The sequence below is a fragment of the Musca vetustissima genome, unplaced genomic scaffold (assembly GCF_032173495.1).
Source record: "Musca vetustissima isolate MV318-11 ecotype Yass unplaced genomic scaffold, APGP_CSIRO_Mvet_v1 utg60940, whole genome shotgun sequence".
Lineage (NCBI taxonomy): Eukaryota > Metazoa > Arthropoda > Insecta > Diptera > Muscidae > Musca > Musca vetustissima.
In genome coordinates, this window is record NW_026878619.1 from 1 (window position 1) to 62486 (window position 62486).

Below are 62486 nucleotides of genomic sequence, written 5' to 3' on the forward strand. Positions count from 1 at the left end.
ACGCATTGCTCCACATATTCCTAGGCAACACGTTCTTTGAACTTTCTGTAACGTTTTTACGTTACATTTTTTATCCATTGCTGTCCACCAGACAACAGACGCGTATGTTAGAATTGGTCTAATAACGCTCTTATATATCCAGTGTATCATCTTTGGATTGAATCCCCATTTAGAACCTACAGCTCTTCTGCAGAAACACCAGCATATTTGGGCCTTATCAGCCCTTTGCTGTATGTGGTCTTTCCATTTAAGTTTCTTATCTAGAATTACTCCCAGATACTTAACTTTGTTTGATATGGCTATCGTTTTGTTTTGGAAGATGGGTTCTTCGTACTGACCTATTTTTGTCTTTCTAGTAAAAAGACATATCTCCGTTTTGTCCGGGTTTACATTTAAGCCCCTCGGTTTTGCCCAATCGTATGCGATCTTTAGCACCGTTTCGGCTTTCCTGCATAGTAAGTTTGGGTTCTTTCCCCTAAGAAGTATTATAACGTCGTCTGCATAACAGACTGGTTCAAATCCTTCGTCGGTTAAGTTCCTTAAGAGTCCGTTTATGGTGGTTACCCACAGGAGCGGTGACAGAATCCCTCCCTGTGGTGTTCCCTGACCTACTTTGTCTCTGATTGTTATGTCTTGTATGCTACAGCTTATCCATCTATTCCTTAGCATGTAGTTGACCCAGTCTATGATTGCCCGGTCCACTTGGAAATTATCTAGGGATTGGATAAGCGTATTAGTGCTGACATTGTTGAAGGCTCCTTCAATGTCAATGCATACCGCTAAGGTATACATCTTCTCAGCGAAGGTGCCCTCAATATAGTGTACTACCTCATGTAAAGCGGTTTCCACTGATCTTCCCTTTACATACGCATGTTGTTTGTATTTCAGCGCATCATTGGGTATACTGCTCTTTATCATGGTGTCGATTGTGCGTTCCATGGTTTTGAGTAGGAAAGAAGTTAGGCTTATTGGCCGATATGATTTTGGTGTGGCGTAATTTGCCTTGCCGGGCTTGGGTATAAAGACTACCCTGGCTTCCTGCCAGGCTTTCGGTATGTACGTCAACCTTAAACAAGCGTTAAAGAGTGCGGCTAGATGTGGTGATAAAAATACCGCCTCTCTTTGTAACAATGCGGGGAAGACGTTATCTGGTCCTGCCGCTTTCAATGGTGAGAAGCTTTTTAGGGCGTCTAACACCATTGACTTGTCAATGATTGGTTCCTCTGATCTTTCTTCCCTATCTGTCATGACATCGTCCATTGTCGATGTGTTCGATGGGAAGTGAGCATTCATTAGGAGCCTTAAGTCCATTGTCGATGTGTTCGGATCCATTAAACTTCATGAAGCGTGAAGATGGACCGCGATAGTGATGACGGAAAAAAGACGAAACATTTTTATTTCATATAAATGTGTTGCCACACGAATGGTAAAAACATTAAAAAATCTTCCAAATACCAATGTAAGTGAGCATTCATTAGGAGCCTTAGTGTTTCCTCGATTGTTTCTATCCTATTACCCTCGCCGTCTACCATAGTTTCGGGTTGGGTGTGGGTCTTGGATAGAAATTTCTTGATTTTTGAAACGTCGTTGACGCTATCTACCTGTTCGCAGAACAGCTTCCAGGAGTTGCGTTTGGCGGTTCTTGTTAATTTGTTGTATTCTTTCTGTTTGTCATGGAAGTTGTCCCAGAATACTGCGGATTTTTTTCGGCGTGCTCTGTTGTAAAGCCTTCGGACCTCTTTTCCTTTGTTCCGTATCTCCCCTGTCATCCAGGGTTTTTCAAAGGCAGATCTCCTTTCTCGAAGAGGACAACTTTCTTCAAAAGACTTTACAATTACTTCCGTTAATTTGTTGACGTTCTTGTCTATGTCATTCGTGTCTAGGCATTCATAGTTTGGTTGCCCTAAACCCTCCTTGACTAGTCTCCCGAACTTTACCCAGTTAGTTTTGGACTTGTTTCGGAAGTGTATTGGTTTCGGCGGTGGCCGTAGGATCTTAAACATAATATATTTGTGGTCAGAAAAGGAGTAATCTTCTGAGACCCTCCACTCCTGTACCTCATCTATTAAGTTTGCTGAACATAATGTTATATCTAATACCTCCTCTCTAATTCTGTTAACAAAGGTAGGTTTATTGCCTATGTTAAGTGTTATCAGATCGTTAGTATTCAAATAATCTAAAAGGGCCTGGCCCCTTTTGTTAGTATTTGTACTGCCCCACGCAATATGATGTGAGTTAGCATCACTACCAATTAGTACTTCATTACCTGTTTCCTTTGCTTTCTTCACCAGTCGCTGCAGCTCCGCCGTTGGTGGTGGTATCGGCGAGTCGAACGGGAGGTATACTGAAGCCAGGTAAATGTTACCACTCCCCTGTTTCAGTACAGTGGCGTCCGATGTTGACAACTCTGGGGAGAAGAGAAAGCATAAATTTTTTTGGCATATTATACAGGTTCTCGGACGAGACCCCGTATTTGCATAGAAGAGTTGGTAATTTATATGGCTTAATCCAGAGACCTTGTTTTTAATTGTCCAAGGTTCCTGGATCAGTCCGATGTGTATTTTACCTTTTATAATTTTTTCCATCAGGGCCAGGGTTGCCGTCTCGCTCCGATGGAGGTTGATCTGGATGACGTCAATCAATTGTCCTCCAGTAACCGGTTTTCTTGGGAGTCTGTGATGTTCACATCGGCTCCCTCCTCTGTGTTGCTGGGAATTGTCCCCTCGCTGCTTTCTTTGGCACCATCGTCTCCTATCCTTGCCTTCCCAATTTTGAAGTACACGGCATTGGACACGTAGTACGCTTTGCCTTTGGTCTTAGCCAGACTTGCCATTGAAGACTTGTCTAAGCCTAACACAAGGAGAGTTCCCTCCTCCTTCTCCTCCCTGTGGAAGACTTCCCATTTCTTCACGTGCAGTGTCTTGTTTTGTAGGCTGAAGACCTTGAGCATGCGTTCCGTGTCGAATTCGCTGCCCCAACCTCTGACGAAGACTGTAGCCTTTTGTAGTTGAGGAATGTCTTTTTTCCTCACCAGCTTGAGCTTCATTGTTCCATCTATGGGTCCAATGCTTGCCACTATCTTTCTCAGGGCTTCTATGCTTTTTGGACTTCCAAATTCCAGCATCAGATAGTCCCCTTTGAACTCGCAGCTATTCATTTCTATAGAGTCCCCTCCTTCCAGTAGGTGCTCCATTATTTTGGTGTTGACCACATTTAATACCTCTCCATGGGTCTCCTTCTTTATCTTACCGGACGCGCTATTTCCGTCGATCACTGCATAGCAGAGCTCGTCTAGATAGCGCTTCCTGGCAACCTTGGCGTAAGACGGCGGCTCCTTACCATCTGTTACTGTCATCTTCCTCTTTCGCAACTTCCGGTTGGTCCTTTTGGGATTCCCGGACTTTGCGGAAGATTCCGACTCAGCACTCGTCTTCTTGATATCAGAGCCAGCCTCGTCTGCCCTCGTCAGTGGATTCTCGTAGCAGTCTCCTTTGACGTTGGTTTGACTCAGCTTTCTCTTATTATCAGTAGACGGGAAGCTCTTTTTCTTCTTGGCGGATTTGACAGTCGTCTGCTCATCCGGAGACCTTATCCTCTTCGCCGCTTCCGCAGAAGTGGAGGGAAGGTCAGGCTTATCCTTTTGAGTTTCTGCCTGTATCTCGCTCTTTTTGTTTGTCCGGTTCAATCTGGCCAACTTCCGCCTTTGTGCCCCAGACAACTGCTTCTTCTTAGTTGTGAGTTTGGCGATATTTTTACTCACCTCCTCTATCATCTTGTCAGCCTCATCTTCCTTCCGGCTCTCCAAGACAGTTATGTTTGTCTGATTATCATGATCAGACTCAGAGTTCGAAGTTGAGTCCCCTCCTGTCTCTGAAGGCTGGGTCGAGATTGCTCTTCCCCTGTGGTTCCTCAACTTCGAATTGGTGTTGCCCGAAGGCTGAGTGCTTGTAGCTATACCTTCGACTACAGATGCCAAGACACCCACATCTGTAGGAGATTGTTGCTCACGATCGCAGGATGACGACGGGGCGTGACTCGTGGGCAGATCAACGACACCCGCCGGTACTGAGTTATTTAGGCTCTGCACCGTAACGTTTATTCTTTTTTCCTCTTTTTCCATCTTTGTTTTTTGTTTTAGGGGAACACCCCCATAGTTAGTTTTGGTCCGCGGGGACAGAAGCCCTGGAGATGGGTGATCAAACTATTCTATTACATACAGCCTGCGCTGGTTGTAATTGATTAGTATGATCATCCACCTCCCCCCTATCCGCCACCTGGGGACGCGCCCGGTAGGAGACTAACAACTCCCTCGGGCCATTTACATTAAATCGGACGAAAATATATATGGGAGCTATATCTAAATCTGAACCGATTTTTCCCAATTTCAATAGGGTTCGTCCTTGGGCCAAACAAATGAGCTGTGCCAAATTTCATCCAATTCGGATCATAAATGCGACCTGTACTTTGCTCACAAATATACATGGACAGACAGACAGACGGACGGGCATGCTTAAATCGACTTAAAAAGTGATTCTATGCATATTCTCAAAAGGAATCATGGGTCTATCTCGTTTCCTTTTGCCTGTTACAAACATATGCACAAAGACATAATACCCTGTAGCACAGTGTGGTGAAGGGTATAAATACATCCGAACTGATGTCATCGATATAGCATTTTCTGTCCGAATCCGTGGTATCTGAAATTAACATCCAAAATTCCCTTGGGGCCAATATATTTTCTGTTCGTTTTGGGGCGGTTATGGTATGTGATACAGATTTCAACGTTTGGTATTTTTTTTTATAATGAGATCCAAAATAATTTATATTTACGTAATAAGGATCTCAACACCATCAAAATTATGAGTATCGTTGCTTTAAATTGAAATCATGGACAATAATTGGAAAATATCTTTCAGCTATTTTACAAGAAGAGAAAGACCTTCAACTATTTTAGAAGAAGACATTCATTTATATAGAAGACCTGCAACCCACCTATGAGAAGGCCTTCAGTTATTTTATGAGAAGACCTTCAGATGGGAAGACTTTTTTTCATTTCTTTTTCCTTTAATCCCAAGAAGAAGGCTTTAATTTTTTTTAGTTATCTTTATTTCTGCTTTCCCCTTTCTTTCTGAACCCCTTTTTTGTTCTCTAAACCGCGAACTTCAGTTTTCCCATAAAAAGGACTTTATCTATCAGATGAAATTCAGCTGATCTACTAGACAAGAAGGAAACCCTGATTACCGAATAACAGTTTATTTAAAATATTAATATTATTTAAAATATATTTTTGTTGCATGTTTTTATTAACAATAATTGGTTTCGACCTCGGGCACTATTTCATTTTAAAGAACAAGTCCATTCTTTCTTTTCCTAAATATGAGGAATCCGTCTTGTTTTATTATAATTTGGTTTTGAAGTATTCAATTTTTTTTTGTAATTGACAGGGATTAATGTATGCTCACAAATCCCACTAGAACTCCAACTTGCGTCGTTTGTAGTTGCGTCGTTCCGAGCTGCATTGTGGATTACTATTTTTTTGCATTTGCAGTGCCTGATTTAGCATATTTTCTGTCGTTTCTGTATTCATACTTGTTTTTTTATCAAAAATTTTGTGCTTTGTTTTCAATATTTTCCCAGTAAATTAAATTTCAGTGCATTTTGTATATGTATAGAAAATGGTGATTCGATTTGCGTCGTTTTGAGTTGCGATGCGATTCTCCGGTCCCCATTAAGACGCAAGTCGGGACTGTAGTATATATATATATATATATTTGAGATTACAGGTGAACGGCATGAAATCCCTATTGTCTTGTAAACTTTGACTAGGTTTTTGGTTGTGCTGTGATTGCTTTTAGGACACGCAAACTTAAGGTGATGCAAGAAATAAGTATTAAATGACACCTCCCCCTTTAATAGAATGCTTATGGTTGATATGTTATTTGAGGTTGTAATATGTTTGTCTATTTTTGGACATTATTATAAAATGTTTAGTGAATAGTACAGTTTAATTTGTGGTTTCATTGATCAATTTACTTGTTTCGTAGTCGTTAAGAAATCCTCCAATTAAAATACACAAATTGGAAGTATGTTTAGGCTACTAAATCCACACGATTTCAAATGCCAAGTCCATAGCGTATACGTCACCTTAATCATGTTCACAAATGCAGTGGCTTACATTTAACGTACACGCTATGAAAATAACATTTGGGATCGAGTGAATTTCGTAAATCTAAACGTACTTTAACAGAATACAACTAATGACATATTGTTATCAATCAGCAGATATTTGCATGCTGGTTTCATAATTTCTATGTCAATTTCAATATGTTCATAATTCTAATAGGAATTCCTCCTTATCAAATGAATATAAACATGTGACGATCTTGTATAAAGGAGCAAATAGACTATGCCATGATGCAATAATAAGGTGATGCATCAAAACAAAAACTTTTGTTTTTGTCTCGATCTACTGTCAAATTTCTCCTTATAATATTTCACGTGGTTGGCAACATTACACATCGAATTTATATAGAAATTACCCACTTTGACAGTTAATCGAGGCATCAGCTGCGCTAAATGGACTACCTATTTATTGTGCCATGGACTATTACATACAATAGAAAAATCAGGATTTAAGGGAGAAACACATACGAGGATTCAGTTGGCTTCGTATGAAATATCGAATTTGAATTCGGACGCCGTAAAAAGGAATGCCAACTTCTGATTGGCTGTTATGTTAATTTTGGCTTCGTATGAAATATCGAATTTGAATTTGGACGCCGTAAAAAGGAATGCCAACTTCTGATTGGTTGTTATGTTAATTTTGAAGTATTGTCATCTAATGTTGGCATATTTACTAGATTTACGTTCCAGAACTTTTCAAATTATTTTGTACTCTGTAAACGATTTTGAAATATTTGCTTTTTACTAACTTTACTATTAAAAAGAAAGTACTGGAACAGACCATTTGTCTTTTTCAGATGATTTTCATTTAAGAGAAACCCGAAAATACGTATTCGGGGAAATAAAAAATCTATAATTATAAAATTCTAATAAAAACTTGGATTAAAATCTTATATTTTTTTTTAATTACAAATTTGATTTAACATTTTAGTTAACAAGCGTGAGTGCGTATGTGTATATGTAAACAATTATCAGCTGATTGTCTTTCCTAAGTTATCTAAAAGCCAGTGTAAACAACCTTAATTTATTTTCAGGTTTTCGTAAATCTATATATACAAAGTTTATATGTAAATGTGCTTATACACAGAATATGTATTTTGATCTTATATAACAAGCCATTTTGAGAAAAATTGTAATCAGATGGTAGCTATGACCTACCTTGTAATAATTACATCATGGGTCCATCACTTGTTTAAATTCAAATTTAATTTATTGAGCCTTCATCACTTGTTTAATAGAATTTGCAATTGAGTTTCATTGCCAATAGGATTTTAATGGGTTAATCGCGCATATGCTTCAGTTGACACTTTTATTCCTTGATTGCACCAACATAGCGTTTAGTCTAAAGCAGTCTCATCGGATTACACACAACACAATCTGGCATCACCAACCACCTGTCAAAATAAGCATGTGTGTGTTTTCGTTTTTTTTTTGTGAATGAGTTTGGGTTTCGTCTTTGTCGGAGAAGACAGCAGTTTGTGCACGCGTTTATCTTAATTATTTTTATACTTTAGTTATTTATTTCTTCATATAAAAGCCCACATACAATCTAGCGATAGCCCATAACACTTGTCAGAGGACGTGAACAAAAAAACGGCAACGATAAAAGATCTGACGTACAGACAGTTGATTAGAAACGAAAACGAAGGGTCTGAGAGACACAACCAACCATACAATCATCATCAGAACAGTAGTAGGAGCAAAAAACAACAACAACAAACATGTTAACTGAAATTGTGAATAATCCCAAATTAGAAAAACTTCTAATCAGCACGGGTAACATTTTAAATGTGGACAATGCCACTCCGTTGCGGACATCACACGAAGAGCTGTTGGACAGCTTAAAACTGTGCACCGATTGTCAGGCGGCAGCCGCAGCAGCGACGACAACAACGGCCGATGGAAAAGACGACTTACAGCTGGTCGTGATTGGTCACAGCGACAACGAGGCTCATGTATTGCGAGCCCAAAAAGAGTTGCAAGAGAAAATATTGGAAAATCAACGCAACGAAATCAGCATCGGAGCCAAATTGTTTGTAAACAATGCCAGCGGTGTGGGTGGTGTCCAACAAGCCGTTACAGCCCTCATGGACATACTGAAAGTGGACTGTGTTGATAATCTGGTGGTGGCCTATCATCCACATGGCGAGGCGAAAAGTGACGGTGCCGATGTGAATAGTCTTAAGAATTTATGGAATGTCTTGCAGGAGTTTGCCGAAAAGAAACAAATATGCCAATTGGGTATTGCCGATTTGGATAGCAGTAGTCTGCAACAATTGTACAGTGATGCCAGAGTGCCTCCGACCATAGCTCAAATTAATTTGGCCAATTGTTGTGTCGTACCGCCGGAATTGAAAGAGTTTTGTACACAAAACGACATACAATTGCTGACTCATGGTGATCCGGAAATTTTACTAGCCGATAATGATTTTACGATTCCCGGCTATACAGTCGATTGGGTGATGCGTTATCAGGTGCATGTACGCTGTCGTGGTGTACTGACAGCCAAGGGTTATATAGTGCAGGCCACAAAAAAGGATAAATGAAGCGTATATACATATATACTATATCTAGAGAAGTACCACACAATCACAACAGATTCTAAGTACATACATATACATATATATTTTTTAAATAGTTCAAATTACAACAACAACAGCAAAACACTGCATGCATTTTTTAATGTCCGTTCCATTCAAAACAAACAGAAACAAGAATGTGAGATATACTGAATGGAATTTATTTTAATTTTTTTTAATCATCGTTGCTAGGGAATCACCTCCTAATCGACCGCCAACATTATGAGGTTTTTATGAAGAGGTCATTTTCTATTTAAGTAACAAAAGAAAGAAAAAAACACAAGGGAAAGTTCAACTATGTCTCAATATGCCGATCATTATTTTTAATATATTTTCTTTTTTCTTTTTATTGATTAATTATTAAAAAAGTTGTACTTATTGTTAGATTTTATACATATATATGTATTATATTTCTCCCTCCCACCACCACCACCTTTTGTTAACCCGTAACACACTCAAGTCCACACAATTATCAATTAATACATCAAACTACCAAAAGCGCTATATGTGAGTGGCGGTGTGTGTGTGCTTGTGAATGAGAGAACAATTTGAATGTGCAGTATCTCTTATTAATTTGACCAATAACCTTTAGTTTTGAAATTTGGAAGGTTTTCTTTATTCAATGATATATAAAGTATTTTTGATTAAGAATATTTTTTTTTCAATTTCATTTAAAAGGAGATTTTGGACAACATTTTTAACCTGTTAACCTGGTTTTTATTATTATTTTCTTATCATGCTGCCCACACGCACACCCACATCCACACAGTGTTATAATAAAATACTTAAAATACAAATGTAGGAAGTATCCTATGAAACACTATCTACATTTATTACCCCTATATATTTGTAGCATTCTATTTTTGTACTAAAGAAAAATTGTGTACTTTTTTCATTCAAAATATATCTGCCTACTTATTTTATTTTTTAGTAATGTTTAAGTTTTTACAATTTATATCTACTTGGATATGTTGTTATTGTAGTAGTAAATAGTTATGATAAAGAGAAGAGAAACAAAAAACAAAGTGAGTTGAAAAAAACATTTGCTAATAAATCAAAATTACTGTTTAATTAAAATAGAAAAAAAATTAATAAAGAAAACAACAACACAACTAAACAAAAAAATACAACCACCTCCAAATTGATATTTTATTTCATCATTTACTAGCCTATCAGTAAGTACCCTTGCCCGTTTCTGCGATATTTTGCCAATCAGCTGAATCACGTTTTATAAACAATAGTTTGCACAAAATACCGCACAATACACAATGTATTGTATTTTTGTTGTTGTTTTTTTACCCTACATCACATCAGTGGTACAGTGTCTGTTTGGATACCCTCCATCATATGGTGGAATATATATTGAATTTGACATACATTTTGCAACATCTCGAAATAATAAATTTTATTAAAGTACTCGTCTTAGAATCCGAGGCTCCGAGGCTAATCTTAATATACATAAAAGAGCTTAATGATAAGTGATTGAGTGACTGACAGATCATCGCCCAGACAAAATGGCTGAAGCTACAAGCTTGAAATTTTGAGTGTGGAATGTTGTTAGTGTATATGCGTGAGTTTTTGGTAAACTAGAAGAGCTGGAAAAGGAGAGAGGAGAAACGTATTTTCAGAAAAAAGTACAAGAAAAACGTAAGCGTGAGCAAATCGAGATGTACAGGATACAGAATGAAGTCCGAAAATTTTACCAACGAGTAAAACCGAAGACTTTGGTGCAGGCACATCCTCCTGTAGAGATGAAGAAGGAAACCTGCTGACAGATGCAGACAGCGTGCTGAGGATCTGGAAGGAGCATTTTGAAAAACTTCTGGTATCAAATAGTAGCGGTGAAATGGATACCAAAGAACCAATAAGAGATGGCGGTATAGAGTATATACCACCTAGCTAAGATGAGGTCAGAATATCAATCGGCTAAAGAATAGCATGCACCAGCTCATTTGTACAATTATGCTAGAGGAATGCATGCCCCATGATTGGAACCTGTGTCCCGTGCACAAAAATGGAGACAAGACGATATGTGTCAACTATAGAGGAATTGGTCTTCTTCCCATCGCATATAAAGTGCTATCCAGTGTGCTGTGTGAACGCCTGAAGCCAATGGTCAATGATATTATTGGACCATACCAATGCGGCTTCAGGCCTGGCAAATAAACCAGATTTTCACTCTGCGCCAAATCCTGGAAAGGACCCCACGAAAAACACATCGACACATTCCACCTATTCGTCGAATATAAAGCCGCATTCGACAGCCTTATACGTTCAGAGGTGTTAAAAACTATGTTTGCATTCGGCATTCCTGCAAAATTAATACGACTATGCAGGATAACTTTTAGTGGCACAAGGTCAGCAGTTAAAGTCGGAAAGGACCTATCGGAGCCCTTCAATACCGAACGAGGATTCAGACAAGGTGTCAGTTTGTCGTGTAATATTTTTAACATCCTGCTGGAAAAGGTCATACGATACGCAAGGCGAAGAAATGACACTATACACCAAACAGAACATGTTATTCGCCTACGCCGATCACATCGATATAATGGCTCGAACATTGCGAGCGGTAATATCAACCTTTGAACAAATTGAGAAAAAGGCTGCCAAAGTGAGCAGTAAATGGCGAGAAGACCAATCTGTGGAATTTCGAGGTAGTTAAATATTTTATATACCTTGGTACTGCCATAAATAAAACTAATGACATCAGTTTTGAAATTCGGAGAAGGATAGCGATGGCCAACATATGCTATTATGGTCTATGTAAGCAGTTTAGAAACAAGGCCATCTTCCGTCAGACCAAACTCACACTTTACAAGACGCTGATACTACCCGTGCTGTTATATGGATCTGAAGCATGGGTACTTGCGCAAACAGATGATGTAGCTCTTGGAGTGTTTGAGAGAAGTTCTATGGACCTATCTGCGTCGATGGTGAATATCACCGTCGAATGCACCATGAGCTATACCATCTATTCACGGAAATTGACGATGGAAAGATCAAGTAAAAAACAACATCTCGGAAAATGATCTTTGAAATTGGATGAGATGCGCACAAGACCGAGGCGCCTGGAAATCTTTTTTAAGCTGGCTTATGGAACAATCGTTCTGTCATAAACCTGCTAAGTAAGTAAGGAAGAGATAAGGAATTCTGAAATATATTGAACATATATAGCCAGAATCTTCAAATTTTATGTAAAATACAGGTTGGAGGTAGTTTTGAAAACTAAGTATCTGTACTTAATGGTAATAAATTTAGTACACTATAAATGCGAGTGAACGGATAGAGATAAATAATTTATCCGGCATGTTCTGGCATTCACATCAACGGTAGAAGTGTATCGAACATACTTCGAGCTGTTATGTAACACACTTTACATGCGTTTCAAGTGAATTATTTTCATAGTGAGAGTCGGGTGCATTCAAGTATTTTCTATAAAAAAAGTTTTTGTTTGTATCTTCTTGGCTAGAAAATCTCCTTACCAAAAAACAATGAATATTGAGCCACCTTTGGGTCACGCCTATAAGGGTAACCTCCAATTTGTACTATTTTGAGCATTTCGGAATTTTTTGTACCTCGCTAATTTGTATTTTGATTGAGTAGTAAATTTACATATCAAAAATTTGTATTGTTTCACCTTAAGTGTAGTTTCATGATGAAGGGTACATCAAATTCGGTATGATAGAACCTAACACGATTGTACTTAATTGATTTTAGTTTTTTAGATATCATTTTGTCTGAGCCACAAAATGTTGCTGCCGATAGTTTGTTGCTTGCTAGCTATTTCCACTTTACAATAATGATGATGAAAAATGAATGAACTATTCAAGTCGTCGCCGTCGTTTGTTTATTGTATTGATATACTCATACGTTCATCAATTAGCCGCAGATACTTATTAAGTATTTCTGGTTCCTAAGTATTTGTTGTTGTTGTTTTTTTTTCTACTCGAATTACATAGTTTCAATTAACCTTTTATGGATGACTGAAAAAGGGAACGTTAACAAGTCCGAAGGGGAATGATGCTACTTTTGTTCACCCATTTTTTCTATTGAAAGGGGAGGGGGTTATAAACGTTTACTTTTAGAACATAACAAGAAAATAAATAAACTACAATCCTGTTGAATATGATGACGGCATTAAAAAAAATGAAAACGTCGATCACCATGGAGGTAGTTTTGGAAATACGTAAAAAAGAGAATAAAGACACTAAATTGAAGTAAAGTGTTCGATATTGGTGTGTAGGTTGATTAGCTCTTCTGACATGTAATTTAAATTAAAATTTACTATATTTTGACATGTTTTCCCACATTCGATAAAGCAAAAAGGTTATTTCCCTGAATTATGGTTATATACATAGTTATGGTAATATGGAATTAAATCTTATTCAACGCGTGCTAATTTCTATTTCAAAATACACAACAGTTAGGAAAACAAACAAAGAAAACAACCTAATAACCGATTGTGTATATTTCTTGATACCATACATTTTATTTTATTGTTTGATAACATGATTAATTTTTAGATAATTATTAATAATTGTGTTTATACAATTGGCCTAATTGAGAGTGGGTGATTAATGAAAAAAAAATTTGGATTTTATTAAAAAATTAAATAAAACTTCTCAGGGCTTTTTGCTGAATCTAGGGTATTTTTCTGAATTGTATCACCAACGTTATTCGTTTGTGGTGGTTTTAAAAATTGATGTCAGATATTTTTTTGCCAGAATCTTCTATGGGGTTTCAAATTTGGTCTGTTCCCATACTCAAAAAGTGATAAAACTTTCAAATTTTTTAAAGTGAAAATGGAAAATAATTTTTATTATTAAGCGGCATTTACATTAGAACTTTTTATCGGTTAACCAACAATATCAGGATTTATTTGACATATATACAATGGAATTAACAATTCAAATCCACTGGGTTAACGAAATGCCGTATAATATAAAAGTACTATTTGAAGATTCATGCTGGTTCTGGAACAGATCAATTGTTAGATTTTATGATTGCCTAAAGTTAGAGCACAACTGGAAGATCATCAACCAAAGGGCCCCAAAATATTGTCCATTTGAGAGTTGTGTGGTGATGGGTATAAAAATTATATTTTATAACTGAATCAAATAATAATAAATTTCAAATTTGAAGCTGCATCGTCAAGTTGATCTGCTGTCTCAACAAAAATGATCCTAATAATATTAATTTAGTTGTGAATATTGCGATTATTAAGAATATGACTAGGGTAGATTGTGATGAATTAAAGATTTCTTCCATTTTTTTTTTTTTTGATCCAAGATATTTCACTATTTTATGCGTCAGGAATGCTACAAATATTTTCTGCCCGTAATGGGTTAAATATTAGTAATTAAAGTCGAATAAAACACACAATCTGACATGCATTAAATTATGACTGTGCTGTGGATACCGACGACGACTACCATAGCAATGATAATGACAGTACAACTATAACTGTGTTCGTATGTATGCACATACCTAATGTTACAAATATACAAATATTCTACACTCATTACTGATTACGGCCTTAACATCTTGATGAAATTCGCAATGACAGTGTAAAAACAAAATATACACATTCTGGGTGAATGAATGATTAATAAATTAGATGAAAAAAAAATTCAACACTTCCTAAACATAGATAAATTGAAGAAGAAGAAAAAAAACAAAAAAAATTCACAAATCTGGAAAATTCTTAATGTTCAATAGCAAGTAAATGAGGCGCAAAGTTCGAACAGGTCGACAGTTGTATACCCTCTATTGATATTAATTAACAACAATTACCACTTTGAAATATACAATAGCGAATGTCTTTGGGAAGTGCGGTTAAAACTTCCAATATTGTGAAAATGGCCAGGTTCATAGCTTATATACAAAGAAATTGGACCTATACCAACAATATTTCCCAAGGAGATTTTTAATCCTTTGGTCATCACTATTGATGAACATTTTTTTAAATATTTTATCACCTATGAGAACCCAAAATATAAATAAACAGTGAAATATTTTGAGAAACATTTGAAAGTATTATCAAAATAACGAAAATTTAGAGGAATTGTTATATCGGAGCTATAGCTAAATATGGACCAATATTGATAATTTTCGGTTAGGACAATTGCGGGTGATTATAAAAGAGCAATATCATATTTCAGACAATTGTTTGTAAAAACATGTCAAAAATTCTCAAAATAACCAAATTGGGGGTTGTGGGAAGAAGAAGTCTATTTATTGAAGTCAAATATTGATAATTTTTGGTAAGTAAAATTGCTTACCGAATGAACGAATGGAAGGAAGATAACGAAAATAGGGAACTTTTTCAAAAGTGAACCGATATAGCTAATTATCGAATTTCACTTGGTAACAGAAGGGTGGAACTACCTAATCATGATTCAAAGTTAACATTTTCCTGAGATACAAATTGAAAAAAAAAATTATGGGTAGCCTGGGAGCAGAACTTCAAAATACACCTGAACCGAGATTTCACGTCAAGGAATTACCTCATTTGGAAAAAAAACTAAGAACAAAATGAGATCAAACTCTCAGTCGGAATTAAGTCTCAAGAACTACTGCCATTTATGTTTGGATGAGGAAGAACTGGAAACGATCGATTGTTTGGTAGATACGCGATATTTTTTCAACTTCAGAGCTTCATTACCAGCAATGTTTGCTCCGGATTCTTTTGGTCCGTGCCGGGATTGAGACAAACCCCTGACCATGCGGAGAAAGGGTTGTTCCGGCCTTAGCCGGATACAGGAGTATAGCGAAAGGGACTATGTTGCTTCATGCTGCGCCATTACATCCCCCAACGAGTCGTCATCACCGCGGTCCATCGTCTTCGGATTACGCGACTCCCCCGCAATATCGCAATATCAGCCAGTGAACTGACGTTGGAGGTGAACAGGTTAATCGGCGAGCACAATCGGAAAAAGTGGCTAGAACATCTGAAGTTTTGCAACATCAGCACCGGAGTGAGTAAATTGTTGGCAATGGTTAAGTCGCTCTCGAACCCTGGAAGAAAGGATGATCGGACGTCTGTCTCATTTAACGGCGTTGAGGTGACAGATTCGAAGAGGTGCGCGTGTTATTTCAACCGGCAGTTTATATCTTACTAAAGTCCTCAACATGTCGATAGCCACCCTAGTATTTCCCGATGCCTGGAAAATGGGCAGGGTGGTCCCGCTACTGAAGCCAGGCAAGGATGCAAGCAAAAGGGAGTCATACAGGCCGATCACACATTTATTGCCAGTAGCTAAGACACTTGAGGCTTTACAACTCCCTAGCATTCGTGAATGCTACTCAGTTGCTGATCGTCAACATGGGTTCCGGAAGCAGCATAGTGCAACAACAGCTTTGCATGCTATTTTCACACACATAGCGGAAGGACTCAACCAGGGGGGTTACTCTGTATTGCGTTGCGAAAGCAAGTGCGATGCGAAAGCTAAATGCGTTAAAAGTACAATTTGGTACTCTGTAACGCTCGCGCAAACGCATTCGCAAACTAAATCGAAAATAGGGCAACACTGTCGCCACAAAGTAAACAACAACGAAGAATGACAAAAGGAAACGTCAAAAAATTTTAAATAAAAACATATTTTTTGTGTGGTACGAGTATTTTTTGAAACAAAAATATGAACGAATTAAAAACAAAAAAAGAATTTTATGAGATCGATCAAATATAATCTCCCTACGTGACCACGGGTATTAAAATAGAAGTACGAATTATGTGACAAACGTTTTCAAATATTTAATTTTTATAGATTTATACAAAATGTTCGTCTCAATAAAGATTCGTTTATGTATTTATTAAACGCTCGTCTTTCCAAATAGATCCACAACAATTCCAACTCCAATAAAAGAGGCCGCTGCTTTGAAATTGCTTGGACAAGGTGGTTATCAACACCAACCTGTAAATATGCACACATAGTTTCACATATTATATAAAAATATAATACATTACTTTTTCCAACCATCGACATCTTTTACAGGAGGTCAATTTGAACTGATGCCATCAGACAGTTTTTCCACAAATTGTTGGCGCGTTGTTTCGAATTTGAACTCTGCAACTGTCCCTTTGCCAAATCACTGTGTTGCCCCATAAAATCTACTGAAGTTAGGAACTGACGTTGCTGAGTCTGCCACTGTGACTTTTTTGCCTTTTACTTAAAATAATTTACAATTTATATATAAATAAAACCTTTAATTGAGCTTACTTATATGTTTCGCTTCCTTTGCGTTTGCTATTTTGTTAACGCAAGATATTTGCGCTTAACGAACGAGTTTGACATGCGTTTTCGTATTACAGAGTGCGGTGATGCCACATTTGCGTAAAGTAGATGCGAAAGGAGATACGAAAACGAATTAGAGAGTACCAATTACGCGATGCGTTACAATTTTTCTCACGCATCGCAATACAGAGTAACCCCCCAGAACAGGTCGTGTAACAGGACAGTCATGGTGGCGCTGGACCTATCAAAGACATTTGACACCGTCAGTCACGTCAAGCAGAATGCCGCCCTGACCAATTAAATGAGGAGACGAAAATCCTTCCTGTGCGTCAACACAACAAGATGTTGTCGATGCAAAACCTACTTGGGTGTTATAGGAGTAGTCATCCAAATCGTTACCTAATGGATAGACACCCGTCACCTAGGCATGTCAGGAAGGATCTCCATGATCAGGAGAGAGAGGTCCAAAAGGGAGCCTCTAGATCAACAGGACTATCAAGCAGGATTGAATCACATTCACGCGGATGCAGTTGAGGAAACAATTCGAGAATATCGTGTGAATACTATCCTCGGAGATCACCCGCCTACGATAGCTGCAGAAGTGCAGCAGCTACCTCGACTAACCAGAGTAGTCTTGGCACAACTACGATACACCTATTCAATTCGAATCATATATGTTTTGTACTCCATAAGAAAATACATATATGGGAGCTATATCTATTCTTGGGTCAAATAAGTGGACTGTGCAAAATTTCATCTAAATTTAACATCAGCAGACGAACTTGCTTAAATCGACTCAGAAGGTGTTTCTATGCATATTCTCAAAATGAACCATGTACCTTATTGTTGTGAAGGGTATAAAAACAAACGAACGGGCGTTAAAGCTTCTAATTAATTTGGACTATCCGCATTGGGCAAAGAGGACGAGAATTGAGACAAACATCGTGGCTAATTCTTCAAAAGTGAAACCAATATTTTCAAAATGATGTTGTTGTAGAGACACATACGAATACACAAACATATCTTTTTGCAATTTTAAGAGCTCGAACAATGTGCGATTTAACATCGAAAGCAAAGTCAATAACAATATTAGTGAACGACATATTATGGCTCTTTCCGGTGATAGCTTTGCCATAATCTGTCTACAATATTTTGTCCGACAAACAGACCTTACAATTCCGAATAAACGAATGTATCAAGTTTTTTACTCTCTCTGAATCTAATACACTACTCGTAAAGTGTGTAATATTAAGTGTTCACCCGTGAACTCACTTTACATGACATTCTGATGATCTCATCAAACTACATTACTTTGGGAAAAATCTGTCATAACCTATAATACTTAATTGCATCCTATATCCCCTCTTTTTTCCTCTAGTCTATTTTCTCCTTGCAAGTACTCAGGATGAACACAATAGATCGAGGGTTTCCGAATGAAACTCCTGCTGCTAAATAATTGATGGCTGAATATGCTATAACCTAACATAACCTACCCTTCATATTATGGTATTGGGTATAATAAACACAAAGCGAATAATAAAGTCAAACAACGATATGTGGAAAAAAAGGGTGTGCGTACATGATAATATACAATAAATAAATATAATTTTTATAACACTCATTTTTTATTTGTTGTTAATAAATATAGTGGGTTTTATTTTGGTTTTTTTGTTTTATTATTTTTAGTTATAGCATTTTTGTCGTTTGACCTAACATGGCATTTAAAACTATTATTAATTACTAATAATAATTAATCACTTTTACATCTTGTTGGTTTTCAAGTACATATGTATGTATTACAATAATAAAATTGTTATTGTTCATAGGGTGTGAGAAAAAGAATTTAATATTAAAATTAGGAATACGTATTAGCATGGGAACATATTTTCTCTTCCTTCATTGTTGTTGTCTTTCATGAAATTAGTAATAAATTAATAATAAAAACAAGAAAAAAAAACGTTATGGATAATGTATAATATGGTTGTTATGGAAAAATGAGAATGCATCCAAAATAACGAATTGAAATTGATTGAAAAATATTTCAGTTATTATCTACAAAATGGATGGAAAACATAAATCGGCTGGAATATGTATAGCATGGGCATAGCTGAGATTTTGAATGCATATTTTTGATCTGTTCCCGTACTGGAAGAATCTACTAATTTTTAATATATTTTTTCGTTATTATATAGGAGAGAATTTGTATATTCTTGTAGCTTCGGGAACAGGCACGAAGTTTTTTGTTCTTCTTTTATTTAAATGTTATCAATGGACTTAGGAATACATTTAATAGATATTTTATACCACGCATTAAATCTCGCATCCGAGCATCAACGGGAGATTTTATCAACGAATCAATAATCACCGGTGAATTATCACGATCCTGACATTGTAAACATTCAATGGCTGCCAATTTTATATGCGCCACTGGTGAACCACCCAATAAATACTCTTCATAGATATGTGTCGATGGTGGTAAGGATATGACGCGACTATTCGTTAACGTACCATAAAAATGTACCCGATCACCTTCCACTAAACGTTTTGAGAAGTTACCGAACTTATGTTGAGCCTGCAACACAACTTCTTGTCGCCGTTTATCCAATATGCCAGCATACATATTTATACGTATTTCATATTCATATTGATTCCATTTCTGCAGTGAGCATTGTTGATCTAAATTACTTGTTTTTAGGATTTCTTCAAAATCGTTGCACAAACGATCTTGCGGTGCGTTGCATTTATTGATTGCCGACAAGCGATCACCATACCAACATGTTATCAGGCGTGCCAACCATGAAGGTAAATATTTGTTTATATACCAGGCTGGCTTATTTTTTACGCTGGCTATTTGTATTTGTGTAACATCACCCTCCCACGATACGGGCAGACCCTCTAGATGGGCACATTTCAATTGAGTTTTTATTTTATTATTATCCTTCCACCATGCCTGTGGTCCACAATGACTGTAGAATCGTTGCCAGGTTAAATATTCTGGTGGTGGCGGGGGCATATGCACCTCTTCCGTTGGTAGGGTAGTTATTACCGATTGATGATGTTTCAGATCCGGTATCAGAGGATTGAAACGTGACGTATCCTTAAAGCTGGATGTCATATAGGGGAATGTTAGAACACAGGCTGCAGTAATGCAAATTAGAACCTATTGAATGAATAAAAATAATTAAATAAAATTTAAATTATAGTAAAAACGATCTGAGCAACTAGATTTTGGGATTTGTAATTTTTTTTTGGAAAATGAAAGACCTTGAGGATTGTTAAAACCAATATTATAAAAATACCATACAATTTTTTGGAACCATTCATAATTTGCCCTAGTCTGTTATTCGCTAGGGAGAGTTCTCGCTTGTGAAAAAATGTTCACGTTTACATTCTCGCTTTATTCTGAATGAATAGGGAATAGCAAAAACTTCGAGATGAGGATTCGAATTTTCGAAAATGGTGGTTGAAAAAAGATTCGTGTTGCCATATTGTAGTTGTAATGTGTGTTGCCTCATTGTAATTTAATTTTGTAATATTTTTCAATATTTTATTTGTTGATTTTTTTAATTGTTAAATTTTATTGTTATTTAAACTTTATAACAATATAAATATGAAATATCAAGAATCCGCTGTAAAACTGCTTGTAATTAAAAGAAAATAAATAAAAATCTGAAAATATGGCAACGGCTTGTGAAACAGCTGTTTATTGTTTTGATGAAATTTGTGTGCAACAACTACAACAGATTACACAGTTGAGCATGCACCGTTATCAATAGGATTTGCAATGGCATTTTATATGTTATTTTTGAGTTACAAAAAGGCATACAACCATTTATAATATTCAAAATCGTCACAGAAGAAGTATTGTGTCATCACATTCTTCCACTCCCTGTAATCCAGAATAATAAAATTTTCCCCAAAGCGAATTTTTTCACTTTCGAACTTGATTCAGAATAAGAGGGAAGTGAAAAAATTCGACGCCAGTTCTGGTTCAGAATAACTTTAAAGGGAAGAGCGATAAAATCCACGTTGAATTGATGTCTCGAATAAGGCTGATAATAAATATAATATAATGACTAAGAACTCCGAAATCCAAATTCATAGTTTAAATTTTTGAGTTAAGGACTAATAATTTGTTTTTGTAAGTAGACATTCCGATGGCATAAGTATCACAAAAAACTGCTATCAAAGTTTTTTCGTTGCTGAGTCAAATTGATCCGATAATATCGGTGGAAATTGTAGAGATTGATTGTTTTTCTCTTGAGCCGCTTTATGCAATTTACAACCAGTGCGGAGCAGTATAGTCGGACGGGGCCGACCATACGATACCCTATACAACTGCCACGGTACTCTAACTTTCTGCGGATGTTTATTTCGAGCCTGGGCAATATTTCGTGATATCAACAGCACCTCTTCCTTACACTGACATATTTTCCGAATATTCCCAATATTCAGTACAGCACTGCTAATTACTTAACCACATTCCCTTGGACGTGAGTTGTGTTGTTATGTTGTGGCCTATAGATCGACTCGAAAAAAATAAGTTTACGGTCTACTTCATCCCAATATTCTTATCATACATACATACATCACTATAATTTGTATCAATTTAAAGGCCAACCACTCCTCTTGGATATACTATCAACTTCTCGGCTCTATGTCTTTCAGGAGTAAATATATATAGTATATATTTGACCCGCTATATATTGACCGATCTTTATCAAAACAGGCATACTTGTTCTTTGGCCCAATCCTCTTCTCCATTTAAAATTTTGAGATGTTTGGGCCATAATTGCGGCCTCTGTAGCAACCAGAAAAACCGACAAAAATTAAGTATTTGGTTCATTTCATCCCCTAAATATTAAACGGTATTTTCCAAAAACAATAGGGGACTTCATTGGCCAGAACCCACCCTACATGCAAAACTTCGTGAAGATTGGTTCATAACTGTGGCCTGTATCGTGTTTACAAATTATAATTGACAGACGGACGGACACACATGTCTAGATCGACTCAGCTAGTCGAGATATGACGATCGGTATACTTAAAGGTGGGTCTAGGACCAATATTTCGCGGTGTTACAAACTCTTGGGGCTACACAAAGCTATAATACCCTGACAACATAGTTGTGTAGGGTATAAAAATGTTTAATTCTCTGAACCCGGAAAGCCGAATTGAGGTCAATTCGGTTGGAAAATGAGGTGAAATCCACCCTCGCGACACATCCGTCAGAACTTTAGGTGTTATCGTCATGGTATCGAAGACGCCATTCACAGATATACTAGTGAAGCAACGTCCTCCTGCCATTTCGAACAGAATTAAGGTCAGAATGTAGTTATTGTTGTAGCAGCTTGTACTGCTGTGTATTTCTTCTTATTCTCCTTAATTTGGTTCTGCTTCTAACTCCAAGTTCAGGAAGGCTCCGACCTGTATCGGTTGAGTCCAAAGAGAAGATGAGGTTAGGTGAGTGGGTTTGGCTGGGAGCGTTGAATATATGTAGCGTGTCATGTGGTCCATTACCGCACGCCGGGCAGATATTATCGACCTCTCCATCAATTCGTGCCCAATATGAATTGAGGCGGCTACACCATACAGATCTTAGTTGTGTTGTGCTATTGCTGTAAAGAAGATTACCATTAGGTCGGACTTTCTTCTCCCCCTTGGTCTTCTTTGCCACAAGCGATACAGCCTTTTGAGAAGGTTGCAGCGAAGACTTGACAATAGGTCTGATTTTAGTCTACCTTGAATATGGGAGAACCGAAGACTGCTCTGTTTTAGCAACAAGGGTTTCTTCGCAGCTTATTACCTTTCCTCCGTTAATCTCATCCTCTTCACTGCCACAGGCGTTGAGGACACAATTCTTGACTTTGGTCCCGTGTTTCTGATTTTATGCAATACAGTAGGCGGCTTCCTTAGCCGTTGCCATTGCGTTAGAGATTCTGACAGATGTAGACGCATTGTGCGAAGTGGGAATTCGATCATCCAGAAGATTCCTAGAGGCATTGTGAGGGTTGTCTTCCTCGTACCTTTTCACGACCTTAAGGCTCTTCTTGACCCAAAAAATTCTTTTCTCGGGTCTTGTTGGACCAACTCTCAAATACCGAAGGAGTTGCAGATCGAAATATAATTTAACATGTGTTCATAACAGAGATGGAAGTTTCCAAAACACTTAACTTGTTTCTATTTATACCGCGCTTTTTGTGCTGGGCTAAGAACTTTCCAAACTGCACTTGTAATGACCAATGATCCAATATATCACATTTTCATTACCAAACATCCTAGGAGAAGTAAAATTTTTTATGCAAAATTTAAATACTGCGAACTCTATTGAAAGATTTCAACAGACGGTCATACATACATCGACATAGGATTTTATTGTGATCATGAATATACAGTGGTGGACACGTAATTAAAACATTTACTGTGGTAAACATTTTTTGATCAGCCCTCGATTCTTTTGAAGTATTTTTGAAATTTTTTTAATTCAGAACACTTCGATATATTGCACTTAAGAGATTTGGTGCGAAAAGTATTGCTGCAATTTTTCCATAAATAATAGTTTTTATAAAAAAACATCAACATTAATGTGGTCACATAATTAAAACATTGTGTACTTTTTTACTTAACTGCATTTTTATGAAAATGTCTTTAAAAAAAGCTCTTTAGTTTACTTAAATTATGTAAACTAAGCACCGATAAAATCATTTACAGGTAAAATTTTTTGAAAAAAATCTGTCAAAATTGCCAAAAAAATTTGTACAGTACACATACCATTCAGAAAATCACCCTTATTATAGAAAATAAAGGTCTAAATGCACCAGAAATTGCTAGAATTAGTAGAAAACAATAAATAATTCTTAAAATAAATAAATATTTAAAATAAAAACTCAAAAAAGGGGAATTAACCTAAAGGAAGGATTCAATTTCGATAGTCTTTATTGAAGAAGGCCGGAATATTTTTGCAGTACGTGATGTGTTTACTCGTAAATATAGGCATTGATCTCTGTTCGTTCTGTTGTGACTGATATATTTTTTGATCAAATATATTCTGTACTACTCGAACAATCGATTTGATATATTAAATGCCAATATCAATCGATATTTTCTCACATACTGCAAAAATATTAAGGCTTTCTTCAATGAAGGCTATCGAAATTGAATCCTTCCTTTAGGTTAATTCCCATTTTTTGAGTTTTTACTTTAAATATTTATTTATTTTAAGAATTTTATTGTTTTCTACTAACTCTAGAAATTTCTGGTGCATTTGGACCATTATTTTCTATAATAAGGGTGATTTTCTTAATGATAGGTGTACTGTACAATTTTTTGCAATTTTGATAGATTTAACAGTTTTTTTTTTCCAAAAAAAAAATTACCTGTAAATGATTTTATCGATGCTTAGTTTATATAATTTAAGTAAACTAAAGATCTTTTTTAAAAACATTTTCATAAAAATGCAGTAAAGTAAAAATAACACAATGTTTTAATTATGTGGCCACATCAATGTTGATGTTTTTCATAAAAACCGTTATTTATGGAAAAATTGCATGCAATATTTTCTATTTTCGCACAAAATCTCTTATGTGCTATATATCGAAGTGTTCTGAATTAAACATTTTTCAAAAATACTTCAAAAGAATCGATGGCTGATCAAAAAATGTTTACAACTGTAAATATTTTAATTACGTGGCCACCACTGTATATACTTAAGGGACTCCAGTAAATATTTCGAGGCGTTATGGTGGAGGTCATACAAATTAAGAAAGCAAGTTGATCCTAAAATCGATCGGAGCTTAGCTGTGTCAAAACATGGAAAAACCTTGAAAATGATCTCTTATGAGTAGACATATATATATATATACCAATTTTTAATACCAATCTAGGAAAATGCATTCCAATACTAGTAGGAATATTCCTATCTTAAGAACAACTTTTGGGGACCTTTTTTTCTTTTCTAATATCAAAAAATTCCATTCAACTCACCTGTAAAATAGTTACATATTTCTGCGTTGTACGATTTATGGCCAAAAAGCAGGAAAACAAAACAGCCAACAGCGAAACGATGACAGTGCTACCCAAACGTAAATTTGGATTGGTGAAACCCAACCATTCGACGACAACAAAGACAGGGATTAACAGCGACACCAAACCGAAAAGTGGTAAAAATAGCAGGACACCTGCCAAGCCAAGGGTAGCCCGTACCACACCAAACATTGTAGCACTTTGGGCACTCGTAATGCACAACTGCAACCAACTGAGAGTAACACAGTGCGGAATTAACGTCGTATATGTTCCATGCCAATTTGATCTTTTGGCTAAGTGTACCAGAAACACTGGTATCAACAAATAGAGAGCCGTTCGACAATTCAAACAAAACTCGATACCATTACCAATGACAAAGGAACAAAATGTTGGCACTTTTAGATCCAAGAAACGCCATCCCGTAGTAACAACATCGTCCATTTCATAGGGATATTTGGCCAAAACATTTACACCAAATGATATCAGAAATATCCAATCGGGAAATCGTTGTGTCGAATACATGAATGCCAACATCGAAAAGAACACAAAAATGCCAGCCACAATGGTCAGCTCGGAATGCGGTAACCATTCGGGTGGCAACAGGGGATATACCAAAAAGTTGCCTATGAATGCACAGAAGAAATATAAATATGGCTGCATATTGTTCCGCAGGAAACGATTTTCCGATATATCCGCTTCAATATTATGATCACCATAGGATAGAAACAGTCCCGACCATATGCGAAAATCAATAAAATCATGTTTGGTTTTCAGCATTTTACAGGTGGACCAAATCATTACGGACCAACAGAGGTAATAAAATCCCACCGGCAAGGCTGTTGTGAGATTATCCGTAGACACCAACCAGTAGACCACTAGCAGCACCGCCAGTCTAACACTTTGTGGTACACGTTTCGGGAAATCGGCCACAATGTTAATTAAACGATGATATAACAATGTAAAGAATACAATGGGATGGAATAATAAACGATGAAAGCAAGGTACATGGTCCAACGAGGAAGGATGAGGCACCGTTAAGGTCATTGCGTCATTAACAGCCGGCATTCGCCCTGCAGCATAATTCACCGCTGCCGAAACTAAGTTCTCCTCGGTGATGCGTTCGTTACCCGCCTGCTGTTCGGGTACATTCAAATGACTTCTACGCGCTTTTCGTTTGCGTTCTTTCGGTTGATGGCGTAAATTAATCGAACCATTACTGAGTGAGGGTCCCGAACCATCTTCAAGGGATTGTTGCTGCTGTTGGGGTAAGTGGTCCTCATCTTCGGATGTTGATGTTGAATCACCTGGATGTCTACGGGCTTTTTGCATTTTGTAGATTTCGCGCATTTTACGTTCCAGTTGTTTGGGTGTTATGTGTTTACCACCATTCGAAAGGCAGGCGAATAGTTCACGTGCTGCCTTTCGGGCAGCCCTTTCGCCCGGAGTCATGGAGAGCGATAAACGAACTTCATTTTCATTCTCCGCCGTTATTCCACAGCCTTCATCATAGCATTTTTGCAAAAGGTTTGCTGCTTCTTCATGGCCCTGTTGGGCAGCACATATAAGCCAATGGACGGCTTGTTGATTCGAAGCTTCTACATTGTCCTCTGTAAATTGAAATGACATTTTAAATTAAATTATTACCACACCTTTGATTTAAAAAAAAAAACGTACCCAAATTTTTCTCCAACAGCTGTTTGGCCAAGTCATACTGTACTTCGGAGCAGCCCTCTGATGCAATATGGTATTTTAAGTTATTCAATGATGTGCGATCTGTGTTGTTCGGGATACAAAAGAAAATTTTTTTTATCTGAATTTTACATTGCGAATGAAAACACTTTGGGCGTAACTTGGTCTTACCTTCCAGATTCCACTTTCGTCTGGCCGATGTCGAACCCATCGGTTGGTTTTTTGTCCAGGTTGCCATTTTTTATCCCTATTTGGTGTTGCATCAACATTTCAAAGCCTTTGGGCCTCTGAAATGTTCGCAGCAAATTTGTATTAATTTTGCGCGAATTTTACACCGAAAGCAAAATCGCCGATAAAGATCACGACTGAAACAGAAAATTCTCTGTTTAGAATGAGAGCACAAAGTGAACGATGCAAATGTTTAGAAAAAGTTAAAGCAAATGTGCGCAACAGCTGTTGCTAAAGAAGGGATCTATACATTCGACTACCGGCAAGAAAATATGGTTATTGGATAACTTTCAGTCAAGTGCGGTGGGATTAATATTTTATTTTTGATTCGTTTACACCACGTCCAAGAAGGTGTCCGTATTCGGACATTAGTTCTATGTGAGAAATCCATAAGAAAATATAGCTGTAGCGCTTAGGGCCCAGATTACGATTGTTGTGGAAATCCGTAGTTCCGGAGATATGGGACTCCAAAGTTCCGATTGGAGTCCGGAAATTTTACAAACGAGTAAGTCTCAATTTAGATTAGGCGAGTTTACTTGCGGCAAGTCTTTGTTTGTAGGAGAGAGGGGTAAGGGGAACAGAAGTGGAAAAAAATTGCTCGTACCGACAATTTTCTGGCAATTCGTTTTGTGTATTTTGTTTGTAGTGCCATTTCAGAAAAAATAATTCAATTCAGAAAATATATGTTTGCAACCGAATTGCCTTGTATAGACGCGTGAAGCAAGTTCAAAAGAGAACGATAAAAATGCCGCAAGTAAACTCGCGTAATATAAATCAGAACTAAAACACCAAACCGAAAGCTGTGGTGTAGGCACATCCTCCTGTAGAGATGAAAATGAAAACCTGGCGAAGAAGATATCCCAGAAACAATAACAGATGACGGTAGCAATTAATCGGCTGAAGAACAATAAAGCAGCGGATATTGATGGATTACCAGTAGAACTATTGAAGACTGGTAGTCAGATGCTGGTCAGGAGCATCCACCAGCTGATTAGTACAATTTGGCTAGAGGAATGCATGCCCAATGATTGGAACCTCAGCATCATGTGTCCCGTGCACAAAAAAAGGGGACAATACGATATGTGCCAAATATAGAGGAATAAGTCTCCTTCCCTTCGCATATAAAGTGCTATCCAGTGTACTGTGTGAACGACTGTATCCAATGGTCAATGACATTATCGGCCCATACCAATGCGTCTTCACACCTGTCAAGTCCATCGGAAAGGACCTCTCTCTAAGTAAAGTATGTAAGCATTCAAAACAATACACACACACACAACATATTTAGTTTGATTTCATAACCAAGCCACTTTGAGAAAAATTTTTAATCAGATGGTAGCTATACCCTACCTTGTAATAATTATACCATGTAGCTACCTATGATAAAAATTTAAAAACTGTCCTCAATCGGGCCCTAAACTAGACTTGTTCCATAACTTGAAGTCATGATTATCCCACATTGAACATTTTTCGAAATTTTTGCAACACCAAGAACTATATAAGGTCGGTCAGAAAGAGAAAAAATAGAAGGAATCTACAAATTTGTACTATTTTTTCGATATCAAAAAGGAACAATTTTTATCGTATTAAAAAATTTACAATTTTAAAAGTTCTGGAACAGATATTTTATTATGTTGCGTTTCAAATCTTGTAAATATGGCATTACAAAACCCCTTCCATGTAAATTGACGTTGTCGCCCGCAATGTATTCCTACGTTGACGCTTTTGTAATTTATAAACGTCGACTCTTTGACGCCGTTGTTGTGCTCAATTATCAGTCAAAAGAGGCGATGAAGAAGAAGAACGAAAGTTTTGCGCCACATTTTGCACATTGTCAAACATTTACTGGACGCCGGAATATTTTGTTTACTTGTTGTCCACCGTTAAATTTCCGTTTTTTATTAATAAAAATAATAAAAGTGTTATTTTATTGAATAAATTTACATAATATAAGAATAAAAGAAACAGCCCAACATGGATAAAGCATTACATCAGCAGTTATATTCCGGCATGTCACGACATTCATTGGGTGGTGCATCAGCAGCCGGCTTACGAGGAGCTGGAGCTGCTGGCAGAAAATCATTGGGTGGTTCGGTATTGGCATATGGCAGCGGTGGAGGTGGTTTGAAAAAGACAACAGCCAATGTAACAACTGGCATGGGACAGAGGTAATGTATGAATTTCCATATGTTGATGTGTTTCTATAGTTCCCTTTTTCTGCTTTTCAGCCGTTACAGTCTATCGGGTAGATCCAATCAATCTGTGTTGGGAATACGTTCCGATTTTAATTTGGTGGAGAGTTATGGCTTTCAATTGCCCGTTCTGGTAAATGAGGCACTGACCTTCAACGAGAAAAGTCAATCGGTGTCTGTACGATGTGCCGAAAATGGTTGGGCATGGGTTGTGCATGGTAGACGTCTTTTGGTATGGCAATATAAAGATATGCGCAATTCGGGCACCGGCAATTCTCCACCAAAAAGTGCTAAAGATTTAATGGCTCGTAACACACAAAGAAGGCCTGGTGCAATGGCACAGTGTCGTGAATTGACTTTGCCGCATTGCGATATTGGCCACAAAGCTTCGTTGGTTAGTGTATTTCTGAGTGAAGGCCAACAAATGGCTTCATGTGTTGCTGTCTCTCCCACGGGGGATGTCCGCTATTGGCCGTCTATAGCCCATGATGGTAGTTCAGTGGATTTGACAAATATTTTAGATGGCCAAGAGTTTGATTTTATGCTCACACTGCCACCACAACATATGCCAATGAGTTATTTATTGGTGACCACCACATGCAGTTTGGTTCTGTTGCAATTGCAGTTGCAGAATGGTCGTCATGTGTTGCAGCATAAAACTATAAGGCAGCCATCGGGCTTTTTGGGTGGTATTGGTAAAAAATTTGCATCGATAATTATTGGAATGAATAGTGGCAATGATAAGGAGAATGTAAGTAAATAAAAAAAAGAATTATAAAATCCAAACGTAAAATTCTAAACTAGTTTGGAGTTTAGGGGCTCATAACGTATTTTTCTGATCACGAAAATATATGACTTTCATGGGAGAAATCCATACTTCCCGAGATATGGACCTCGGAAGTGCCGAAATTCCTTTGCTCATAACTTCGTCTTTTATGTGCCGATAAAGGACGAGCTTTACCAGTGGTAAACAATTCAGAAAAATCGGAGATGGGACCCTAAACTCAACTTTAGTCGTACTTTTTATCACAACACATATCTTATTGATATGTTTTCAGAAATTTGTTGCTGTGGCATATGATCAAAAAGCTTGTGGCGATCGTGAAGCTGTCATTTCAGTACTTGCCGATCGTTGGATACAGCGCTGGCGCTTAAATCATTCGGGCAATAATGAACAATTACTATTCGAAGATGGAGAGATTATAAGGAAAATTCGTGATGAATTTTTGCAAAAGTTTTGGAATGTTAGAGGTAAGAAAGGATACTCGCAGAATTTTGAAACATAAATATTAATTATCCTTCCTATGAAGATAGTGCATATGTGGATTTACATCTATTGGATATGCGTATATATGAAAACAAGACCTACATATTGGCTGGGGCTATAAACACCCCGCACACACCTCAAATGTATTATGGCATAGGTAAGCTTGAAATATTTTTATTTTGATTTTTTTACTAAAAAAACTTTCGTATTTCTTTAGCCGTCCTAACAACCACCAATGAAGGCATGCATTTACAATCCTTTGTACCATTGAAATTATCTCAATTTTATAGTGTTTCCACTGAAAATGAATGCATGAGCTTACGTTTCATCATCTGCCGCACTCACATTTATATCTATAACGAAAAAGTCGTCTATCCCCTAAGTTTGGCAAACATACAAATGGGTGAAATTGATGCAGAAAAAATTGAATTTCATTTACAAGATGATCGTATTTTAAGTGCAGCAGTATGTGGCCAAATCCCCCTAATATTTAGTCGTACACATGGTTTGGTTTCAATAACACCGGGAGATTTCGATAGTGCTGAAATGATGGTTAATATGACATCTGGCAGTCCTGATTTATTTTCACCGATAGCAACTGCCGCCGCTGTTGGTGATACAAGTCTACGAGAACAAAGTGTCTTGTCGACATCGATGAGTAATGTTAATGAACAAAATTTATATATGTATGAATTGGATCCAGATTCTATATATTCGGAATTTAAAGATGATGTTAGTCAATTAAAGGCTGCATTTATATATCGTTTGAAACGTAACACGGCAATGTGTAATACAATTTTGAATGAATTGTTAAGAAATAATGTCGAACCAAATACGGCTGGAAAACTTTCTGAAGCGGCTCAGTTGGATAGGTAGGTTCATATTCATATAATTAATTTTATTATTAAAAATGTTATTTTATTTTTATTTTTCTTCGCAGAATGGTTATTACAATTGCCGAAGATTTGGCTGAAGACGTGCCCGCTTCTGATCCCCGCTGGGAACAATTGTTTGAAGAATCCACTGCCCATAAACATGCCTTGGGTAGTTCTTCTTCTTTGCAGATTATCACACAATTGAAGGAGAAAAATTTAGCTCTTCGACATTTTGTTGAATTTTTACATGCCACTGGTTTGTGGGATAAGGTGCGTATAGATTAAAAATTATGGACTGAAAAAACAAATCTAAAGATCTTAACGGCATTTTTTTGGTATAAGATAATAAGTTGACCCTTAAAGTAGGAAGACACAAACTCTACAACGAATAGTCCATTCTTTAACTTCGATATGAAAACCAAGTGATATTTAGAATACTCTGCCTATATTTTTAATATCATTGGAGAAGGAAATAAAACAAAGAACTGAACATCATTTTTTTAAATATGAGACCATAAATTGACCCTTAAAGTAGACATGTTAAAACTCAAACAACGAACAGGTCACTCTTTGACCTTTTAGAAGACACCAAGTGATTTTTAGAAGACACTGCCTCTACAAGTTTGTGGCGAAATTACATCCGGAACACTTTATCGGGAATATCCGCCAATACACCTACACTTGATTCTGATATTAAAATAAAATTTCTTCGGAACCTCATGATCGTTGGAGATCACCCTTTTACTAACTCTTTTCGATTTGTTTCGATTTCAGCTCAGCGCCATACCTAGTGCCGGTGGTAGTGTTCTGAAACCAACATGTTTTGTTATATCGGACATTAATGAACGTATTATAGCAGCAATTGCCTTAAGGAGTATACAAAATAAGTAAGTAAATCTATCATAGTCTCAGAATATTTCTTAAATAAAGTAACATTCTATACATATTTTCCAGATATAACAAACTCATCGATGAAGCCATTAATCTACTTGTACAACGTTGGCAAGAACGTCCACAGGGCAATTTAACAGCTCAAGATTTGTTTTATGTACGCATTTGTAAATTTCAAGAAATTCTACAGGCATTTTGTGATTTAGCTGATGGTCGTATCGATACACAACATCAAACCTCATCGTTGGCCTCATTCATACACGACATCAATGTTGTCGTCTTGCACATAGTTAGTGAAGTTATGAATTTCCGTGAGCAAAATGCCACCGTCTATTCATTGCCAGCTGATAAAATGGATACCTATGAATATTTACCATGGACAGCAATGTCGGGTAATATTGGTATGCGTGATGCTCTATCACATCTCATTGATGTGTCTGTGAAATACGGGGCACATGGTACAAGTGATCCGGACTTGAGACAACGTTTATATCAACAAATATTGGAATTAATTGATATTGTACTGGATGGACGTAAACAATATTTGGATAGTGTACGTGACACTGAGAAATTTAATGTCCTACAACAGCAATTTGAATCACAACGAAGGGCATTGATATCCATATTGCGTAAGTAGATGTAGTCATAATTTTCATGGTTCAGTGACCTGTCAAAAGCCAACCAAACAATGTTAAGGTTTCTGTTTACATTAATAATTTGTTTCGTTCTCTATTTAGTTGATGACCAACAATATGAAGCTGTTGCCAAATTAGCCGAGAAATACTTAGATTTCCAATCCTTGGTAATATTGTGTGATGTAACCAATAATCAAGAACGTTTAGATGCCTATATTAAAAAATATGAAGAATATGATTTTTCACAATTTGCCATTAACTGGCATTTACGTCAGAATCGCCAGGGTGAAGTATTTGAACGTTTCAAGGGTAATCAAGCAGCCTTGTCGCAATTTATGCGTGATCATCCCACATTGGGTTGGATACAACTTGTATTTAATGGTGATTTTGAAAGAGCCTCTAAGACCCTGTTTCAATTGGCCCAAACTGAGACGGAATTTGTGCAACGGAAGAAGGTATTGTATATTTAGATTTGCATTTAAATATATTTTAATTTTAATCTTTGTGTTTAGTCGATGCTGTCTCTGGCAAAATTGGCTGCATTTGCCGCTGCTGATTCTGATGTTAGCCTACAATTGGAAACCATAAATGCCGAATTGAATATTGTCGACTATCAGGAACAGTTAAGTGATCATTTGTTGCAGGCATTCGGTTATGAGGTGGAAAATCAAAAAGTTCTTCGCATTGAAGAAATTATCAATGTAAGTATTCTCTATAAAAACATCAGAAATTAATCGAAAGTTCCTTAAAAAATAGTTTATTAAATAATGCAGACCTGCTTCGTCAACAAAATCCAGAATACAAATATGTAATGTAACTATAACCTATTTAAAGAACGGGGCATATGCTTATGCTAGGCCTACCTTCGGCAAACCAACAGCATTGCTAGTCTGAGGATTCTAGTCTATGACTCTGCTTTCTGAGTAAACAAATTCTTCGGAAATTTCTTTAAAACTTGGACGGCTCTGGCCTCTCTGGTGAAAAATATTCTTCTGAAATCTCTACAAAAATTTACACCTGATATTCTGGTGAAAATATTCTCCAGAAATCTCTTCAAAAACCCCACGCCTATGGCCTGGTGAAAAATATTTTTCAGAAATATCTTCAATAATGTACACCTAATCCATGGCCTCTCTTGTGAAAAATATTTTTTAGAAATCACTTCAATACATGCACATCTGTGACTTCTGGTGAAAAATATTCTTCAGAAAAAGTCAACGCCCTCTGGCTTTTTTGGTGTAGTTAAAAATATTCAGAAATCTCTATGGCCTCTTTCGGGAAAAATTTTTTCAGAAAAAAATCATTGCCTATGGCCTTTTTGGTCTGGTGAAAAATATTTTTCAGAAAAAAATCAATACTTATGGCCTTTTTGATCTGGTGAAAATATTCTTCTATGCCATTTGTTCGTCTGAAAAAAAGATATTATTCAGACAACATGTCTATGGCTTTTCTGGTGTCAGAAAAAATATTCTTCAGAAAAAATTCACTTCTTTCTGGTCTCAGAAAAATTATTCTTCTGAAAAAAACTAGAAAAAATACACCCCTATTACCATTCTGGTCTGAGAAAAATATCCACGCCTATGGTCTTTCTGGTCAAGAAAAATATCCACGCCTATGGTATTTCTGGTCTGAGAAAAATATCCACGCCTATGGCCTTTCTGGTCTGAGTCCTTGAAAAAATATTCTTTAAAAATACACGCCCATTGGAATGCTAGTCCTTGAACAAATATTCTTTAAAAATCCAGTCCTATTGGAATGCTAGTCCTTAAAAAAATATTCTTTAAAAATCCACACCTATTGGAATGCTAGTCCATGAAAAAATATTCCTAAAAAATCCATGCCTATTGGAGTGCTAGTCCTTGAAAAAATATTCTTTTAAAATCCACGCCTATTGGTCTGCTATTCCTTGAAAAAATATTCTTTTAAAATCCACGCCTATTAGACTGTTAGTCCTTGAAAAAATATTCTTTAAAAATCCACGCCTATGGCCTTGCTAGTCTAGGAAAAATATTATTTAAAAAATCTACGCCTATGGTCTCTTCTTTAAAAAATCATTTGACCCATTTTTTATTTCTTCCAGCTTTTTATTGCCGATGAACATGATGCTGCCACTGAATTCGATTTTCGCAAAGCCTTGGAACTGCTCAATTATCTGGAAGATCCATTTGAGGCGAGGCATAAAATTTGGTGTTCGGCAATATTGCGAGACAATTGGACCCAATACGATACAAATACAGCAATTGATTATATACAGAATCTAATGTTTTTCAAATTGATTGAATTGTGTCATTTGATGGGTAAGTTCAATGATTAGTTGTCAATATATTCTCCACCATTAACATATTTTCAATTTTCAGATGGTGATTTCGAAACTTTCCTCCCGCCCATGGAAGAATTCTTGAATAGCAGTGATTTAGAGGAGTTGGTCAATAACAAATCGTTTCAATATCTTTTGAAGCTCACATATGAATATGTCAATGATACGTTTAAGAATAAAAAAGCAGATGATATGATGGAAATGTAATAAGAACCCATACACCCATACATACACATTTGTTTAGTTTGTTTATTTTAAGTTTTCGTATTAATTGTTTAGTAACTTAATAAAGGCTAAGAAATACACTTTTGTTATAAAAAAATTCCAATGATATTGAATCGAAAAAAAGTTTATGATGTAGTCTGTGCATCATGAATCGCGGGCATTATTGTCTCCCATTACAATACATGTTATTTATTAATTCATGTTTTAATCTCTTTCAGAGGCAAATCACATTAGAAATATGCATCAAAATGTTTTTGTTTTTTTTTTCTGTTACATCTTCCATTGCTCATTTTCCATTACTTTTGCTCTCGTCGTTGTTGCAGCAAAGCACATGAAACCTTAGCAATGCACACTTTGAAGTCAATCACTTCTATTGACTTGTTGGTACTTGGCTATTTCTAAATATCAAAGAGTTTAGTTACTTTACGACTATTTGACGCTGCACACCTTAGTTTTACTTCTAACTGACATTCGCATCTTTCGGTTTTGTTGTTGTTGTTGTGGTTTTCCAAAGATATCAAATCATAGGGAGGAATAATTGCCATGGCGGATGAAACAACTCCTTTGACAACAGGAGTGCCACAAGCCTCCACATCCACAATGCCCGGTCCGGAATATGTTTTTCCCGGCGGAGTATCACCAAGATCACGTCGTCAAAAATTACACCAGTTTCAATGGTGTTTGGGTTTATTGTTTTTGTGAGTGTGTGTGAAATACAAATTATATTGAAAAGTGAATACTTACAAGTGCAAGAAAAAAATTAATGGAAAATATGAATATGATTAATCAAAAAATAAAATTTTTAATTTCACAATTTAACGTGGAACTAAGAAAGAATGATTTTTCAAAGAAAATAACGATGGAACGTGGAATTTCTAAATAATTATAAGAAAGGACTAGAAGCAGAGCTATAAGCGAGAATTCTTTTCAAAAATATTTTTTCAACAACAAACACAAATATGGACTCTTTAATGAAGATTTTTCAATGACTAGCACACCAATTAGCGAGGATTTTTAAAAAGATTTTCTTCAAGGAGTTATTTTAAAGATTATTTTTAAGAAATTGCAGATCGATAGGCGTGGATTTTTAAAGAATATTTTTTCAAGGATTATCCAAAAGGCGTGGATTTTTAAAGAATATTTTTTCAAGGATTATCCAAAAGGCGTGGATTTTTAAAGAATATTTTTTCAAAGAATTATCCAAAAGGCGTGGATTTTTAAAGAATATTTTTTCAAGGATTATCCAAAAGGCGTGGATTTTTAAAGAATATTTTTTCAAGGATTATCCAAAAGGCGTGGATTTTTAAAGAATATTTTTTCAAGGATTATCCAAAAGGCGTGGATTTTTAAAGAATATTTTTTCAAGGATTATCCAAAAGGCGTGGATTTTTAAAGAATATTTTTTCAAGGATTATCCAAAAGGCGTGGATTTTTAAAGAATATTTTTTCAAGGATTATACAAAAGGCGTGGATTTTTAAAGAATATTTTTTCAAGGACTAGCAGACCAATAGGCGTGTATTTTTTAAAGAATATTCTTTTCAAGGACAAGCAGACCAATAGGCGTGGATTTCCTAAAGAATATTTTTTTAAGGACTAGCAGACCAATAGGCGTGGATTTCCTAAAGAATATTTTTTTAAGGACTAGCAGACCAATAGGCGTGGATTTCCTAAAGAATATTTTTTTAAGGACTAGCTGGCCAATGGGCGTGGATTTATTACAGAATATTTTTTCAAGGATTTACAGGCGTGGATTTCTTAAAGAATATTTTTTTTAAGGACTAGCAGACCAATAGGCGTGGATTTCTTAAAGAATATTTTTTTTAAGGACTAGCAGACCAATAGGCGTGGATTTCTTAAAGAATATTTTTTTAAGGACTAGCAGACCAATAGGCGTGGATTTCTTAAAGAATATTTTTTTAAGGATTAACAGGCGTGGATTTCTTAAAGAATATTTTTTTAAGGACTAGCAGACCAATAGGCGTGGATTTCTTAAAGAATATTTTTTTAAGGACTAGCAGACCAATAGGCGTGGATTTCTTAAAGAATATTTTTTCAAGGACTTACAGGCGTGGATTTCTTAAAGAATATTTTTTCAAGGACTTACAGGCGTGGATTTCTTAAAGAATATTTTTTCAAGGACTTACAGGCCTGGATTTCTTAAAGAATATTTTTTCAAGGACTTACAGGCGTGGATTTCTTAAAGAATATTTTTTCAAGGACTTACAGGCCTGGATTTCTTAAAGAATATTTTTTCAAGGACTTACAGGCGTGGATTTCTTAAAGAATATTTTTTCAAGGACTTACAGGCGTGGATTTCTTAAAGAATATTTTTTCAAGGACTTACAGGCGTGGATTTCTTAAAGAATATTTTTTCAAGGACTTACAGGCGTGGATTTCTTAAAGAATATTTTTTCAAGGACTTACAGGCGTGGATTTCTTAAAGAATATTTTTTCAAGGACTTACAGGCGTGGATTTCTTAAAGAATATTTTTTCAAGGACTTACAGGCGTGGATTTCTTAAAGAATATTTTTTCAAGGACTTACAGGCGTGGATTTCTTAAAGAATATTTTTTCAAGGACTTACAGGCGTGGATTTCTTAAAGAATATTTTTTCAAGGACTTACAGGCGTGGATTTCTTAAAGAATATTTTTTAAGAACTAGCAGACCATAGGCGTAGATTTATTAAAGAATATTTTTTCAAGGACTTACAGGCGTGGATTAAAAAAAAATTCAAGGACTTACAGGCGTGGATTTCTTAAAGAATATTTTTTAAGAACTAGCAGACCATAGGCGTAGATTTATTAAAGAATATTTTTTCAAGGACTTACAGGCGTGGATTAAAAAAAAATTCAAGGACTTACAGGCGTGGATTAAAAAAAAATTCAAGGACTTACAGGCGTGGATTAAAAAAAATTCAAGGACTTACAGGCGTGGATTAAAAAAAATTCAAGGACTTACAGGCGAGGATTTTTAAAAAAATATTTTAGTCGCGGATTTTTTTTAAAGAGTACTTTGTCCCAAACAAGCATATCCGTAGGGGCTGATTTTTTAAAGAATATTTTTGCCCAGACAAGAACAGCCGTGGGCGCGGATTTTTTATAGAGAGACATTTGGCAGGTCGTGAGATAGTATGAAAGGGACTATCCTCACATGGCCACTAGGGATAGCAAAACACTTCCCTAAACTAGCAGATCTATGAAAATGAATTTCTAAAGAATTTTTAGAACTATGAACAGGCTCGTTTCCGATTGATTTATGTATGCACATCAATCCGATATTATATTACCTACTAACCCAGTTTCTTGATCTACATTTAATCAATGATGTGATAAATTTTCCACTCACACATATGGTTGGATGTTTTTACTCGTCTACATACCAACACAAACATACACAATTTATGTGCGGTTTAAACAATTTGTATGTACGTTTATTTGGCGTGACGCATAATCGTCAGTGCGACCGCAAACTGCATGCTATGCTATGCAAATAATCAATGAATTTTCTTTACAATTCATATTTACGAAATATAATACCTTCGTTGAATTCGCGATTGAGTCTGGAAAATGGAATTGTTTAAATTATTCAAAATTAACGTGGCATGTTCACTTGATATTCATAGGAGGTGTTTGTATTGAATGACAGTTGATTGATTGAGACCGCTATGTTGGTGACCCATAAATCATAGACGAGACAAAAAGGAAACCGTATCGGGAATGTGTCGGTTTTTTATTAATACGCGAGTTTTTTTAATGAATATTTTTAGACAACTTATAGACCAATAGGCGTGGTTTTTTTAATGAATATTTTTAGACAACTTGTAGATCAATAGGCGTGGATTTTTTAATGAAGATTTTTAGAGGACCAACAGACGTGGATTTTCTAATGAATGTTTTTAGAGGACCAGCAGACCAATAGGCGTGGATTTTTTAATAAATGTTTTTAGAGGACCAGCAGACCAATAGGCGTGGATTTTTAATTAATGTTTTTAGAGGACCAGCAGACCAATAGGCGTGGATTTTTAATTAATGTTTTTAGAGGACCAGCAGACCAATAGGCGTGGATTTTTAATTAATGTTTTTAGAGGACCAGCAGACCAATAGGCGTGGATTTTTAATTAATGTTTTTAGAGGACCAGCAGACCAATAGGCGTGGATTTTTTAATTAATGTTTTTAGAGGACCAGCAGACCAATAGGCGTGGATTTTTTAATTAATGTTTTTAGAGGACCAGCAGACCAATAGGGTGGATTTTTTAATGAATGTTTTTAGAGGACCAGCAGACCAATAGGCGTGGATTTTTTAATGAATGTTTTTAGAGGACCAGCAGACCAATAGGCGTGGATTTTTTAATGAATGTTTTTAGAGGACCAGCAGACCAATAGGCGTGGATTTTTTAATGAATGTTTTTAGAGGACCAGCAGACCAATAGGCGTGGATTTTTTAATTAATGTTTTTAGAGGACCAGCAGACCAATAGGCGTGGATTTTTTAATGAATGTTTTTAGAGGACCAGCAGACCAATAAATGTGTAATTTTCCTATTCATTTCCCTCTCTCTTCTTTTTTCCAGAATAATACTCATTGCCGCTTTGGTTATTGTCTTAGTCCTTAATGACAGATATACAACACCCTATGTTTTGCTAGCGACAAATTCCAGTTCATCTCGGAATCACACAAATTCCTTAGCAAATGAGACGTTGTGGCGTTTGGAGTCTCAAACCTCACCCATACCCGATGAACCGGAAAATGAGTGGGCTTTACGGAAATTACATCTAAATCAGTCGATTAGCGATTGGGCTATTGGAGAGGGCATTAAAGCTTTGGGTGATCGGGAGCTATTGGAAGAAGGTCTTGAACCAACACCCGTGAATTCGCCAGCCTTCCGTCATTATCGTTCGTTGAGTACAAATCCACAGTCGAGAAAATTGGCGCGACGTGGTTTTGTTGAGAATTCAGCAACTCTGAGTATTGCACGACGCTTTAATTATACCAAACGGCCGGGTAGATCAGATATAGGACGAGGACCAAAAATTGTACTACCCGATCCAACATCAAATATAAAATGTGATTTTAATTCGAAGTATCGTCGTCCCAGTGGAATTTGTAATAATAAAAATCATCCCCGACATTATGGAGCCTCATTGATATCCTATCGGCGTATGGTTAATCCGGATTATGAAGATGGTATTGGTTTACCGCGTGGCGTACAGCCGAATGGTACAACTCGTCTGCCTCCAGCCAGGGAAGTTTCGGCCAAAATATATCGCTCTTCATATGAAACAGATTCAAATTTTACCGTTATGTTGGCAGTGTTTGGACAATTTTTGGATCATGATATTACAGCGACTTCGTTGACTTCATCACAGGAGGGAGAGTCCATTAATTGCTGTACCACGGATTTTAATAGCACCGTACATCCGGAATGTTTTCCGGTCACAGTGTTAAAGGATGATATTTATTATTCGAAGTATAACCTGACTTGTATGAACTTTGTACGATCAGCACCCTCGCCGACAGGCCATTTTGGTCCCAGACAACAACTGAATCAGGCAACATCGTTTATTGATGGTTCTGTGGTTTATGGTAATTCCGATTTACGGCAAAATAATTTACGAGCCATGGTCAATGGTACCTTGAGAATGTACATCACGGCCGATGGTAGGGAGTTATTGCCCATTTCCACAAATTTGGAGGATGGTTGTAATCGTGCCAGCAAAATACGTCAGGGACGTTATTGTTTTGAGTCGGGTGATGATCGGGCCAATGAGAATTTACTGCTGACCTCCATGCATTTGTTGTGGGCTCGTCATCACAACTACTTGGCCCAAGGACTACAAAATGAAAATCCCGATTGGAATGATGAGACCATTTTTCAGGAGAGTCGTCGTATATTGGCTGCCCAAATGGCTCACATAACCTATAATGAATTTTTACCCATTCTATTGGGTAAAGAGTTGGCCGAAAAGAAAGGTCTGCTACCGCAAATGGATGATTTAGATGCTCCCGATACCTATGACCGCAATGTCAATCCTTCCATAGCCAATGGTTTTGCAGCGGCTGCGTTCCGTTTTGCCCACACACTGTTGCCGGTAAGTGGTGGAAATGCCAAGGAACCCAGTTCCTCTTTTAATTTCGTTTTCCTCCCAGGGTCTCTTCAACGTAACCAAAAATTACAGTGATCCCGAATCAATTGAGTTGCACAAAATGCTTTTTAATCCTTTCTCGTTGTGGTCCAATGGTGGCATTGATCGCGCCATGCTTGTGGCCAGTAATACCCCAGTTCAACGGGTTGATCGTTTCTTTTCGACCGAAATTACGCAGAAATTATTTGAAGGCACTTCGGAGGATACAGTACCGATCTGTGGTCTGGATTTGGTATCATTGAATATACAACGTGGTCGTGATCATGGTTTACCGTCATATCCTATCTATCGGAGACATTGTAATTTATCACCGGTTGATACATGGGAAGAAATGGCCGATGCTGTGGATGCTGACTCGTTGGCTTCGATAAGGGGAATTTATGCGTAAGTGGATATTTTTGGATGTAAGAGGGTTGTTGATATTTTGAAAACAATTATTTCAAGGACTAGTAGAACCACATGACACATTTTTCAGACTACAGAATAGAGAGTAATAGAATTGGGTCGCTCCAGAACGAATTAATTCAAAGAAACTATTTCGCAAAAGGAACGATCGGTACTAGGTCACCTAGCTCATTTTGATTCAATTGTTTATTGACCGATAAGACCAATAGGCGTGGATTTTTAAATACTGATATTAGAGGACTAGAAGACCAATAGGCGTGGACTCTTAAATACTGATTTTAGAGGATTAGAAGACCAATAGGCGTGGATTTTTAAATAATAATTTTAGAGGACTAGAAGGCCAATAGGCGTGGATGTTTTAAATACTAATTTTAGAGGACTAGAAGGTCAATAGGTGTGCATTTTTTAAATACTTATTTTAAAGGACTAGAAGACCAATAGGCGTGGATTTTTTAAAATAAAATAAAATTTTCTAAATACTGAATTTTATTCAGCTCTCCTCACGATGTTGATGTTTATACGGGTGCCCTAAGTGAACCACCCTTGGAGGGTGCAATATTTGGCCCACTATTGGCTTGTATGGTGTCAGATCAATTTCTGCGTTTGAAGCGAGGCGATTCGTTTTGGTATGAACGTAAAATGGGACCACAACGTTTTACCAAGGGTGAGTATTTTTGAAATCAAAATTTAGAGATTTAGAAATATATTTTTCCTTTTCTTCAGATCAACTGCGTGTTATTTACAACACAACATTATCTCAGATCATATGTCGCAATTCCGATGATATCGAAGAAATTCGCAAATATGTTATGGAACATCGTTCAGATGAACCAAACGTCTTAATACCATGCAGTGATTTAAGAGATTTCGATTTTAGTCCCTGGAATGAAAACGAACAGCCAGCCAAATGGCATTCGGCACATATTAGTTCACCGATGACTGCAGTACGAATCATGCTGCCGGAATCAAATACAACAATGAATGGAAATGATTTATTAATAATAGATACAAATAAAGGCACATAGAAGTAGGAGAGGTTATGTGGTTATGGGAAGTAAAGAAAAATATAGAAAATTCACGCGATTGTTAAAATGTGCTTCACAGTAATGTCATACTGGTCATTAATATTTGTTTTTTTATTTTTGTATTATTCAAAAAATACACACAAAATAAAAAAATGTTTTTATATTATTTTATTTATTAATTTAAGGGATTGAAGGCCTTTACACAGAAGACCTCTCCGCACATATTCTATCAATAGCAGAAGTCATGAGGAACATTACCGATAACTTATATAGGTCCTCTTTTATCGCACTTATATCACGTGGTGCCCAGCATTTATCCCGGAAATCTACTAAAGACTTTAACAAAAATAAATTCCCGAAAAAATAAATATTTTTTTGTTTATTCATCACAAGGTCATGGACCGATAAGCTGCAATAATGTGCAGCACATGTACGTCCCAGTGACATATTACGCATAGAGAAGCGTAATTTAAAGAAAACACTTTCCAAGAACTCTTATCATTGAACAAAATTTTATGGGACATACGTATGACATACATAATCTTCGTATGGATTACCTAGAATTATGCAATTCGGATGCTATCAGCCAATGAACTCTTTGGGAAGACATCTGTTCGAATGAAGTAAAATTTTTGGAGAACTACAGGGCCAATAGGCGTGAATTTTTTAATTATTAATTTTAGAGGACTACCACACCAATAGGCGTGGATTTTTTAAATATTCATTTTAGAGGACTACCACACCAATAGGCGTGGATTTTTTAAATATTCATTTTAGAGGACTACCACACCAATAGGCGTGGATTTTTTAAATATTCATTTTAGAGGACTACCACACCAATAGGCGTGGATTTTTTAAATATTCATTTTAGAGGACTACCACACCAATAGGCGTGGATTTTTTAAATATTTTTTTACCACACCAATAGGCGTGGATTTTTTAAATATTCATTTTAGAGGACTACCACACCAATAGGCGTGGATTTTTTAAATATTCATTTTAGAGGACTACCACACCAATAGGCGTGGATTTTTTAAATATTCATTTTAGAGGACTACCACACCAATAGGCGTGGATAGGCGTGGATTTTTTAAATATTCATTTTAGAGGACTACCACATCAATAGGCGTGGATTTTTTAAATATTCATTTTAGAGGACTACCACACCAATAGGCGTGGATTTTTTAAATATTCATTTTAGAGGACTACCACACCAATAGGCGTGGATTTTTTAAATATTAATTTTAGAGGACTATAATTTCGGTATTTTCAAGTAAATTTTTGTATTTTCATCCACTGTATTAGACATTTGAGTTTACTGCCCAAATAATTCCTTTCTTTGCGTAGATTTTAAAATTGTCAAGATAATATCTTTTTTTCGTTATCATTTCTTTTTATCAAATTTAAATTAATTTACAATTCTTAGATAAATATATTTTTTGCTTTACAAAAATTATCACAATTTTCTTCAGAACCAAAAAAACTTTGCTTCATAGAAGCAACTAATTTTTTTTCTTCAAAATCACATTCAATATTTTTCTTAAGGCTATTTTTATATATAAATTAACCAAAACTATATTTAAGGTATTATTGCCAATTTAGAAGATAAAATACTTGACATGGTTGATGTTATGGTCGTCGTGGTCGTCGAAGACAATAGTGACGAAGCTGGTAATGACGTCGTAGAAGCTACTAATAACGAATTAGCTTCAACGACAGGACATGTCGTTGCATCGAATTCCCAATAGGCAATCAAACAGGCTATGACCAAGGTCAAAATTAAAATCAACCAAAATAATATAAATAAAATCCAACGAAATTTTTGCCACCAAGGATCATCCTGGAAGGGCAACAATTCAGCCAGGGTCAGAGATGAGGGATATCTGTAAAAAAAAAGAATTTTTAACTTAAAATTTATTTTGAGAACATCAAGGCAAATTACTCTTCTAAATTAAATATGGGTTCATATTCATCCGGATCTTTGCTCACATTAACAATGTGCTCGTCAGGTATTTCATCCTTTAGGTTTACCACCTCTCGTTGGGTACCATAATTTGTTTTGGGTTTGTGTAGAATTCGTTTCTCACGATAATTGGTTAACAGAACTGTGGTTTCATTGGGTGGCATTTTTATTAAATTTATTTTTTTTTAAATACTGCAAATTATTTCTATTATTTTTTAACAAAAAATTTGCCTAATTTTTCTTGTTCAAAAAAGCCTCGAAATCCCCTGCTTGCTTTTTTAATTTTTTCTTGTTGTTGTAAGCACCACGAGATTCAAACTGAAACTGTTTTCATTTCATTGGATTTCAGTCAAACGAAATATTTTTTTTGTTATTGTTGCCGTATTCGGTGGTGTCTGTCGCGGCATTGTCTATGTTTTTGTTTCCGTAATTAAACCAACAACAACAACAAATTATTTATTCTTCTCGACAATATTGTTATCTCTGTCCGAGGGGAGGTGGGAGGGAGACGAGGCTCGTGCATCTTGAGCAAACTTTCAAACTGCTGCTGGCGCTGGTCTAGGAAAGTTACGCATTTCGTTGCTCTGGCCATACTCCAAAACATTTTTATTTGTTGCCTTATCACAAGATTTTTTTATGGAAATTGGGTTTGTGGGAATTTTTTTGCAGGCCTTTGCGTACATATGCAGAAAAGCCTAACCTATAAACAAGAAGACCCATAATAATATAAGTTGGAAAATCCTAAGCTAGAAAATTTCGAACCTAAAAACATTAGAACTTGGAAAATCCCAATGCAAAAATAAAAGCAGTGAGTGAAGCAGTATAGTCGGACGGGGCCGACCATGTGATACCCTACACAACTTGCACGAAAATCTAACTTTCTGTGGTTATATATTCTGAGCATGGAAAATATTTCGCTATATTTGCACTCTCTTGACCGACTAGAGGTCAACAAATATTACTAATATTCAGTAAATCAATTCGACTCGAAAAAAAAACTCAAAAAAATAAAGTTTTCGGTCCACCTCATCCCAATATTATTATCTGAGCATCACCGAAAATTATAGGCGTAATCCTTGACCATACATGGATCCTCATGGAACATTTCAAAGCGATCCGCGCTGTATTTTCCCCTCTAGTGTGGTAATGTGTTACTAAGAGTACGTAAGCACCTGTAAATATTTAAATGTAACCCCCACATCCGAGTACATACGACAATATAATTGGTATAAGTTTAAAGGTCAACCACTCCTCTTTGATATACTATGAACTTCTCGGCTCTATGCCATTCATGAGTAAATATATACGCTATAGAATACAAATTCTGTCATTTTTCACACAAAAGTGAGGGTCAATTTGACCCGCTAAATATTGACCGATATGCTTATTCAGTGGCCCAATCCCCTTCTCCATGTAGAAATTCGCGAGGTTTGGGCCATAATTGCGGCCTCTAGAGCGTCCAGAAAATCAGACAAAAATTTAGTTTTTGGTCCATTTCATCCCCTAAATATTAACCGATCTTTACCAAAAACAATAGGGGTCTTCATTGGCCAGAACTCATTCTACATGCAAAATTTGGTGAATATTGGTACATAACTGTGGCCTGTATCGTGTTTACAAATTGTAATGGACGGACGGACGGACGGACACACATGTCTAGATCGACTCAGCTAGTCGAGATATGACGATCGGTATACTTAAAGGTTGGTCTAGGACCAATATTTCGCGGCATTACAAACTCTTGGAGATGCACAAAGCTATAATACCCTGACAACATAGTTGTGTAGGGTATAAAAAGTAAAATAGTCGTACCGAACTTTTTAATCGTTCAGTACATTCCTATTTGCCGGGCTGTGCCATCGTAACATTTTGGTAGAAATATTTGACACTCAATGACGAAATTAGAGCCAATTCGGTTGAAAAACGTGTCAATAATCCCACAAATACCGAATATGGGGGAACTGTTATATGGAAGCTATCGTAAAATTTGAACCGGTATCGGTGATTTTTGGTTGGGAGATTTGTTAACGATTAAGAAATGAAAATGCTAAATTATATCCATTTTGGTTAAAAGCGGGTCCAGAATCCCAAAAATACCGAGGTATGGGTATACCGTTATATGGGAGCTATCCTCAAAAGTGGACCCGATAATTTTTGGTAGGGAGATTTGATATGAGAATCTACAATATTAAATTGTAGCCAATTTGGTTGAAAAACGAGCCCAAACTTCCGAAATGTGGGAGGTATTGTTATCTAGGGGTTATTAGTTATACGGTGATATATATATATATATATACATTGTGGGGTATCCGGTAAATATTTCCATCTTATGATGGAGGGTATAAAAATATCGAACTTTCATTCAAAATATGGATCTGTGGACGGATTTTGGTTGACAGTCTCATAGGAAATGATCTAGTGTCCCTAAATCCCTAAGTCTTAGATCACCTCCTTTCTAAAGTGACCTTCCTAACACTGGGATTTAATGCTCAGTGTTTCACGGTTTAGAGTCGGGATGCGCCTGAAGAAGTTATTCAGGCTGAGTTGACTTCCATTGTATGAGGCATATCCTCACTCAACAAACTCTCATGGAAACTTCAGACAAACAGTCGTTATCCCCTCGCTCTTCCTCTTCTAGAAACAAATTGGGATAATTGGCTCATCTTAGAAAGTACCCAAATTTTGGCTACGTCGTGCCCACCAGTGTTTTCCGAGTCAGGAAGTCCAAGTCCTTACCGCGGTATGAGGCAAATACTTACATTCCAACTTCCATGGAAACTTCAGACAAATCCGCCATCTTCTAAATATAAACTGAATTACAATGATGTTGGTGTGGCTGCCTTCGGCACCCCCAGTTTCGACTTCTCCAAGTGCAGCTTCAACAATTACATCGACATCGACTTTTGAATTTTTCATTAAAATTTCTCAACCTCATTGCTCTCGATGATATAAACGCAAGACAGACAGAATCAGACAGACATTGATCTAAACATGGAAATCGGCTCATTCCGCCTCAGCTTAAAGAGAGTGTCCCGGCCCATATCTGGTATGTTCCACCCTTGATCCAAGGTGATGTCAATCTTGGCGGAGATGGAAACTAAAACTCTATAACTCAAGACAAAAATTCATTGAAGTGGATGCTGTTGTTGATGATCTACCCATTGAAACAATCGATGATCTATTAACGCAATCAATCGCCAAATGTATCAATGCTAAGGAAGCCTCCGACAAAAATTTACTGGATAGCAATTAGCTTTTGTGACCGGTTCATCGACTGAACAGGAATACATTTACCTCTAAAAAATTCTTCGGATAAAGAGGAACTTCAAATGTATTTCCTAGTTTTCAAGGAATTATTCCAATGATATTCTGAGTGACTTCTATATCAGAAGAATTCCGACGTCACGTGTATGGGTGGCTCAAGTTACGCCCCGACGAAGGAAAAAAAAACACTGGGAAGCACAAGAATGACTGCGGAAATGATGCCAGCAATTTTAGATCAATCAGAACCTTCGAAGGGGCACCCTGAATTATAAGAAATTCTTGGCACTTTCAATCAATGCGAAGGAAGACAAGGGTGTGTATAAGTTGGCTAGAAGGAGAACCCGTAAGAACACATGAAAAAAGGTGCATGTAATGGAAACCCCTTCCGTACAAAAAAAAAAACTATTCAATTCAATAAAATTGACAATAGTGATTTATGTTTTGTCATTGAACCCATATGAAGGCCCGTCCCATTTTTATACCCTCCACCATAGTATGGAGGGTATATTAGTTTTATTTTTCCGTTTGTAACACATCGAAATATTAATTTCCGACCCTATAAAGTATTTATATTCTAGATCAGCGTAAAATTCCATGACGTCTGTGTAAACTTCGTCTAAACTCGTCGTCGAATTGAGATAGATCACCAAAATATTGTCTGCAGGCAGGTCAAGATCGAAGATGGGCTCTATTGGTCCACGTTTAAGGATAGCTCCCGTATAAGGGTACCCCCAATTTTCGGTATTTTGTGGTACCGTTTATCAACCAATTTAGCTGAAATCTGGTACATTGCGTTCTTATTGCGTACCAAATTTCTCTACCAAAAATGTTAAATATAGATCCACTTTTTCTTGTAGCCCCCATATAACGGTACAGCAAATTTTTGGTATTTTGTGATTTTGATTGTATTTTTTTTCGACCGATGTGGCTGTAATTGAGTACTTTTAGTTCCTACTGGGTAGGAAATCTCTCTACTAAAAAGTATAAATATGAGCCAATTTTTTCGGGTAGCCCCCATATAAGGTTAGCACCAATTTTCGGTATTTTTGGGTTCTAGAGCGCGTTTTCAACTGAATTTGCTGAAATTTGGTAGAATTTGGGTACCAAATTTCAAATTATAAATATAGGTTCATTTTTCGGGTAGCCCCATATTTAATTCTCTATTCTCCTGGGAGCAGATTTTTATACTCTACACAACTATGTTGTCAGGGTATTATAGCTTAGTGCGGCCCAAGAGTTTGTAACGCCCCGAAATATTGGTCCTAGACCCACCTTTAAGTATGCCAATCGTCATATCTCGACTAGCTGAGTCGATCTAGACATGTGTGTCCGTCCGTCTGTCCATTATAATTTGTAAACACGATACAGGCCACAGATATGGACCAATTTTCACGAAATTTTGCATGTGGGATGGGATCGGCCCAATGAAGACCCCTATTGTTTTTGGTAAATTTCGGTTAATATTTAGGGGATGAAATGGACCAAATACTTAATTTTGTCGGTTTTTCTGGTCGCTCCAGAGGCCGCAATTATGGCCCATACTTCGCGAATTTTTACATGGAGGAGGGGATCGGGCCAAAGAATAAGCATGCCTGTTTTGATAAAGATCGGTCAATATTTGGCGGGTCAAATGGACCCCGACTTTTGTGTGAAAAATTACAAAAATTGTATTCTATAGCGTATATATTTTCCCCTGAAGGATATAGGCCCAAGAAGTTGATATTGAGTGGTTGACCTTTAAATTGATACCAATTACATTGTCGTATGTACTCGGATATGGGAGTTACACTTCAATATTTACAGGTGCTTACGTATTCATATATTATTTAGTAAACCATTTAGACATTACATTAGAGGGCGAAAATATAGCGCGGATCGCTTTGAAAATTTCTATGAGGATCCAGGTATGGTCAAGGACAACGCCTATAATTTTCGGTGATGATCAGATACTAATTTTGGGATGAAGTGGACCGAAAACTTAATATTTTCTGTTTTTTTAAGTCGATCTATAGGCCGCAATTGAAAGCCGAACATTACAGCACAACCCACGGTGAAGGAAATCTGGACAAGTAATTAGAAGGGCTGCACTTAATATTAGTAATAATAATATTTGTTGACCTCTAGTCTTCAAGAGGGTGCAAATATCGCGAAGTATTGACCAAGCTCAGAATGTAGTACCACAGAAAGTTAGATTTGTGTGGAAGTTGTGTAGGGTGTCATATGGTCGGCCCCGTCCGACTATACTGCCCCGCTCACTGGTTAACATTGTTCTAGGTTTTATCGAATATTCCTATAACATTTTCCGAAAATTAATTTATCTTATGGACCATTGTTTTAACAAGCCCCATTAATGAATAGGGTGTAATTCGGATTTTCTGGTTTTGAGTGGATAAAGGAACATCCATATTTAATGTGTCAGAAATTTCGGCTTCTCAGAGGTTATGTTTTTCGACTTCTCAGAGGTTATGTTAGGTTAAAGGATGCGCAACTTTATTCAAAGATCTTTTGTACCTTAAAGAGGACAGAAGAGAAAAAGAGATAAGAGACGAATTTGTGGCTTACAGGCTCCTCAATCATGAAATGATCTTTGAAACAAAAATTTAATAGCAATTTTAATAAATGAAAACAATTCCTTGAGTAACCTAAAACGCAATTGTAGTTTTCTTTTGCATGTTTGAGTAGGTTAAAGGACTTTCAGCAAGTAGTTAGTTAACAGCTCCTTTCGCTCGGAGACCCTTGGCCCATTGATCTTATCATGATTACATGAAATATAAAAGATAGATAAGAGAAAGAGTTTAGATGTTCATGTTTACCCATGTCAGGTTTTTGGCACAACTAAATATTTGTATGGGATCTATTTCGCAGAAGAATGTTAGGGTATCAGTCTCATATCGACCAGAAATCGATGCTTTTTGCTACGTAGAGCTGGACATACACATTATAGATACTAAGTTATTTCTTATCCTCGCATCTACAACATTAATGCAACAATATTTTTCCTTAGTGACAACAATGAGGTAGGACCCATTGGTCCTCTCCTTCTGGTACCTCCCCCACATTGACCGGCATTAAATCGGAAACCTTTTTGATAATAACATATACCTTATATAAAGCGAGGAATCCGAAAGACCTCCGTAAACTATAGGCTGAGGGAATATACCTGTCGGCAACACCGACTGACACTTTTTACTTGTTCCACTTTGATTTGTGGCCTAGGATTTTTTCGAGTAATTGAACTTCTAACGAGAATTCCCAGGACACCTATTTAAGATAGGTAGATCCGGTAGTTTAGAATATTACGTTCCCTAGTGAAGAATACAATTTATATCTTTATGCGGTTGTCCACAAGACCATTTGTCTGTTCGTTAGAGTTGTCAAAGCACCCTGATTAACATAGCTACACCCTTAATTTTAACAATAACGAACTTTACTAGTATTGAATTTATCACCTGGAGGGGCCTACGATCCGAGTCTTACTCCTTCAAAGTCTGTCACCTCAGCCCATTGTGTAAAAGCAATAGTACAATTATAAAAGGTAACAGCAAATCCCAGCTGATTTGATACCAACGTAATACTAGTGTCAATATGAATTTGACAAATTATGTTTTTAAAAATCACCCAACAGGAAAATTGGGAACGCATACAATTTAAAATTGTTCTTTATTAAATGTGCTCCTGTATTCAATTTACTCAATCTGCCAGCTGGGAAAGTTTGAGGAAGCAAATCTTTCTTCAAGGAATAACTCGCTATTCCCAGCATTTTCATATGTGTTACACATATATATGGCAATGGCTCAATTATAGGAAAGATGTGGAAGCGATAGAAATATAAATTTGATAGATTTTCATTCATGTTTTTCAATTTTTATTTTGAGGATTCGAAAATATTTCATTTTCAAAATAAAAATAATTTGATGATAATTTGTTTGTTTACATTTTTCTGTCAAATGAGTCGACACTAGTAGAACTTACAACAACAAATTTCCACGTGGTTGTTGTATCGTTTTTTGTACAACAACACTTGCTGTTACCTTCTATTATTATACCATGAGGGTTGCTATAGCAACAACAACAATGAATAGAGCACCTATGTTGACACATTTCCGTACGGATCTCTCTCCAATGTACGTATTAATGATTCCGATTCAGTATTTCATCAATCCATTTAATTAGGTATCCCCGACGATTCAGAATCGATGGATTTCAGCTTCCACCGTGTAGTTGTAGGCCATATGAAGGTTATAAGGAGACTCCAACATCGGGAATATAATTGAGGTATTGTGGTTATTAATATGACAGACTAGGGGTTTCTTGCCTAATGTATATATTTTTCCAACAATCGATGTATAAAAAACATTGCTATTATTCTCTAACTAGTCATTAAAAAAGTTACGCATTCAATTCTTGATTGTTTTCTTCCATTTCTAATGACAATGAAGATTACATCTATTTACCCTTCGTCTGCTTCTGCTACTTCGTCTTCTTCTATGTCGTGTATATCTCCTTCGTTACTTAGTTCGATGACAATCGTTGATTGCTTGTTTGTTGCCCACATGTCAATCAATGGACGGATGAGCGAATTCAACCAGCATCCATAATATGGATCACTGGTACGATGGCTGATGTAATCTTTTGAGGAATTACGGTATATTTCATCAAATAATCATTATGTTTTTTTGTTGTTGTTTGTTTGTTATTGTTGTCATTGAACGGGTTCTTTGATCCTTGGGGGGAGATATTTTTAGTTTTGTACACGGTTAGTGAAGATAATAAATATTTTTTTTTGGAGAGGGAAGAAATTTAGAAGGGGAAATAGATTGGGAATTCCCGAAATGTTTATTTGAATTGAAAAACAAAACGGATATACTATCATAATTATTTTTTGCACAGCTAGATTTGACATCGATTCAACTGAATTATAGTAAAACAGAAAGTATATTCCACTTTGACTCGAAATAAAAACAACTTCTTTCCACCTGTTGTTTTTCGAGGTTATCATTTTTCTAATTTTGAGGCGTTTGTTTACCTCAGCATTGTTTGTTGTTTGCATATTAACACAATGCACAAATCTGACATTGAGACTATCGTAAATAAATTCTTATCAAAAATTATTGTTTCCTTAAGACAGTGGGACAATAGAATACAACCACAATAGATGATTTATTATTATAATTCCGATTTTCTATAGAACTAAATTAGTCGCAGAGAAAATATTAAAAAAAATTCACGTCACCGAAAAAATATTTTTAAACAGGCCGGTCCGATTTGCATACCCTCCACCATAGATATACTGACAGGTACTCCAAATATAGGGAACATACCAACAAGTGTACCTATACCGACATTTCTACAAACCTATTATGGTTCTAAATATTGGTCCTAGACCCCATGTTTCTTTGGGCCAAATTTGTTTCAAAAATTTTTGACTCATCCTACATTTGCTCATCTTCATATTCCCCATGTTCGAACATGAACATGGTTAATTATCGACCTTATGTTCTGGGGACGACCCCAAGAAGGAGGCGAATATTAATCATTTTTGGTAGGGAGATTTGTTACCATATACGACTACAAATTACCAAATTGCAGCAATTTCGGTTAACAACGCGCTCAAGACCCCCCCAAAATACCCTTATGTGGGGGCTAATCGAAAAAATGGACCTATATTCATAATTTTTTGTGGGAAAATTTGGTAACTATTAAGAACTCAAAATACTAAATTACAGCTAATTCGGCGGAAAAATACGATCAAACCACCAAAATACTGAAATACTGAAAGTGAAAGTGGACCTATATTAATAATTTTTTGTGGAGACATTTAGTACCCAATGTAGCAAATTCGGCTGAAAAACGCGTTAAAGAACCCCAAAATACCGAAAATTGAGGGGTACCGTTATTTGGGGGTACCAGAAATTTTTTTTTATAATTTTTAGTAGGGAGATTTTCTACCCAATAAGAACTCAAAGTACCAAATTTTAGCGAATTCGGTTGAAAAACACGCCCAAGAACCCCAAAATACCGAAAATTGGGGGTACCATTATATGGGAGCTATGCCTAAACGTGGACCGATATATCCCATCTTCGAACTTGACCTGCCGGCAGACAAAAGACAACTTTATGCAGAATTTCAGCACCTTATCTCAATTCCGTCAAAAGATAGCGTGATTACAACACGCGGGTGGACATGGCTAGATCGTCTTAAAATTTTACCCTGATCAAGAATATATATATTTTATAGGGTCGGAAATGAATATTTCGATGTGTTACAAACGGAATGACAATATTAATATACCCTCCATACTATGGTGGAGGGTATAAAAATCCACGCCTTATGATAGTCCCCAAAAATAATTAATAAAAAATCCACACCCTATAATTGTCGCTGAAAACCTACTTAGCTGGCTTGTGACAGAACTTAAAAAAAATTCCAGGCGTGTCGGTCTTTTGCGCAGTTTTTCCAAATTACCATATTGATCTTTCCATCCACTTGATCTTTCCAACGTATTCGTGGCCTTCCCCTTCTGCGTGAACCATCAGCCGGTTCGCTTTTATATGCCTTTTGGGCTGGGGCATCTTTATCCATTCTCACAACATAACCCAGCCAATGTAGTGGCTGCAGCTCAATACATCTAGCAATGCCGATGTCCGAGAATAGCTGGTACAGCTCATGGTTCATGGCGATATTCACCGTCAACGCAGATCTGCCCATAGATCTTTCGCAGAATTTTTCTCTCAAACACTACAAGAGCTGCCTCATACACTTGCGTAAGTACCCATGTTTCAGATCCATACAACAGCACGGGTAATGTCAGCGTCTTGTGGAGTGCGAGTTTGGTCGGTCGTGAGGTGGCCTTGCTTTTGAGTTGTTTGCTCAGACCATAGTAGCATCTGTTGGCCATCACTATCCTTCTCCGAATTACAAAACTGATGTCATTAGTTTTATTTATGGCGGTACCAAGGTATATAAAATCTTTGACTACCTCGAAGCTGTAGTTCTCAAGTTCCACAGTTGGTCCGAGTCTACAGGACGTCTTGCGCGTTGATACCTTTGGATGGTGTTCTCGCCGTTTACTACCAGACCTACTTTGGCAGACTCCTTCTCAATCCGTTCAAAAGTGGCTGTTACCGCTCTCAATGTTCGACCCATTATGTCGATGTCATCGGCGTAGACGAGTAAATGGTGTTGTTTGGTTTACAGAGTGTCATTTCTGTTCACCTTTGCCTCTCGCATGACCTTTTCCAGCAGGATGTTAAAAAGGTCACACGACAAACTGTCACCTTGTCTGAATTTTCGTTCGGTATTAAAGGGTTCCAAAAGGTCCTTTCCGACTTTAACTGCTGATCTTGTGCCAGTTAAAGTTATCCTGCATTGCCGAATTAATTTTGCAGGAATGCCAAACGCAGACATGGCTTTAAACACCTCTGAACGGATAGGGCTATCAAAGGGCGGCTTTATAGTCGACGAATAGGTGAAATATGTCGATGTGTTTTTCGTGGGTCTTTTCCAGGATTTGGCGTAGAGTAAAAATCTGGGCAATGGTGGACTTGCTAGGTCTGAAGCCGTATTGGTATGGTCCTATAATGTCATTGACCATTGGCTTCAATCATTCACACAGCACGCTGGATAGCACTTTATATGCGATGGGAAGCAGACTTATTCCTCTATAGTTGGCACATATCGTCTTGTCTTTTGTGCACGGGACACAGGATGCTGAGGTTCCAATCATTAGGCATGAATTCTTCTAGCCAAATTGTACTAATCAGCTAGTGCATGTTCCTGACCAGCATCTGGCCACCAGTCTTGAATAGTTTGGCTTGTAAACCATCGGCACCTGCTGCTTTATTATTTTTCAGCCGATTGATTGCTATTCTGACCTCACCTTGGCTAGGTGGTATACACTCTATGCCGTCATCTCTTATTGGTTCTTAGGTATCCTCTTCACCGCTACTATTTGATACCAGAAGTATTTCAATCTGTCACTAGGTTCCCTTTTTCATCTCTACAGGAGGATGTGCCTGTGGTGTTTTACTCGTTGGTAAAATTTTCGGACTTCATTCGGACTCCTGTACATCTCGATTTGCTCACGCTCGCGTTTTACTTGTTCTTTCTTCATTTTTCGAAAACACGTTTATCCTCTCTCCTTTTCTCCCGATAATTCTCCATCGCACTGCGTGTTGCTACTGCCTGCAGGGTTGCCCTATACGCTGCGTTTTCACATCAGTAGCATTAGGACACTCCTGATCGTACCATGGATTTCTTGATGGTGGTTTTTAGTACCCAAGTGTTGCTTTTGCTGCAGTTTGTAGGAAGTTGGCAATTCTTTGCCATTGTGCTTCTATACTATTATCAGGATAAGAAGTGCTTTCGTCAAGCAGGTGGGTAAGTTGAGCGGAGTAGGCTTCTGCTATCTGTTGTGTTTGCAGCTTTTCGATGTCGCGTTTCCATGTTACATTAGATCGCACCTTTGCTGCTACATTAAGACGGGTGCGAACCTTGGCTGCCACAAGGTAATGGTCGGAATCGATATTCGCTCCTCGAATCGATCGAACGTCTAAAACACTAGACGAATAGTTTCCGTCTATCAAAACATGATCGATTTGATAGTCGCTAGTCGCTGATAGTCGCTTAAAAATAATTTAAAAAAAATCCTCGCCTTATGAAGGGGCTAAAAAACGCCTTATGATAGTCCCTAAAAAATATTTTTAAACTAGAAGGAATGTAGTAAAGTCGGACGGCGCCGACTATATGATACCCTTTACCACTTTGGCTATATTCAAGAAATACATCCTTACAGACCTTGAATTTTTGAAGGACCATTGATATGAAATTTTACTAAGTTAAATATGCGATCTGTGTCTATATGTGAACCGACTTAACCCAACGATCAATAACCGGGTATATTTGTATAAAGTATATATATATATATATTTGATCAGCGAAAAATTCTCCGCCTTTCTGTTGTAATCACTCTAGCGTGTATATTAATTGAGATAGATCGCCAAAATTTTGCGTAAAGTTGTCTCTTGTCTGCAGGTCCGAAGATGAGCTTTATCGGTTAACGTATCAAATGTCTCCACTAAAAATTATTAATATCGGTCCACTTTTTCGGGTAGCCCCCATGTAACGGTTAACCCAGACCAGTTTCGATAGGTTGCGCGTAATGTTGAGCCAATCGGACACACATTAAATCTTTGTGCTTCATTTGCGAAAAATCGGACGAACATATATATGAGAGCTATATCTAAATCTGAACCGATTTCAATAAAATTTGGCACACGTTAGTCTATCCTAACTTAAGTACGTTGTGCAAAATTTCGTGCCAATCGGCCTAAATTTGACTCTTTGGTGCACCATTTTCGAAAAATCGGACGATAATATATATGGGAGCTATATCTACACCTGAACCGATTTCAATAAAACTTGGCACACGTTAGTCCATCCCAACTTCGGTATGTTGTAAAAAATTTCATGCCAATCGGCCTAAATTTGACTCTTTGGTGCACTATTTGCTAAAAATCGGACGAACATATATATGGGAGCTATATCTAAATCTGAACCGATTTCAATAAAACTTGGCACACGTTAGTCTATCCTTACTTCAGTGTGTTGTGAAAAATTTCGTGCCAATCCGCTTAAATTTGACTCTTTGGTGCACCATTTGCTAAAAATCGGACGAACATATATATGGCAGCTATCTCTAAGTCTGAACCGATTTCAATAAAATGTCGTGTCAATGCGCTTAAATTTGACTCTTTGGTGCACCATTTGCTTAAAATCGGACGATAATATATATGGGAGCTATATCTAAATCTGAACCGATTTCAATAAAATTTGGTACACGTTAGTCTATCCTTACTTCAGTGTGTTGTGCAAAATTTCGTGCTAATCCGCATAAATTTGACTCTTTGGAGCAACATTTGCTAAAAATCGGACGAACATATATATGGGAGTTATCTCTAAATCTGAACCGATTTCTATAAAAAATGGCACACGTCAGTCTATCCTAAATTCAGTACATTGTGCAAAATTTCGTGGCAATCGGCCTAAATTCGACACTTTGGTGCACCATTTGCTTAAAATCGGACGAACATATATATGGGAGCTATATCTAAATCTGAACCGATTTCAATAAAAATTGGCACACGTTAGTCTATCCTAACTTAACCACAGTGTGGTAAAGGGTATAAAAATTGGGTTGTACCTACTTAAGGTGGTCGTCGGTCCCGTCCGACATTAGTCCTTTCCTCAATATTTTGTTTTAAATAAATTCCATTTGTTTTTTTTATTGTTCGTTTTTATAATTTATTATATTTAAAAATTATTGTTTTTTCTTTGTTATTTTGTTTTATTTCATTTTAATTTTTTCTCTCAATTTTTATTATATCATTTTTTCTTCTTTTCAACATTTTGTCATGGAAGTTTTGTTTTTGTTCTTTACAAATAAATCATCGTCGTAGCATGGGATTTGCTTGCATCGGAATATTTTTCAAAAATCATGTTTTTAGGGTTGTGGTACAACATCGCTTAAAGGGTAGTTAATTGGTTGATTTCCCCTTAATTTTTTTTGGAACTTAAAAAATATGTTTTTCTTTTATATAAACAATTAAACAATAAGAAAAACACATAATATATAATGAAAAAAATAATTAATGAATTATATATTACATAGAGCATACAATATTAATAGTTATAATTAATTAATAAAAATTGTTTTTTCTTTTTGTTGTAATATCTAAATAACAATGCAGTTCTTGTTGTTGTTTTTTTTTTTGTAATGAAGTTTTACATTTGAAATGAGATTTTCTTTTTTAGATTTATTTTCAGGAGGGGAAAAAGGGGAATTTTCTTGATGTTATCATTATATAAGTTTACATACATATATTATTTATGCATTTATATATGTTATTTATTAAAGTAATATTTTGTTATTTTTTTTAAATATTTAAAAATAATAAAAACTTAACAATGTATTTCTTATTTTTTAATAATTTTTGCAATTTATTTTTAATATATATTTTTATCTTTTTTTAATGCAATAATCAACAATCATTATTTTTTATTAACAATTAAAAATGTATTTTTATTTTTTTTGCTGCTTATTTCTTTCAATTTATAAAAAAATAGTTTGTATTTTTATTTAGTTTTATTGTTGTTGTGGTTTTTCTTGTTTTTATTAATTAAAAAAAACTGAAAAACAATTAGCATGTTGTTATAGTTTTTTTCATGTATAACTATTTTATTATCTATGGACACATGAAGAATAAAATAATATTTGTTTTTAATAAAAATATTCGTTGCTACAAATAGGAGGCATTAATTTAATTTTGTCGTAGAGAATTAAAAAAAAAACAAGGTAATATAAAAGTAATGAGAAAAAATAATAAAAATAAATTATAAAATATATAATAATAGGTTCGGACGGCCTCAAAACATCTCAAGGTGAGAACCTAGAATCATGGGATTTTTCTCAAGGTGAGAACCTAGAATCATGGGAATTTTGTAGAAAAAGGTTTTAGCTGCAGCAAATCGCAGCTACAATGACGCGGAATTCTTTCGTTCTCACTAATTTAAATTCATAGGTTTTAAACGAATCTTACCTAACTTCTGATACTGACACTCAGGTTGCAAAATTTGGCTAGAACCTTTAGTATACCGAAAATGACTTGTGGCCTTTTTGTGGAAGCAATGTCGAAACATGTGAAATATTAAAATTTTTTGTTGACGAAGTTATTTACTTACCAAGGAATATCTAATTAGAACCCTTTTGAAATTCTAAAATATTGCTACTTCGATTGGAAAATGGACCGAGGGCCATTCAAATATAGTGGGTTTATAATGAAGTGAACCGATATGCTCATAAATTTCGGCAGGAATATTTGGTATTCAATTAGAAACGAAAGTAACAAATTAAAGCCAATTCGATCGAAAAACGTGTTCAAAATGTTTAAGATATTAGAATTTGGGGGCTAAGGTTATATAGATGCTAAATGTGGACAAAATATGAATCCAAAATTGTAGGCAATTCGGTTCAAAAATGTATCCAAAATCATCAAAATACCTCAAAATCGTTTTATATATTTATCAAATCTAGATCAAATCCGTAGATGGTCCACTATCGGTCCACTCTTTCCGGACCAACAAATGGTCAATATTTTGAAAAAATATATATCGATTGTAAATCTTAGTATTTTTTGACAAATCTACATTTAAACCAAATATGAGGTTTTATTGGACCACTTCTTCTAGTTCCTCTCTCAAAATTTTAAAAATTTCATAAAAATAAATTTTTTTTTATGATTTTGAAAATATTTTTAAAAAACACACGCCTAAATGTAGACCTTGAAAACATTTTTAAATTCACGCCTAAATATAGACTTTGAAAAAATATTTTTGTATATCCACGCCTAAATGTATACCTTAAAACATATTTTTAAAAGATCCACACCAAAATGTAGATTTTGATAAGATATTTTTAAAAATCAGCGCCAAAATGTAGACCTTGAAAAAATATTGACTTAGTTAAAAAAGGGCAAATATGGACATTATTTAGCTTTCAAAATTTAAACGAAAATATTGTGCCCAGTGGCAAAAATCATTTATATCATTTACATTTATTAATATTTTTAAGTTCCCTGCATATAAAACCTATAAATATAAATTGCAACATTCTTAGTTAAATCTTGAAAACAATGTGGATCTTTAATATTTATAATTTGTTGAAAATTTGCCAATCGTAATGCGTAACATTTTTTGGAATTTATTTTTCATTTTATTTGAAATTGATATAAGAATTCCATATTAAGAAGGGTTGCCATTATCAATTTCTCAAATGAGACTACCTTGTATAGTTATGCCATGACATATATGTTGGCAACACTGACTGATGAATGAAAATGCAACTATTCACTCCAAGATGCAATAATGTTGATGTATCAAAACAAAAACATTTGTTTTTGTCCCGACCATCTGGCAAATTGTTTCTAGTTATATTTCACATGGTTGGAAACATTGCACATCCAGTTCAAGTAGAAATTACGCACATTGACAGTTAATCGAATCGTCAGCTGCGCTAAATGGACTACTTATTTGTTGTGCCATGGTGCCGACCATCTGGCAAATTGTTTCTAGTTATATTTCACATGGTTGGCAACATTGCACATCGAATTCAAATAGAAACTATGCACTTTGATAGTAAATCGAATCGTCAGCTGCCCTAAATGGACTACCTATTTATTGTGTCATGCTAAAATTATTGTTTTTGTCTCGACCATCTGTCAAATTGTTCCTAGTAATATTTCATATGGTTGGCAACATTGCACATCGAATTGAAGTAGAACTTATGCACTTTGACAGATAATCGAGTCAGCAGCTGCGCTATATTGTGACATGATTCACGTGAACGGAACAGTATAATCAGACAGAGTCCACCATATGATATCCCACAGTGGATATACTTTCAGTGGATCTTAATATCGATTTTATGCAAAAATTCAATACAGCTGTTTTGTATTTGCGACTTTGGTAATACTAAAATATAATTATTAAGATTCTATAACCCTGGATTTTTTTCAGCATGATAATTGAATTTGTTCAAAGTCCTAAAGATCTTTTGACTTGATTATATATGTTCTGCACTTCATTATATTCGGTTTGCACTACAGTTGTTGCTTCGGACACCTGTGCAACTTCTTCCGGGGTTTCCAGCTCACTCTTACTGGCTGTCTTTGGGAGTCAATTAAAGCAAATGTGTGTTATCCTTTTAAATGCCGCTTCAAATAGTTTACTGTCCCTCTAGCTATGCTTAAAACACTACTGCAGTATTTGCATTTGGTCTTTTGAACACCGCAATGTACTAATTCCGTGTGCCTTTCTTTCAATTTATCAGATTTTACATGAAGTTGATCTTGTTTGACGCCGTTCAGTTGGTCAATGCCAGACCACCCATGAACGACACTGAAGTTGTAGAATAAAATTCTGTGTCGTTCAGTGTCCGACGACGTTTGGTAAACAAAATCGGTAAATGAATGACTATTATAAAAATTGAACTATGTCGTTCATTCGTTCAGTGGAGTGACAATTGAACTACGTAATTCACGAATAACACACGACTACAAAACAGTCATGTTTATTCGTTTGCCAGATGCCCTTCACATGTACAATTTTGGAATCATAACCAGAAGCGAACAAACATGCAAATTTTCATGACGATAGGTCCATAATTGTGGGCAGAAAATACATACCGAGATATGAGGGCAGTTCGGAAAGTTCTTAGCCTAGCATATGGCACAATAAATAAGTAGCCCATTTAGCACAGCTGATGACTCGATTAACTGTTAAAATGTGTAAT

General features: G+C 36.3%; 4 protein-coding genes across 4 annotated transcripts; 3 read left to right on the top strand and 1 right to left on the bottom strand.

Moving 5' to 3' along the window:
- The first annotated feature begins 7881 nt into the window (after positions 1–7881).
- Positions 7882–8729, top strand: LOC133323408 (glutamate--cysteine ligase regulatory subunit). The gene has a single exon (XM_061532337.1). It carries the CDS (start codon positions 7905–7907, stop codon positions 8727–8729), a length of 825 nt encoding a protein of 274 aa, XP_061388321.1. The 5' UTR covers positions 7882–7904.
- A 10518-nt stretch (positions 8730–19247) lies between these two features.
- LOC133323413 (wolframin) lies at positions 19248–26945 on the bottom strand. Its single transcript, XM_061532341.1, has 4 exons — positions 26879–26945; positions 26693–26791; positions 24980–26625; positions 19248–20156 (listed from the first exon to the last, which is right to left on the bottom strand). Exons 1-4 carry the CDS (start codon positions 26943–26945, stop codon positions 19248–19250), a joined length of 2721 nt encoding a protein of 906 aa, XP_061388325.1.
- Positions 26946–29167: 2222 nt separating this feature from the next.
- Positions 29168–35319, top strand: LOC133323407 (nuclear pore complex protein Nup133). Its single transcript, XM_061532336.1, has 11 exons — positions 29168–29878; positions 30186–30378; positions 30438–30551; positions 30612–31266; positions 31335–31539; positions 32044–32156; positions 32224–32789; positions 32898–33250; positions 33308–33496; positions 34876–35092; positions 35153–35319. The coding sequence occupies exons 1-11, from the start codon at positions 29378–29380 to the stop codon at positions 35317–35319; spliced, it is 3273 nt and encodes a 1090-aa protein (XP_061388320.1). The 5' UTR covers positions 29168–29377.
- A 561-nt stretch (positions 35320–35880) lies between these two features.
- On the top strand, positions 35881–44659 carry LOC133323409 (chorion peroxidase). Its single transcript, XM_061532338.1, has 6 exons — positions 35881–36035; positions 39909–41427; positions 41486–41865; positions 42381–42550; positions 42610–42903; positions 44496–44659. The coding sequence occupies exons 1-6, from the start codon at positions 35881–35883 to the stop codon at positions 44657–44659; spliced, it is 2682 nt and encodes an 893-aa protein (XP_061388322.1).
- Positions 44660–62486: the final 17827 nt, after the last annotated feature.

Bases quoted from the DNA above. Each gene is read 5' to 3' on its own strand.
- LOC133323409 (XM_061532338.1), top strand. From the start codon at position 35,881: ATGGCGGATGAAACAACTCCTTTGACAACAGGAGTGCCACAAGCCTCC. The intron at 41,866-42,380 runs GTAAGTGGATAT...AATTTTATTCAG, and splicing joins TCGATAAGGGGAATTTATGC to CTCTCCTCACGATGTTGATG. The intron at 42,551-42,609 runs GTGAGTATTTTT...CCTTTTCTTCAG, and splicing joins ACCACAACGTTTTACCAAGG to ATCAACTGCGTGTTATTTAC.
- LOC133323413 (XM_061532341.1), bottom strand. From the start codon at position 26,945: ATGGCAACCTGGACAAAAAACCAACCGATGGGTTCGACATCGGCCAGA. The intron at 26,792-26,878 runs GTAAGACCAAGT...CGAACAACACAG, and splicing joins ACGAAAGTGGAATCTGGAAG to ATCGCACATCATTGAATAAC. The intron at 20,157-24,979 runs GTGAGTTGAATG...TTCATTCAATAG, and splicing joins AATATGTAACTATTTTACAG to GTTCTAATTTGCATTACTGC.
- LOC133323408 (XM_061532337.1), top strand. From the start codon at position 7,905: ATGTTAACTGAAATTGTGAATAATCCCAAATTAGAAAAACTTCTAATC.
- LOC133323407 (XM_061532336.1), top strand. From the start codon at position 29,378: ATGCGCAATTCGGGCACCGGCAATTCTCCACCAAAAAGTGCTAAAGAT. The intron at 31,267-31,334 runs GTAGGTTCATAT...TTTTCTTCGCAG, and splicing joins GAAGCGGCTCAGTTGGATAG to AATGGTTATTACAATTGCCG. The intron at 35,093-35,152 runs GTAAGTTCAATG...TTCAATTTTCAG, and splicing joins TGAATTGTGTCATTTGATGG to ATGGTGATTTCGAAACTTTC.